Source organism: Dermacentor silvarum, chromosome 8 (genome assembly GCF_013339745.2).
Source record: "Dermacentor silvarum isolate Dsil-2018 chromosome 8, BIME_Dsil_1.4, whole genome shotgun sequence".
NCBI classification, from domain to species: domain Eukaryota; kingdom Metazoa; phylum Arthropoda; class Arachnida; order Ixodida; family Ixodidae; genus Dermacentor; species Dermacentor silvarum.
The window spans coordinates 154,931,814-155,003,902 of NC_051161.1; the positions used below are offsets into that span (position 1 = coordinate 154,931,814).

A 72,089-nucleotide genomic window follows, 5' to 3' on the forward strand; every position below is an offset into this window, starting at 1 on the left:
TCCCATGACATACCTCTAAAAGTCAAATTATATGCGGATGACTGCATCCTATACTCGGGAGTATAAAACCATACAGACCAAATTCATTTAAACTAGGCATTTCAAAAGGTTATTCGTTGGTGCAATAAATGGCAGATGTCAGTTAATATTAAAAAGACCGTTTTCATGAAAAATTCTCGCAAACGTAACCGTCTTCATTTTTCGTATTCAGCCAATAATGTTTTTTTTTGCAGGAGGTACAACACTATAAGTACATTGGTCTTTGGATTTCGAATGACCTTAACTGGGCGAGACATATTAACACTGTAATAAGCTCGTGCAATTACAAACTATTTTATCTTAGACGAGCTCTCAAGCTCTCCACTCCCGCCGTTCGCCTTATTGCATTTAAGGCCATTGTTCAACCTACTTTAGATTATGCATCCATAAATTGGTACCCTCACACTAGAAAAAATATCAGCGAAATGGAAAAAATTCAAAAGAGAGCTGTTAGATTTATTTATAACAGTTTCGGCCGTTCTTCAATAACATGTTTATTAGCAAAAGCCAACCTCCCAACACCTACACAAAGAAATAAAGTATTGAGATTGAAATTTTTCTTTCAGTTAGTTAAAGGTTATTTTAAGTTAGACTTATCACATATACTTCATTTCTCCACAGGATATGCCACAAGGCAGAGGCACGCCTTTACAATAACCCCATTCTCCACCCGTAATAACACATTCAAGTATTCGTTTTTCCCTTGGACAATTACAGAATGGAGTAATCTTAGTAACGAAGTTGTTTCACAGTCATCCTTGAACCTTTTTGCTGCACTGCTCCAGTAGTGAGTGTCTGAATTCTATTGCATGTGCTCCTGCTGTTTATTTCAATCACTGTAGCGATTCTCCACTCGTGATCAGCTTGAATGTAGCACTGATTTCATTATATGCCTTTATGCCTGTTTATTGCAAACCATTGTCTTGTCTGAAAGCATGTACTCGCCTTACTTGTTTTATATTTATTTGTTTTGCCGATTTGTACATTTAGCAAATGTATACCCACCCTGCTAAAACCCTATGTTAGGGTTGCAGTATTCATAAATAAATAAAATAAAATATATCAGTCTTCCACTCCAACCTCCGTCATATCCAATAAGTGGCCGCCGCGGTCGATTAGTGGCGGCGGTTTTGCGCTGCTGAACACGAGGTCGCGGTATCAAATTCCGGCTTCAGTGGCTGAATTTCGATAGAAGCGAAATGCAGAACGCGCGTGTCCCGTGCACTCGGAGCAACTTAAAGATCCCCTGGTGGACAAAATCGATCCGAAGTCCCGCACTACAGCATGCATCACAATCGGATGATGGTTTTGGTGCGTAAAACCCCAGAATCCAATAACCCTCGCATTGCAACGGCAGCCCCCATTGAGTTTCGCTACCCTTCGCGGAAGCAACAACATAGCCATACCAGCCATACATCATAGGATGCACAAGGCGACACCTATCGCTTTGAAATTTTGATAAGTTTGCAGCGCAGATTTGTATCAACAATCATTTTTTAGCATAAACCATAATCGCAACCTATGCCACGTCACACCGGCTCGTTAACTTTCCCCGTGTCTTCACCAAATCAGATCAAGCCATAGGCGTGGTAAACACCATCACGAAACCGCGGGTAAGAGAGAAATGAAGAATTTCACTTTAAAAGCTATTGCATTCAAAATTAAGTATTCACATGAAATAAACAAAGCATGTGGCATAAAGCAAAACCTAGATGATAGAAACGATACCGAGCGGGTCCCCCGCCGCGCCCTATAGTTACACTGCCACCATCCGTACGTCGGCCTGTCGCGTACTGCAATCTGCACTGTCATTGCTTGAAGCACCTGCTGCGTCACAGCGCTAGAAGGTTTTACAGCGTAAGTTGTTATGGGCTCATTCCAAAAGCCGTTTCGGGTCGCGATGATGCCGCCGCCGGCGGCTCCCGCCGCGTAATCGCTATCGCCGGAAACGCGAAAAAAGTACCCGATTCGCGCCGGGATTGAACCCGGGCCCGCTGCGTGGGCGCCGATAACTCTAAGACTGAGCCACGCAAGCGCTTACTGTCATACGCGAAAAATACCCTCAATGCAAGCATGCAGAGGGAGACGACTCTAGCCTCAACCAGTATGGTGGCGCCATCTTAGTAAGATGCCTGCAATAGCAGTGTCCGCAGGCGCAGACGACGATATGCGATTCAGACAAGGCGCGTAATCAACGTGCTCCCGAGTGACCGAGCCTGCGCCAGTTTAGTGGCGCCATCTAGTTAAGGTGCCTGCAACACGGCGCGCCCTACATGTAAGTTGCAGTTGTAAGGCTTGATCAGGCTCAGCAGACTACTGTCCAGAGAGCATTACAAGCCTCAGCTCGCCGTTGACGCCAGGCGGAGAGTTCAGATCGTTCACGTAAAACGAGGCGAACTGACTGCCGCGAAGACCCAAAGACTGCGGTACGTGGGGCTCAAATTGGAGCCGCTCCACCAGCTTACGCTGTGACGGCGCTGCGTGTGCTGCGCAGGCCTGTGACTTCCCCCCCGCCCCCTTGCCAAAAACATACGTAGTTCCTGTGCGCATTAGTAGTGCCCTTTTCCTTCCCCTTAACCACCATGATTAGCAATATCTAGGTTTATTGTTATTGGGAGTCCCTTCAGTGCCATGCATAAAAGAAAATTGCAGATCTTTGCTAGCAAACATACATACATACAGATGCACTATTGACAGCGAGTTTGCAGCGGTAGTTTCGCTTATGCAAACTGCGGTTTTTACCACACAAATTAATCCAAACGCCGGTCGATTTATCCCAGCGCGATTGACTTTATTTCAAGCAGGTATGTCCTTCAAGAACCTTCGAATTCCTAGGCAACTAAAATTTTGTGAAAATGTTTGGAATTCAGTCGAGAACACTGAAGTGAGCATAATTCCTAGTGATCATAAGTATTTCCACCCTGTCTGCTATATATTAAAAAAAATAAGTTTAATGAAACTGATTCATAGAGATGACAATGATTAAATGAAGACCACCACTGTCGTACGAAACAAAGTGATTGGCGATCACTAGTGACTCCACCCAACCATCTCTTATTTATAAGAACTGAATTAACATTCATAATTAACATTAATTACCGCCCGCTTTCGGCAGGAGTTTCTCAAGCGGCACTTTGGCTTCGACTGCGACGAAACATCCACGTTTAACTCGCGAAGGGGAACACAAGTGCCAGTAGCGGGCGGATGCTGCTAACCACGACGCCGAGATAACTCGAGATATCGAACGCATGCGACAACGGCGAGCCAAGGAGACAGCGTTGCGGGCAGAGCAGACGCGCGTGCTTGGGTACGACGCAGAGAACGACGTCACTAATGGCGCTGCCAATGGCGGCGCGCTTGGGTGCGACGTAGAGAAACACGTAACTGACGGCGCAGCCAATGGAGATGTTTAGCGAAACATGGGAAGAGCGGTTTTTCGTTTTGCCTAGTCATATACAGTTTCGCTGTAAAAACGGGATGTACGTTGGAGCGTATTTTCACCAGTTGAACAAACCATTTTGCGCTGCCGAGTTGAGAATTGAAAAGCGTGGAAAGATCTCCGTTCAAACGCAATGGGAGTTGCCCACTCTGAGATGGTAGTACCGAAGCACGGCTGGGCACATTGAGCGCGGGGGCTAGAGACATTTGTAGACATTGCAGAGACATGCCAAGGCACAAGTTCAATGCTCTAATGTCATCTAAACCAGTAGTAAAGTTCCGATTTCTACTACATAAAAAAAGCAGTGCACAGAGGTCCTTGAAGGTGACGGTCGCTTGGAAACAGCCGGACACTTTAATTGGGCGTTTCAAAAATATATCAGTGTACTTCGTGTCACAGGAAGAGGAACGGTAGAAAAATTCTGCCTGGCAACTTGTTCTGGCAACAAACGAAATGACGAACTGGAATCCACAAGAAGTGTGAGCACACCATGTACATGGATGTGAATTCCGGCACCCACAGAGCGCTGCACAAGAACATGGTCGCTACCATGTAGGGTTCATTTTATTTTAATAGCAATTCTATGGGCACTCCACGCGCATTTCTGCCATCGTCGTCGCCGTCGCCATAAAGTTGCGTATAAAGTCCAATGGCGATAAAATCGTTGCCGCATGGCGTATGCTGTATGCGCGAGTGAAAGAGCGCGAGGAACGCGCGCCTTCACGGAGAACGAACGCACGGCAGAGAGCAAACTCGGCATCTTCCGCGGTACGAGAGGCCGTGGGGGGATGGGAGGGAGGGAGGGAGGGGAGCCGACGTATGCGTATCTTGCGACCGGGCGCAAAGGTAACTGGAGAAAATCTCCCACGCGAAAGGAGGAAAGCAGGAAGGCGACACGGGAGGGGGGGGTGCGTATTCTACTCGGCCAGTAACTGCGCGTACTTGTACTTTGCGCGGCTGCGGGCTGTCGCACCCACCGTGTCTTGAAAGCGATCTACACGCGGCTCTTACCTGCGTAGGTGCTGTGCTTTCGCCGCTAAGTTTCCGTTGAAGCGATTGACCGCACGAACCTTCTCTCGCTGCTGCTGCCGCGCTTGCTCACGCCACGGTTTTGACAGTGGTTGTCTGTGGCCATCGAGTGTGATCTATTCATGTTTGCTTGAACGCGCTGACACCATGCTTGTTAATTCAGTTAGTAAGCGAACTTGTCGAAACCCTTGTAAAAAATTCGTTGAGAAAGCATTGAAATACCATTGGTGAATGTTGACTATCCTAGTGAAAACTCATCGTGATTTTGTTGACGAATAGTGCAAATAACTTCATGTATCTCAATTTTACGGATACTTCAGCAATTCGGTGTATGTACATACTTTACAAACAAACAGCTTAAACAAAGATGAGAACGATGAAATAAGGTAGGAACACACACAAGCACTGACTTAACTAGAAGTTTATTCGTGAAGAGAAACATATTAAGCAAATTTATACTATCAATTGATATCTTATGTGAATGTGAATTATATCTTACGTGAACGTGTTACATTGTTTACAAGGATGTTACAAAAGTCCTACTCGCATATTAGTGGTATATTTCAGAGCAACGTTAATGCATATGCTTTGTGCGCTTTAAATACACTATTAGATGCAAATCAGGGAATTTTGATATGGTTGTTTACAGCTGAATTAGGGGTTTTAAACTTGATAGTAGAACAATCTTTATTTAGAAATTGACAGCACTAACCCAAAATTCGCTAGGAACAGTCACTTTGTTTTAACGTTTTCTTTTACATGCAAAGAACGTCATCAAATATGGTGCAGTGTTTGCCGAGAAAAACGATTTCTCCTTTCCCATGTATTTAAATCGGAGCCCCCGAGCTGAAGTTTCTTCTTAATTTTTCATGATTTAGTGCAATAAGAGAGCAGTGAGTTCACGTTAAGCGCGACTCTGCGTGCACCACTGCTGCTTGTATTTGTAATATATACAGAACACGCAGCGAGACCTGTTTGCTTGCGGCGTTGTTGTGCGCCATTGTTCGTAGCCTCCAAGGAGGTTAGCATTGTCATAGTTCACATGGCATACCGTATCGTGGCAGAAGCGCTAAACTTTACTTGAATAATGGGGCTGTATGTGCCCAAACCGCAATCGGATATGAGACACACTGCAGTGGCTGACTATAATTTTGATACCTGGTTTATTTTGATCACTGGGCTTCTTTAACGAGCAGCGAAATCAGTACGCAAGCGTTTTCGCATTTCGGCCCCTCTGAAATATGGCTGCCGCGGTCGCCATCGAACCCGCGACTTCGAACAATGCCATAGCCGCAAAGGTACCAAGGCGAGCACCGAAGGGTTCATTTGACGTGCGACCACTTCCGTTGTGTCGTCTAGATACGGTACTTTAATGCGGCTTTGCGTCGGCACGCGTTGCGACAGTTTTCCGTTTGAACGATGTCTATTTCTCAAAAATAGCAGAAACGTACTGTACCACACCCCTAGCTTAAATTTATCCAGTTTGACGGCAACCACCGTCATGTGTAGTAATAGCAGTTGCTCGCCTTCTTACGTCACGTTTTCCCCATCCCGCCCTTCTCCCATGTAGGGGAGCTACGAATGAAAAGTGGCAAGTCTGTTATTCTCTCGTTTCGGGACAGCGCCGCTACTACCAACACCGCCTTGAACAAGTTAAGGCTGGAGCACTGCGGCCATGACATAGCGAGGTGCCGGCGAACGGTCGCTGGAGATTTGGCGCCGTGCTAGATGAACTACATGGATTTATGGTCTCCAGTAACTTTGCCGCAGGAAGCATATTCACACTATTTGTATTTCTTGATATCAACAAACGGAGGGTGAAACCTTAATCTAAAAATACGCAAAGGACGTGGCAGAAGTGTTAAACTTTACTTGAGTAATGGGGCTGTATGTGGCCATAACCACTATTGCATTATGAGACACTCTGCAGTGGCTGAGTCGGGTTTAATGGGGCGCAACAATTTTATAGTTTATGTTTTTTGGTAATAACTGCTTTTAATTTTTCTACTTTCTCTTAAATTTACCGGCGGCATCCAGTTTTTGTTCATTCGGGAAGAACTGTTTTGTTGCAGTACATTCGCACTCCACCACAGCACATGTTTGAGAATACGAGACGTTTCACTTGTATGGCTGTCGTCACAGGCGTCAAAATATGTTGAATCGTTGCTGGTTAGCAGCTACAAGGTGAGAAACGTCACCACATGAACTGATTGCGCAGATTTAGAAAGTGATCTTAGCTCTTCAACAACACGTAGATATAGTTACAGCACTGACTGCAAACGTCTTTGCTTATAGCAGCCCAGCTCGGTCGAGTGCTTTGATGAGATCAGAGCCTTTCAGCAATTGAGACGGTTATTTTTTTGTTCACTGTCAGTGCCTACCTGCAATTTTCACATTCGAGCTTCTTCAAAGTAGCATAGACGGCGTATCCCACCAAGTAGGGCAAGACCGGTATGATGTCCTTAAACTTCGAGTTCGCCTCCTGAGTCACCACTACGCTGCAGCAAGTAGTTTCCTTGCATGTTTGATGTAAGACGCTTGCTTTCTTGATATCGTTACCATGTAAGACGTCTCCTCAATCACCTCCTCAGCTGTGAAGTGATTCTCGCAAACCTACAGGAATGTCACTTGCATGTAAGTAACAGATTTTTGCTCGACACACGAAAATATTCGTTCACTAGAGGTCATTCTTAGGTACCGAGTAAATCCTCTGCGGACAAAATATTTATTAAAAAGCGCGCAGGCCAACACTGATTAAAATGGTTTTGATATTACTCACCCTGGAGTGCTGAAACGAAGGGTACCGAATAAATCCTCTGTGGACAAAATATTTATTAAAAAGCGCGCAGGCCAACCCAGATTAAAATGGTTTTGATATTACTCACCCTGGAGTGCTGAGACGAAGTGAAATATCCTGGTGGTATGCAGAAAGTATCCACTTTTCGCGATAAAAAAACCTGAAGACGTGCATCTTGCATCATGTGTCGTAATTTACCCGATAGTTGGGAAAATAACAATTGTTACACATGACGATGGAAATGTCACACCATTATAAAAGTACGGACACACATAAAATCTTAATGGGAAGCGGGCAGTGATGCGATTTCAGAGAGCACAAGAAATCGCAGATAACGTGATCCAAAAGCGACTTGACTTAACTAACGCGGGAAGCGACTGCAGTCACGTTCCACCACGCACATCATTCAACAAAAGCTACTGTGCGCATTGTTTGGCGAGCGGCGACAATAAAGCCACGATCGCGATCGCACCGAAACACATTGCTTCCGTGCCGGAGAATCCGTGGACAAGCGTGTCGGTCAGGCAGAGACGCGCTCCTTCGATCGCCTCCAGCTGACGGCGTAGAGTCCTATAGACGTTTTCACGAGGGCGCTCCCGACGGTCTGGCGTGGAGAGTATGTGTCAGTGTTGCCTGTTCGGTCTGGACTGTGAGCTTGCCTTGCGCTTGCATTGCGGAGTGGTAGCTTTCCTTCGATGTTTCCGTTTATTTTTGTCACGAATGACTTACGCTCGTAAATAATGGCATATATACTCATCAAAAGGCTACAGGCCAGCACTGTGCAGTTTATGGGTGCGCAAACAACCAGCGGAAAATAACGATTTTGGGGACTAAGTGTGTCCACAACACAGCACTCCGCGAGACCACTGCCGCGATGTGGTATGTTCACGCTTCGCCGGTTTCCTGCATCACCTGAGGACTTGGCATTTCAGTCTAATGTGAACCAATGCACACATAAGCAAAATAACGAATTTTGGTAAACTCTTTTCGGCACATTTCCCAACAGGTTGCGAGAATTGTCAGCTCTTCGATGCAATATTTTCTCGTATGTAGTGGCAGAGGCTACATTTGTTATTCTTTCAAACTCGACTTCATTCCAGTGCCTAATACGGGGGTCACACGGCGCACGTTTGATCGTGATCAAGCCTGATATGGGTCGAATTTCTTGGTCGCGATTGGCTTCTTTGCTCAATCTGCGGAAGGGAGCCAATCGCGGTCGAACATTCCCATCTAGATCGGCGTCGATCGCTATCAAAAGTGGCCGTGTGACACCGGTATAAGGCAAACTGGAGCACTCTGCGAGAGAACTAGTTGGTAAATACACTTCACAACGATCTGGAAAAATCGTGTCCTATAAAAGATGTATGCAGAACCTGTGTCCACCAGAACATTGTCTCTGCGTTCACACGCACCCTGCGCGGCCCTGCCTATAAAGGTAATTAACTTCAACAGTGTGGTGCTGCATCGAGCTCACCCATCTTTGAGCATTGTTTATGTGCTTGGGCAGCAAAAGAATGCAAAAACGAACGTGTCAACCTCATCAGTGCGGCCTAGCGCCAGTGCTAGAGTTCGGGAACCGTAATGCGCTAACTGTGCGTGGCGTAGAAACGCGCTAAATGAGCCCGCGCGAGTAAGAACGTAAAAAAAAACGGTATTCGCATGGGTACGCGGACAATAGCATCATGCTTGCAAGAATAACAGTAACGAAAAAAATAAATTATTCGCACAATCGATCAAGTGAAATACTTACGCGCGTGCAGAGACTGCTTCGCTGACCACTAAGCGCTTTTCACTCACGGTCAGTAGTGGTTTACAGTCATATGCATATGCATTTATTCGACAATTGTTAAGACTCGACATTACTTTATTATGAACATAGCACAGTGAGATGTTGTAAGGGAAACAAGAGAAAGAGCAGAGATGGCCCTAACGCTGCAATATTATTGGCTTATTTCGCTTCAGAGATAGCGCACACGAACAATTCTTGCCGTACGCGATATCTTCAATACAAACTTCGCGCACGATCTACGTTAAGGTTCACCGTGAGCGAAGCTTTTTCCAAATTCATACATTCGAAAGAAAAGCCATTCCAGGTAAACAAACGTAAAAAATAGGTACACAAGTATATCTTTATAACAAGACCTGTTATAATCCCTATTGGGATTGACAGTATGTATAAATAAATAAATACTAAAAATAAAAATCTAGCACCTGGGCTGCATGAGTCGCGCTGGCATCTTGTGATCAATGCCGCGCGTCGGTGGGCTGCAGGTACCGCGCTGCTCGATCGCCACGCTTTATGCTTTGACATTTGGTTATAAGCACCCTGCATCGCACTAGATCCAATAAATTTTGCATGATTGAGCTGCTCAGTTGCGTCGGAAGCGTATGGAGTAACCACCGCATATCTACCAACCACTGACACGCGTCGTCGGGCCGCCGGTGCCTGGTTCTAAGCATTGCCCGACAGCTACGTACGCGCCTGTTTTCGCTAAATGAGGCAACCCTCAATCGCGAAACGTAATGGTGATCAGATTCAATCGACTATACGGTCACATGTGCCCAGCAATAACAATGAAATATACCGCTGATAAGCACGCCAGGTCTCGACGAAGATGACGCGGCTGCCGCCGCTACCGACGAAGAAACACCACATCCACTGGCTGGGCTTGCTGTTGCCATGGCACACTACACTGAGCGCTCACGCGAGCACGTAAAACATGCAACAAGTCCAGCGGCACAAGACAAGCGAAACGGAAGAAAACAATCGAAATAATGCGCGGCGAAGATCACACAACCGAAGTGCGGCCGGCCTGCTCTCGCAAGGCGCACAGTCTAAAATGGCGGCGACGCTAGACGTCGCTCGTGTCGGCCAATGGCGCTGCTCAAACGTCGGTTTGTGAAAAGGTCTATAGAGTCAGTCGTAGAGTCCGTGCTGCTGCTTCAACTCGTTCTACGTGGTGTTCTTTCTACCCAGTCTCCGCCTCCTCTCCCTACCTCCTCTACCATTCTATCTGCCTCCTCTCTGGACTGTTGCACGTTAGTACAGAGGTTATCGTTGCGGTTTCTGCAATGCCTGTGTGGGTGTTCACGGATAATTACAGCTGTCGGGAGGGTATTATTGTGACGCACTAGAAACTCTGAATGGCATTGGGACGGCCTTCGATGGAATGGTCCACAGTTTCTCGGATCGCCTTTCCTCTCTCTCTGGCTCCTGTCATGTATATACACGCTCGGAATCACCCCTAACGTGGCGTAAATGACAGCGATAGCAGCAGTAACAGCAGAAAAGTCGAAGGAAGTTCGATTTATAAGTATTGCTCAGGGGGCGTCATTGCCACCTTGGTGAAGCGTAAAGTCTCCTTTTGGTACCGTCACTTAAGTCATCCGCCAATGGCTTAAGCTGACGTTTCTTGCTCTCTCTATATATTTATATGCTAAGCAAAAACGTTACAGAGATAATTTGTTTCTTTTACCACTCATTATTTAAACAATCTCGGATTTTATGAACCAAGATGCCTCTTTGATCTTTAACTCTTTATTCTCTCTTTAACATCCTATTATCAGTCAGTATAGCATCTCAGCATTGCGCTATTCTAGATTACCTGGCAACAGTTTTTATGCGTTATGTTTGTAGATGTTGATTCTACACTTACTTGTAGGGGGCGTACGGGGGTTGTGGTGTCACATTCCTGGCCTGTTTCTTGCAGTGGGTACGCGAACTATTCGAGCATAATCGTCCTTATTATATTGGTTAACAAGAATCAGAAAACGTATTAAATCTCCTTGCATTGAGTAATTGCATTTCTAATACTGTTTGTGGGGGCCTCCTTTATTAGACATTGCCATAAAAATTATTGCTCAGACGTTCCCTACCTTCTGTTTTAATCGAGACAGTTTTCTTGCGAAATTCTTTGAACATTGTTATATTTATTTATGGTTATATTGTCTCAAAATGTTTTATTACTTTGTATCTTTGTAGACTGGGATAATTACTCACGATGATCTTTCCAATCTCAATCAATTTCGAGCCAATCCCTCATAGAGGGTATGAGTCATTTAAAAGAAAAGCAACCAGCCAACAGTGCTGCGTATGTCGGTGAAGGACGCCCTTTTTGGCACACCACTCAGGTAAGCCAATTTTTTTGTCATGATTCGTCTACGTAAATATCAGCAGCATAGAAAGGCAAACAACACTTTAAGGGGAAAGTTGTTGTAAGCAACTTTTTCACTGACTCTCTCGCGTTCTTATGGTCCGATTTTGAGCTTGCAGACCTTTTGCTTCCTTGTGCAGCCTTCGGCTGTAGAAACACAGGTCAGAACATTATAGAAAATGCTTAAAGCACTGAAGCCGAAACTCTCTTTGCGTAACCCTCTTCTCGGGGTTTCAGACAGTAGGTTTCTTAGCAGTTTGAGTCCACCTATTTCTCTGTGTATTAGAATAACATCTTAGCAGTTTGAGTCCGCCTATTTCTCTGTTTATTAGAATAACCTCAAGGCGCCGATGACGTCACAGACGGGTGGGTTGCATAATCATGTTAGGAGTAAAAGAAAGGAAAGGTCAAGCGCATCTAATTGGAACAGTGGCCTGCGATGGCATTCTTTTATCGCAGCACGAGAGGTGAGAAGATGTTTCCAATTTTTGATGGTCCAATCGGCAAGAACCAATGCAAGAAAATATCAGTGCGGCAAAAAGGAAGGGCCACTTCGTTGGGGTGGTCCACGCATGGGGAAAAATACGATGGTTCTGAAATTATTTCAAGCTGAAGGGTTTGGTTGTTGTAGAAAATCCTTTGAGAAAGAGAATGGCTAGAAAATTTTTCTTCTTATTTCCTAATGGGAAAGGCCAATACAGGATTTCATTAAACTGACACTTGAAATTTGAGCGTAATCCACTGAATACATTGAGTCGATAAGTTTTGGACAGATTCTAAAACGATAATGTGTCTTGGGGAAGGTATCCCATATTGCTTCAGCATAATATAGCTTTGGGCGAACTAGTGTTTCTTATAGCAGCAGCTTAGGACGTGCAGGGCCACGGTGAAAGTTTTGGACGAAGGTAGCACAATGGCGCGATTAGCATAGTGTAGTGTAGTGTGCTAGTAGTGTAGCGAAATAGGTCACTGGTTATCTGAACTCCTAGATATGATGGGACATATGATGGGACATGATCGACTTTAGCTCCGTTTAAAAGTAGTCGAATGAACTAGGTGTGACGAGGCGGGAAATAGTCATGTGTTTATAGTTGCTTGCATAAAGCGTAATTAGTCATTAGTTATAAAAGTGAGATATATTATTCAGACCAGACTTAAAAACAGAAAAATATACTGATTACTTTGCTAAAGATGGCTCAGTCGTAAGTTAGTAACTCTATGAAGGAGTTAAGGGTGTTTGGAAGTATTTTAATATACATGAGAAACCAACCAAGGTCCGATGACGGTTCACTGAGGAACATTAGACTATAACTGCACAGAGGATACACTAGATTCACACTTAAGCGCTCCTAGTTTCCACACCACGCTGTGCTTGTCTGCTTTACTGTTGGCAACGGGGCACCATATCTACTAATTAAAGTTAAGTAACCAATTTTTCTTAATGGGCTATCTGATTTCGACAACTTCTTCACCATATAGGGACTGCGCATTGAAGGAACCAAGGGTGAATAATTGATTGCTGAACCATGTTTCAATACAATCTTGTCAATGGCATTGCACCGAAAATGATCAACAGCGATATTGTTGAACTATTGTTCAGTTCGTTCAACGTATGTTATGTAAACAGATACGTACAACGTACCATATGTAAACAGATACCGGGTGATCTGCTTTGATGGGATGGCTTAATATCACATTGATGACACTTAATGATACTTAATGACATGAACTACTTGAATGACTCAATGGCGCTCGAGAATTACTCAAAAATATTTCAATCCTCTGTTGTCAATGACACCTTTATTGTGAAATTGTCAACAGCAAACTCGGTTAGTTATTGTTGAGTGAGTCCAATGACTGTTTTAACAGCGTTGACAAGTTAACGAGTCAGCAATTCCTCTACAATATGTCAACGATGTTTTAACAATCGCTTTAATAAGGGCGTGTTTCTCCGACCATTTCACCTATTGCGTCATTAATTTTTCCTGGAGTGTGGAAGTCTCTGTGGGAAGCATTTTCTAGTTCGTCAAGGCATTTGGTCATACGTACTATTTTAGGAGTCACGTTTTCTACAGGGATTTCGCCGGACGGGCGCAATGTGTCTTAAAATTTTGAAACCCTGGTGCGGATATCAGCAATTGTTTTCTCGATGGAACGCTGACTTTCTTTGACCTCGTTGAGCCAGGCCATATCTCCATTGTGCTTTCAGTCAACCTTGCAATGGAGGACTCTTGCGAGAGAAATAGGTTTTTGTGTCCTTTGCTTGAATCCTCTCCAGGGCGGCCCTCGTTTGACTCGATGTCACGGGAATAAATAAGTATTTGGTCACGGTGAACGCGCTCGCACGCCAAATTAAATAGCAATTCTAGGCTTGCAACTGCCAAGCCAATGAAGCTCACTGCATTTTTATTGATATGAAGTAGGTATGCAACCACCTGTACGATAAAGCGGAGTGGTGTTTCAGGAAAACTCATCATTGTTGCACTTTCATGCCCACTGAGCGCAAGCGCGGGCTTCCAGTGGCTCCACTCAATTAATTGCAGTGTTCAAAGCTTTTTGAGCCAACTTTGATAGATAAAAAAGTATCTATAAACTTTGTGTTGACCGCCCGACGCCTTTTTCCAAAACAAACCGCGAAAGAGCTCTCACGGGTTTCGGTGCAATTTTGACGTGCAACGTGAGAACAGCCGGTTGGTTGCAGCCATAGAAGGGAGGGGGCTTGACACATCCGACTGCGATTTCTGGCGCCTGCGACCGAAATCCAACTTCCGGTGCTATGAAAATCACAACATGCGAAACAGGCTTAATTTACTTGCTTGCTTGCTCCTTATTTCATGGCACTTACCCACTACGGGGGATGGGCCAAGAAGCCGGCGGTTAAATGGTAAGGAAGGAGAGAAAACTTGAAATAGAAAGTAAACCCGGGTAAGAAAGCAATTTTCGACAATTAGGAAACAGACTTACTTGACACAGACTATTCCAGCTCGTGATGCTGCTTGCGGATGGGGTCTCCTTCCCCATTGAGCTCCCGCAGCCGCTTGCACCAATGGTCAGTTGGCAGCGGTATCACGGTTTGTTTCGAACCCTGTTACTCCAGCACAGCAGCCGATGCTCTAACCATTCGACCATCGAATACACAGTGACCCAAGTTGGCGGGAAAACGGATAGATAGATAGATAGATAGATAGATAGATAGATAGATAGACAGACAGACAGACAGACAGACAGACAGACAGACAGACAGACAGACAGACAGACAGACAGACAGACAGACAGACAGACAGACAGACAGACAGACAGACAGACAGACAGACAGACAGACAGACAGACAGACAGACAGACAGACAGACAGACAGACAGACAGACAGACAGACAGACAGACAGACACAGACAGACAGACAGACAGACAGACAGACAGACAGACAGACAGACAGACAGACAGACTCACTCACTCACTCACTCACTCACTCACTCACTCACTCACTCACTCACCACTCACTCACTCACTCACTCACTCACTCACTCACTCACTCACTCACTCACTCACTCACTCACTCACTCACTCACTCACTCACTCCGGAAAGTATGTGAGGTACCCACATCTAAAGGACGTTACTCACAGTCCTAAAGAATAGGAACTGCACAATTGTAGATTTATTCTTTTGAAGCGAATGGCCAGACATTGCAACATGTTAGGCTTTAAAGAGCATTACGAGAAAGAACTTAGGGAGTCATTCTTGTCGTTTTTTCTTTTTTTCAAAATCAGACGTTGACCTTCGAGATTACGTGTCTCAAGGTTTAAATGCAGTCGGCTCAGGGTGCATAAAAGCAAATTCCAAGAGCATCTTATATCAAAGAAAGCTTAGTTTTATGGAAAATTGTTTTGCAGAAAGCACAAAACTAGATTCTGAGTATATGGCCTCTCAACTGGTGGAACCGTACGACGTCCACAAATTGCGCATGGTTTTAAGACCACCTAACCATTTCAGGCCGTTTATAATGTTCCAAATGACAAGAAGCTGTCGTACGTACCTCAAGTAGAAACTAGATATCTTTGAGTAGAAGAACGTGACAGTTTTAGGCTATTTAATTACGGCAAATGCTCTCCTTACTCTGCTGTTGAAGTTAAGCAGAACTTATTTCCCAGGGCTTTTTAAGCGAAGCGTCATAGGCTCACAAGTTTCGTTGGTGGTGGTGGTTGCTGTGTCACCCTGAAAAGTGGGCTGATCCTGGCGATAGTGCAGACACGGTCCAAGCTCATTGGCACATACCAGGGACGAAAACAAAAAGAGAGAAAGAAAGAGAGAAAATAAATAAATAGAGAGAGAAAGACCGAGAGAAAGAGCGAGAAAAATAGAAAATCACCACGAAGGTCAAGGAGAGAAAGAGAGAGTGAGGGAGAGAAAAAATAAATAGAGAGAGATAGAGAGCAAGAGAGAGGGAAAGAAAGAAAGAGGGGGAGAAAGAAAGAAAATCAAGAAGATCGGAGAAATAAATAGAGAAATAGACAAAGGAAGAAAGAGATATAGAAAGAGAAAGAAATAAAGCGAGAGAGAAAGGTTAGAGAGAGAAAGATAGAGAGAGAGAGAAAGAAACAAAATCACCACGAAGATCATAGAATCAAAGAAAGACAGAAAGACATGAAAAGAGAGAGATAAGAGACAGAATGATAGAGAGAGAGAAAGAAAGTCACCAGGAAGGTCAGATACACACATGACAAGCTTCGCTTACCCCCATTTTCTCGACAGGGGAAGGGCTGGCGATCCTTTTTTTTTTATAACGTGCCTTAGTTGAACTGCAACCACATTCATCGCGTCCTAGTTTCCTTAGTACTTGTTGCATTGCCCTGCTTTTCTGAAAGTTCCAGTGCTATGCTGCACTGAGTTTTATGCCTCAAAAGGCTGCTTGAAATGCAGAATACTTAATGCAAAGCTTATAGTTGTGTTTTGAATATGCTTGAGTGAAGTTCCCCGCTGTTGATCGTTTAACAAACCGATTATGGAATAGTTAAATAGCGGAGTAAATAAGTTATAAGAGAAAATTTTTCTTTGGGCTTTTTTCCTACAAATGTAGTCTCCAGGCCACAAAAAAAATGTGAACAATTCCTTCCAATTTTTCATAATGTGGAACTGTGTTTGGGCATTGCAGGGATTAATATGGCCCCTCATGATATGTTGTCAACTAGCTCGCATGTGCGCGCTTTCTTCGGTAGTTTATTTCACGCAAGTTACCAGATACTTGTCTCCAGATTGTCACAAGCATCCTGAATCTCGTGCACATTTCTCGTTCATTACGCTGAAAATTATATACTTGTGAGAAAACCATGTACGAGAAGTCCTCAGAGTTACCCGCCTTTTCCTTTCCTGCTACGTTTCTCTTGTAACAGCTTCAAGTGAAGACGTGAGTGACAGCAAATGTTGAAGTTCGAGTTCGACGCTACGTGGGCCCGTGACCTGGCCTACCACTGGCTGTTTGTTCTGTTGGTGGTCTTCGCGATAGGTCTGGCGCCCCCACTAGCCTTGTGGTTGCAGTTCAACTTTCACACTTACTGCGACGACTCCAACTGCTCAGATATAGTCGAGGAACTACGCCGCTCGCTGGATTTGCAAGCGGATCCGTGCGACAACTTCTACAAGTGAGCACAGAGACGCGCGAAAACGGCAGATATGACACTGTGAATTTTATGCTATGTCTTGTAGTATATTATGCCGCAGTGCGCACCTGCCTTTTCACTTCGTGTCTTCTTAGCTGAGCTCTGCACAGTTTAGTTGAGAAATATATCGTGGAACACTTTTATATCCCGATTGTTTTTCATCTGACATTATTTGCACGATAAATCAAACTGCATAATTGACAACTTAACATAAAAAGATTGTAATAATTTTTAACCAATTACCTTACGGAAATATTGCAATTTAGAAATTGTAACTTCCAGCGATTTCTCAAGATGACAGCAGTTTATAAATTTTCATTCCCGCACTTTCACTACAGAAAACGGCGTGTTGTGATACAAGTGGAACGACACGGCATTTTTACCGCAAATTTGATACCATATATCTCAAAAATGGTATTATCCACTGATGTCTTTTTAAATGAATATCCCTTGTAGTCCAACAGGCTACAATTTGCAAATTACGATGCATGCCGTAAAGTAATAACTTTTTTATTTTTTTATTTGATCGCTTATTTGATTTATCGCGTAAGCAGTGTCCACATCTTCAAATGGACCAGCTGCAGAACTAGAATTGTTCTATGTGCTACAGGCGATCTTTAAATATATCTTAAGAACCTCGGAGAAGCAATTTAAAAGAAGCTTTGTCATTCATCTTTAATGCTGCCTTGTTGTCTTTCAATGGGATTGTGAGTTGAAGTTTACAGGCAGCATGTGGTACAGCAGGAGGTTTCAGAGGGTGAAGGGGGGAAGGGGGAGAAGGATCTCCACACTACTGGTCACCGCTACCAAGATGAAGTGAGGCCACTGCGAGGAATACTAGAATTTGTTTGCAGCCAGAAATTCACGGAGCAGAGCCACCACCTATATAGGCTAAGCTTCTCTGAGGAGTCACGTGTCGCGCGGACGGCTTTGGTATGAAAGGTCGTTGAGTACGATGAACTAAAGCGGTCCAATATATTTGACATACATCAGCATTTTTCCAAGGCCCCCTCTCAGAAAGTTCTTGTTAGTCCGGCTAAAACACTCAACCCCGCAGCATCCGTTTTATTTTAATAACGCATTAAGGGGTAGCATGGTAGCGTCTAAGCGTCTTTTTTCCTTCTGTTTACTCTGGCTATTTAGCCTATGATTAATGCGGCATTAAGGGGTAAAATGAAATATAAAACTCATTTATATTTCCGGAAATGCTTAAATTTTTATCTATTATTCTCCATTATCGTGTGATTGCGCAAGCCCTTAAAATGGTTCATGAGGTATGCGTCTACTATACGAAGCGGTCCTTTAACTATGTAGTTCGTGCTCCTCCTATCCATTTTTCGCCTCCAAAGTCTGTTTATTTGAAGAGTTAAAATATTTTTACAAAACGCACTAACAAGTTTATCAAAATTCTAGTGAGGGTCATAATGAACTCACTTTCTCATGTCAGCACGCCCGTTAACGCGGCATTGTGCAAGCTTATTCGTTGTATACCTTCTTGACATCTGACACCAACTACAACTTTCTAAGCTCGTCGCACGCCTGTGCTGCAATCACAGGTTCGTGTGTGGCCGCTGGGAACTGACCAACCGCCCGTTCGCCGACCAGGCATCGCAGCACCGGCATCGATTCCGGCAAGAGCTCGCCGCAGCCATGCTTCACCGGGAGCCGCGGAGACACGACCAGGGTGCTGTAGACAAGGCGGCAAGGCTGTACAAGGAATGCAGGTGAATCCAAGGAACACAAACACCACTGCATTACGTTTTTATAGCGGATGGGTGGATTTCTTCCTAGATTGCTCTAGAATAAAGTGTCTGTTTTCCCAAAAAGAGGGTCGCCGTGGGCTTCGTGTTCCTACCGGGATCACGGAAGCAATTGTTCTGACAGCTAGCACTAGCTAAAGCCGAATCATTTCACATTTTGACCCTGAACTCAACCATCAGTGCCTTTCAGTCAACTTAGAGACGTATCATGAAGCAGTAGCATCATGTCATCATATGCGGAGATTGGGGTAGCGACAGCGGCCACGTTTATTGAACAGCGAACTCCGGCGGCGGAGTGGCTCTAGCCTGCAACAACGCTTTGCTTTAGCTTTGGTATGATGCTTCATTGCGATAACAATTGTATGGACACTCGAGGCGCATTTCTGCCGTCGCCATCGCCGTGAGGTCCCCCATAAAATCCAAGGGTGATAAAATCGTAACCGCGCGCCGTATGCTGCATGTGTGAGTGAAAGCGTGCGAGTGTGAGCCGGAAATCGCGGCTCAATCTCGCGCATTTAAGGGAGGGAAGCGGGAAGGCGGCGCGCCGTTTTCTGTCGCGCGCAACGCTCCAGGAGGAGGGTACGGGGGAGGCCCGTTCTACTCCGGGCGGGGCTGCGACTGTTTTCACAACAAATCCGTGTAGGGGCGGGGCCTCGCCTCGATGACGTGGCCTCGCCTCGATGACGTATCGCGATTTTCTTTTTTTTTCTCTCTCTCTGTTCGGCGGCGTGGTCGGTGTGCGGCGCCTCAGTTCGTATCAGCTTAAAGCCCCATGTAATTATCAAGGGGCTTTAGATCACCTCATTCCATGTGAGCGAGAAGCTGGCGTGCGTATCATATTCGCAGCGTGCGCTGTTTCGTTTCGCTTGTGAAAGCGCGGAATGCAACGATGAGCGAGCCTCCTGACCGACAGAAGGTGATCGAAAAGTACCTCTCATTCCACGTGAGCGAGAATTTGGCGCGCCTATCATATTTGCGGTGTGTGCTGTTTTGTTTCGCTTGTGAAAGCACGGAATGCAACGATGAGCGAGCCTCCTGACCGACAGAAGGTGATCGAAAAGTAACTCCAAGGGTTACATCATCATGAAGACGGCTGCTCCCATGGCTATATACCTGAAGTCAGAGGATGAGCTTAAGCTTTTTCAGAGGTCCTTGGCTGCCGTCAACGAGAGGTATCCTGTGCGGACATCAAGAGACCTGAACAAGCCGTCTAAATGTAAGAAAGTATCGACTGCTTCTTAATGTTTCGCTCTGCGCGTAGATTTATTGAAAAACGCAGTAGTATTTCCAACCAGGGACTCAACCCGGCATAACAACTTGTTTTCAGTTGCGGTTAGTGCGCAACGCTAGACAATTGATTTATCTTGACTCGCCTTTTTGAACATCGGGTTATCATTGTTCTGGTTACCGGTTCAGAGTTCCCCTGGCACCGATTTAATTCGGTTTGAGTGGAGTATTGTTCTCGCTACCGTGACATGACCCGGTCCTTAGAAATTTTGATAAACGTAAGAATAACTGAACTGTTATTTTTCGGTTTCAGTCATGATAGAACCGCGCATGCAAGCTAATTGTGACTCTAAACAAATGAGAAAGTCTGCCCCTGTGCTCTTTACATAAATGCTTGAGAGCTGTGCTTGGGCGTTTATTTTCTAAGCATCTGCGCATGTTTTTTTTTTTTGTTTTTTTAACAGTCAAAAAGCAATCGTGCGCAACAAGCGCAACACGAGACACGAATTGCGGTGGGGCTGTACTATGGTGGCTAGACGTGCCACCATAGCTGTACTCCATGTCGTGACACGGCCGTGTGTGCTGCTGCAAGGCATAGGCCTGATATTGAACTGTTCAATGTTAAAAAAATCAATTTACATTGAATTGAATTGAATTCAGTGTTCAATGAATGTATTCAATAAATGTATTGAATTCAATGTTTAGAAAAAACATGCGCAGATGCTTACAAAACAGACGCCCAAGCGCAGCTCTGAAGCATTTATGTAAAGAGCACAGGGGCAGACTTTCTCATTTTTAAAGTCACAATTAGCGCGCATGCGCGGTTCTAATCATGACTGAAACCGAAAAATAACAGTTCAGCTATTTCTACCTTTATCAAAATTTCTGAGGATTGGGTCGTGTCATGGTAACCAGAAGAATACTCCACTCAAACCGAAATAAATCGGTGCCAGGGGAACTCTGAACCGGTAACCAGAACAATGATAACCCGATGTTCAAAAAGCGAATCAAGGTAAATCAATTGTCTAGTGTTCCGCACTAACCTCAACTGAAAACTAGTCGTTCTGCCGTGTTGAGTCGCTGGTTAAAATTACTACTGCGTTTTTCAATTATAAATCTACGCGCAGAGCGAAACATTAAGAAGCAGTCGATACATCCTTACATTTATACGGCTTGTTCAGGTCTCTTGATGTTCGCACAGCATACCTCTCCTTGACAGCAGCCAAGGACCTCTCAAAAAGCTTAAGTTCATCGCCTGACTTCAGGTAGCCATGTGAGTAGCCGTCTTCATGATGATGTAACCCGTGGAGGTACTTTTAGATCACCTTCTGTCGGTCAGGAGACTCACTCATCGTTGCATTCCGCGCTTTCACAAGCGAAACAAAACAACGCACGCCACAAATATGATACGCGCGCCAGCTTCTTGCTGACGTGGAATGAGCTGATCCGAACAGAGGCGCCGCACAGCGACCGCGCCGCCAAACAGAGAGAAAAAAAAGAAAATCGTGACACGTCATCGAGGCGAGGCCCCGCCCCTGCACGAATTTGTTGTGAAAACAGTCGCACCCTCCGGTCGGCCGCGCGCGCCCGCTCTAACCGCGGTATCTTGAAAGCCACTGCATCGGCGGCACAGTCCGCCTTGCGCTGTGTTTTCGCGACTTAGTTCGCGTGGATGCGAGACGCAGCACGAAGGTTAATTCGCTCGCTTCTGCAGCCGCGCTTCCTCACTCTAGCGTTTTGACAACGAGCTTCCGCAGCCATCGAGTGATATGTGTTCATGTTTGCTTGTGCGCGGGACATCATGCTTGTTTATTAAGTTAGTATGCCCATGCTTACAGATTTATAAGGCTGATAAAAGTACTATAGCCTTACTTCGTAAAGCTGTCCGCTAGTTTGATACAGCAATTGATGCTTCGTTTGTCGCGCGAAACTGCGACGTTTTTCCAATGTTCCAAAGTAACATTCTTAACCACCCACCTCAGAGGAAGAGATTACTAAGGCGGAAGAAATAGTCTCGTTTATTGAGCCAGCCTGCATGACAAAGAAGTTCAGGCAGGTCGTCCTCGACGACGGTTGCCTGGAAACCGTCAAGTCGTTCGTGCTGAGTTCCTGGCTGCCAAATAAGTCCATAGAAGAAGAGGCGAAACCATTCTACCACGGTCGGGAAGAACTTTCTGTTGTTGATAACCTGCTACTTCGTGCAGAACGCCTCGTGGTTCCGTCCTCCATCACGGCTCAAATCATCGCCACCGCGCACGAGACACACCCCGGTATCACGCGCACTAAGGCGCGACTGCGTGGGCGGCTCTGGTGGCCACGAATGTATAAGCAAGTGGAAACAGGAGTGAAAAACTCCCACATGCACATAAGCCGGCCAACACATCACCAGTACCGTAGCAACCTGTTGAATGGCCTGAGCGACCATGGCAGAAGCTTGGCCTAGACATTATTGGTCCTTTGGAGCATGCAGCTCACAATAGCAGATTTGCTGCAACGCTTGTTGACTACCATTATAAATGGCCGTATGTATATTTTTGCAGCGAAGTTTCTACGAACACCATGAAATACATTTTAATAAGTGTTTTTGCCCGTGAAGGCTAGCCAAAAGAGATCGTTTGTGACAATGGACCTCAGTTCACATCGCGTGAATTCATCACCTTCCTGCAAAACAGAGGCATCCGTCTTTCACATTCTTCGGTGTACTACCCCCAAGCGAATGGGCCAATAGAACGGTTAAATCGAACATTGAAAAGCTTCATTCAAGTCGCACTCCTCGAAAGACGACCACTTCGGCCAGCAGTCACAGAATACCTTGCCATTTACCGGTGTACTCCTCAGGCCACCACCGGGGTCACCCCAGCGGTTCTGCTGCATGGTATAATGCCCCGAACCAGCCTAGATGTCGTGGGTTTCTCAGCACCATCATTTGCGGAAGACCCAGCCAAGGAGCTGGTGCGACTCTGTCGAAGCGTCCGGCGTCAACAGCAGAGCAGCAAGCACTACGCGGACAAAAGGAGAGCTGCCAAGAAGACGAAGATAGCCGTAGGCGACTCTGTCCGTATGAAAAAACCGTCCGTTCGTTTCAGGGGAGACTGCTCCTTTTCTTCACCAACTAAAGTGGTCGAGAGGAGGGGACCAGCCTCTTTCCGACTTGAGACCGCCGTACGTGGAATGCTTCCAAGTTTTCCAGGATTCCGGAGAGGGGCACCTGTGAAACAGGCCAATCTAGTGTCATGCTGCAGCCTGCCACGCCGCAGCCGTGGTCTCCTGATGTACTGCAGCCTGCCGTGCTACAGCCGCCTTCCCCCGGGGGGCAGGCGCAGTCTTCTGGCCATAGAGTTTCTCACTATAACACCTAGAGGGTAATCTGGCGCCACCGTATATGCGAGTTTGTTAAAGGGCACCGTGCGCTGATGGCATAGGCGCCGACTACGGGGGGGGGGAGGGCTCGAGCCCCAGAGCCCCCCCCCCCGGAATTCCGAAGCCTGCCCCCCCCCTCCCCTATTTCTCGCCAAAGTGCCATCACCAGAGTTCTGTTGCCCACATCATTTGCGATTTCTTTAGAGTTGCCTCAACGTTTCACTAAAACTTTGATTGTGGCTGAACGCTTACTGCATCAGCGCAGACGTGCACGGCTTTACATTCAGACTTTCGCTTTATTTCTGCAAATCCTGACCATAGGACGACACGCGCATTAGAAGCGCCCGCGGCGGCTACCTCATAAGCATTTTTACTCAATTCAACGTTTTTTTTTTTAATTTCGACTGTGAACACTACATGCACACACATACAATATATTTAAATATATACACACGAATAAGTTTGTTACATTTTTTAACGAGAAGGATTTAGCCAAGTAACAATTATTTCTAATTGTAAGGATAGGTTATGCCTGGAGAATGAATACGTTGCTCTATGTTCACCTCCAATTACCCCTGCCTTGCGCTAGCGTATTCCTACTTGCGCCTGCAAGTTGGAATACGCTTGGAATACAGGGATAATTGGAGATCGCAGGGAGAGGCCTTCGTCCTGCAGTGGACATAAAATATAGGCTGATGATGATGATGATGGTGGTGGTGGTGGTGATGATGATGATGTTCACTTCTCACCCGCCGCGGTGGCTCAGTCAGCTAAGGTGTTGCGCTGCTGAACACGAGATCGCGGGATTGAATCCCGGCCGCGGCGGCCGTATTTCGATGGAGGCAAAATGCAAAAGCGCCCGAGTGCTTGCGTTTTACTGCACGTTACACAACCCCAGGTGATCAAAATTAATCCGGAGCCCTCCACTACGGCCTGTCTCTTAATCAGAACTAGTTTTGGCACGTAAAACCCCCAAAAGAAGAAGAATGTTCACCTCTCTTCAAATTGCTTTGCGTGCTTTTTTTTTTTGACCCTGAAAAAGAAAAACCTGCAGTCTTCAGTGGCCCCTTCAGCAGAGTCGTTTATCAGCGGCGTGTGAAATGCACATGAATGTTGTGTGTCTGAGTATTGCTACTGTTTCCAGTAGGCAATGCTAACGACTCACGAAAGAAAACCAACCAAAAACTGTTCTAATAATTTAAAACATTTATTAGGGATGGAAACATCCCCACATGCCTGCAGCGGTCATAAATAAAAATAATTTACTCAGTAACCGAAATGAGGCTAAGCCGGATTCACTCGCAATCAGAATCAATAGCCGCGATGCGCAGCAGCGCTTATACTCGCACTAAACGTAAAAAGAAGAAAAAAAGAAAGAGGCGCAGTGTCGCCCGAACGGCGAAGCATCGATTGCAATAGGAAATTAGTAGACAGCTATATGAAGTAAGGATAGCAGTTTTATCGGCCGTATAAACTTGCAAACATTTGCTTACCAACTGAATTATCAAGCATGTTCTCAGGGCGCCCAAGCAAACATGAACACAGCACACTCGATGACCTCTGACACTAACCGTCGAAATGCTGGCGTATGAAACTGCGGCACCAGCAGCAGCAAGCAGTGATCTTCGTACTGTCTATCGCTTCAACGGAAACTGAGCGGCAAAAAAACAGCGCGTTCAAAGGTATTAGCCGTCTGCGGATCGCTTTCAAGATACCGCGCGCAGATTACCGCCAAAATAAAGCGCGCGACCCACGTATGTAGTACTCCCCAGGCGCACGGAGAGCTGCAGTCACTACAAACCACGGTGTAAGATATATATATCTTACACCGTGCTACAAACTAGCAGATACGCGCCGCGCTTGTCCCCCCCCCCCCCCCTTTTTTTTTTTTTTTTTTTCAAAGCGCGCGCTTTATTGATAAAGTGACCGCGCCGCGCGTTCAAGACTTGTACTCTGCGCATGCGCCGCTTCCTTCTCCTCTGAGCCTTGCAAGTACCCTAAGCTTAGCGCGCTGCCACTGCGCCGTCTATATTGATGTCTAGTGAGCATTAGCAGGAGGCACCTTCGCGTTTGAGCAGGTGGAGAATCCGAGATAGGAGAACCAAGCGAAGCGCCATTGTGTCCGTTGTGGTTTTCATGCGCACAACTTTGGAAATGTAGAGGACTTTAAAAGCTCGCTGGTTTTTCAACGAGGTAGTACCATCGTGTCCAGGCCCTTTGGATGCGCCTCACTCGTCTCACTTGTGAAATTAAGCGAGTGCCTGCCCATGCAGACAAGTTGACAACTGACGTCTGCGACCTGATCGGTCCGAACAGGTGAGTGAAGTCTTCCATTATTAACGCATACCCCTTCGAATACTCGACGTCTTTAGTAGAGCTTCACTGTCGCAGTAAGCGTCGTCAGCACGAAAGCAATGTGAAGTGCATCGTCATGATACTTTGACTTGCGTTAACTATAAGACTATACGCGCGCGATCGTACATGGTTCTTTATGGCAGCCTTGCGCATCTGGCGGCGTCAAAGTCGGCTACCACGTCAGCAGGAGAGCAAGTTCCCGCGCTTAAGCCACCCAGAGTGACCAAAACTGATTCGGAAAATTGTTCGATCTCGTTCTAATGGAGGGGTGCGTCTTTATGAACATTGCGTGGCGGTAAGTTTTAATAAAAGGAAAAAGTGGGAGCTATCGCATAGTTCTGAGCCGTTCTGTACCAGGACGGCAGTCTTACCGAGAGAATGCTCCTACAATATGGCATGTACGAGGTATTCAGTTAGCAAAACTTATCAGGTGCTAATACGAGCCGAGGAGGCAGTGAGGGAACCTTCAGGAACAAGTTAAAAGTGAACATGCGTGGTTTTGATTGCGTAAGGCAATTACTGTGTAAGACAACTACTGTGTTTATGTAAGGATCGTGTAGGCGCGGAATGCTTGATCGCGTAGAGAATCGGCCTTTGAGGATTATTCGTTCTCGCAAAATTGGTTCCCAGTGGCCGATCTATTATTCCAGTTTAAGAAATTGAGAGAATAGCCTTTAAAAATAGCAACAGTTTGCTCAAGTGGCAATAGATTGACAAAATGGCTTTGTATGTAGTTTGAATAATGTATTCCAAAATGTATGGTCATGCTGCACAACGTATTCACAAACATGCTAACAGCCACACAACTTATTTCTATTTTCACAACAGCCATGATCTGCACCTTTGTGGTAGTTCTTTAACGTGTACGTGACACTTTGTTCAGCGTCCCCATGCCGCTTCGGCGCCCAAAAAGTCATTCCTGTGTCAATTTATGAGCCCGAGCTCCTTCGCAGTGAAGCCAGCACACATTGCCATGACGAAAGTTAAAACGCGCATGTGAGCGCCAGCAACGAAAGTGGGTAGACACTCAGGCGTAAGAAAAAGCAAGCTGCACATTCGCTTGGCGCATCGCTCATCGAAACAATTCGTTTTCGCGGCTCTCGGCAAAAGAAACGCGCCGACTGCGGTTTAATGTACCGCGGTGTCACGGCGCCTGTAAACAAAGTAACTGCACCGTCTGCACGCCTGTGAGAGATCTAACGGGGCACTCATGGCCCGGTGGCACTTTGAGGGACTAGGAACAGGAGATAGAGCGTGTTATCTTATGCCACCGTCGTGCGGCAGTGCGCTCAAAGAATTAAAATAACATAACGTGTGGATGTAGTTTACAAATGTAGCGCCTGCATCTTCTTTTAACATGAAACGTCTTATCTGGTTTATATTTTTGTTTGATGGCAATAATAATGTAGCTGCAGAGATCACAAGTGTCTGGTTATTCGCGACCGATGATTATACTGTGATATTTTTGTTTGTGTTCTGCTTCTCTTTTATTTCAAAAAGAGAAAAGCTGACGGAGCAGTAATGATGACATCGCAAATTGGACACCGCAAACAAAAATATCGCAATATAGGGGGTGCATCATCGCACAGCACGATCAAACCGGACGGGCGCGCCTGTATATGGTGATAACTGGACGGCGCGCATTATACCTTCAGGCTTGTTATGCTTCGGCCTCGCGCTCCGCTGTTCGCATTTATTTTCATCGTGAAAGTACGTATCCCATGTGTATTCGCGAATAGCTTGCAGACAAATGCAGGTTGATCGTCCCATATTCGTTGCCACGTGAGGGTATAAAATTATTCGCATGCTGGTCGGCCCATATTCTGAAGAAATGTATTTCTAATTTCAAGAAGACGCATACCTTTATTGCAGTGCGCACTAAATGACATTATGGGTAGCCGGAAATTTTTACAGCTCATTGCCACAGGCGGCGCCGTCATTCAGACTTGGCAAATCTTATTTTTTTTTTGTGTGTGTGAAAATTGGGGTTTTTTACCGCGGGATAATTCTTCATGCTTCCAGAAACGGTCAAGATTCTTTTGTCTTTTTAAAAATGGAGGAGGGTTCCTACGCGCTTGACCAACTCTGAATATGATTATACCAAACTTTGTATGTTTATGCGCGCGTCTATTCAGAATGTTATTCATTTCCCTTGCAGACTGTTCAAAAGCAATGGAAAAATATCTGATCAGGAAACGGAAAGCCCCCGGTGAAGACTGCGAGCAGAGCCGTCCCTTATCCAGCATTTCCAGTTCAGTCGCTGAAACTCCACCGCGCGCTGATGACACTAGCACACCAAGCTCTGTGTGCACTGCAGAAGCCGGTCCTTCCAAAATTTGATCCATCGGCGAGGTTTCTGATGCATCATCTACAGAAACACAAGGGCGGCACTTCCAGCTTATCTGGAAAAGTACCTACAAGTGGTTATCTTACAATGTCCACAGTGACAAGGCGTTTTGCGAGACCTGTTGCACAGCATCAGAGATGAAACTGCCGCTCCCTAACACTTCCCAAGACAAGGATTCTTACCTGGCATTTGTGAAAAATGGTTTCTCAAACTGGAAAAAGGCAATTGACAGATTTAAATCCCATGAGAGGTCTAATTTTCATAAGGAGGCATGTAATGCCGTCGTAGCTGCAAAAGGCAGCGCGAAAGTGGCATATATATGCTTGCGCCAAGGGAAAGGCGAAAGAAATGGACGACGTCCGACAGGCTCTCCTAGCAACACTGTCGTCACTACTGTACCTGTCGTCCCAAGGCTTAGCAATACGTGGCCACGAAGACACAGATAGTAATTTGAGGCAGCTGCTGGAACTCCGGGCTAATGATATTCCTTCATTGCGATCGTGGCTTTTAAGAACAAAATACAAATTGATTTCCCACCAGATTTTAAACGAGATGGTGGAACTCATGGCACATGACATCCTTCGTTCACTCACAGACGAAGTTCTTGCGGCAGAGCACTACGCTGTCATTATGGACGAGACAGCAGACATTTCTGTCAAAGAACAACTTTCAGTTTGTTTTCGGGTGGTCACAGAAAGCCTGTAAATAGAGGAGCTGTTCTGTGGGTTTTTCAACACGACGGACACCACAGCGACGAGCCTCTTTGCTATATTGAAAGACATTCTTTGTAGATTTAATCGGCCCATTGAAAAGTGCCGCGGGCAGTGCTATGATGGTGCGGCAAACATGAGAGGAAAGCGCCGAGGAGTACAAGCTCTCATGCAAGAACAGGAACCTCGCGCGCTATATGTACACTGCCTAGCGCACATCCTGAATTTGGTTTTGCATGATGTCGGCCAGAAAGTAGACATGTGCCGTGATTTTCTTTACGCCGTCACTGAACTGATAAACTTCGTGACCTGCTCTCCAAAGCGCGTTGCTTCTTTTCAAGATTCAGCTAGAAGAGGATGTGAACTTGCGAAACGAAAATTCTGCCCGACAAGGTGGACGCTAAAGGCTTCATCACTGCGATCTATTCTTTCAAATTATAGCAGTCTCATAACGTTTTTCTCTGAAACAGCATCCGAAGAGCGAACTGAGGCCGGTGCGAAAGCCAGCGGATTTTTAAGGATGCTGTTCAAGTTTGGATCGTTTTTCATGTTGACGCTTCTGACAAAAGTGTTTCCACGAATGGAAGCACTGAATACCGCCTTACAAAAAAGAACGCTCAGGTTTGACCAAGCCGAGAAAATGGTGAAAACCGTCACTGCAAGCGTCGCTGAACTGAGGCAAAGTTTACCCTTGGTTTGGGAGGAGGTGTTGGAAAAGTAAGAGTTGAGGACCCTTGTGTTCCAGCTGCTAGGCGAAAGAAAACTCCACGCCGCTATCAAGAAGGTTCCTCAACTCACGTGTTCACATCAGCGGAGGACATGTACCGCCAGAGGTACTACGAAGTACTTGACACTGTACTGTCCTCGTTAAGCGACAGATGTCCACCTGAGATGTGGCAGCATATGTCACACATTGAGCAGTTTGCCACAGGAAAGCAAGACGAAGCATGCATACAATGTTCTACGGTGACGACCTTGAACGAGGACGGCTGATTTTGCACAGAGACATGCTCATTGACATCGTAAGCCAACAAAAGTCGGCACCATTGCACACATTCGAGGACGTCGTGCAGATGTTTTTGGCGGAGAAGGGCGAACACCTGCGAAACCTTCTGCCGGAAATGGCCAAGCTAACAAAAATTGCGTTGACCATACCGGTCTCGTCAAGCACATCCGAAAGGTCCTTTTCTTGTCTTCTGCGACTGAAAACGTACCTGCGGTCGACGTTTGGACAAGCCCGTTTCAACCATCTGGCCATTTTGCACACTCACAAAGAACTCTCCCGCAAAATCAATTTAAATAAAATTGCCGACGACTTCATTGCTAGAACAAGTTCCCGAATTAACACATTTTCCCTCAAGGTGAAGCCATCCCATCAGACAACGAAATGATTTCGTTAATAGGAAAGAGAAAGTTGCCAACTCACAAGTTAAAGCTAACCATTTGGCTAAGAAAACAAAGCAAAAAGTTATTTAAGGAACGAAAACGGGGTGCATGACAGGGCAAGTAGGGTGAGGCCTTTTTGGGTACGCAAAGACGCTTCGTTGCGCTATTTCTAAAGCTTCCCAGTCTATGCTGTGCTTTTTCCTGATTAATATTTATTTGTTATATGCTGCATTAGCTGCTCAAGAACGCAATCCACGCTCTTACTACTTCCTCTCGTGCCCTTACCCACTGTTGAGATATCGTTGTGTCTTATTTATTTATTGGTAATATGACTGTGTATTTCTGTGCCTGATAATTTATTACTCTATAATCATTTATTCCGCCGCCGGGAAATAAATGAAACCAGTGGCATAAGCCATGCTTTGACAAGTAAATAAAGTATTGCGTCATGGAGTCACGTTGTTTTATGCTAATAATTGTAGTCATAAGTTGTGCACAGAAATTGTTATATATTGTGTATGTTTTATATATGTTAAGTATTATCTTTTCAACTGACCTTTAGTCAGGAAAATATTTCTTGACTCTGTCTTTGTATATTAAAAGTTTCACAAATCGTTACATGGCTGTTTTCATTTATGTGTAGTTGTGCGACTTATCGGCACAAAACACACATCTCCCTAACGTCAATAACGTAATCGGCTTTTCGCATGGCTCATCCGAGAGACGCGAGTCTCGTTGTGGTACGAGGGGACTCAGGTTATGAAATTGAACTATATATATATATATATATATATATATATATATATATATATATATATCACGTGCTCACGTGCTCAAGATCACGTGCTCGTCACGTGCTCACGTGCTCGTGACGCCTGCGGCAGAAAGGATGTTCCACATCCGCCCTATGGTTTGTGAGTGGTGGCGCTGGCTAACACTCCCATGGTTAGTTCTAGTTGTGAAACATAAATACCCCAGAAAGTGGATGGGAAAACGGTTCCGCGGTAGCTCAATGGTGAGAGCATCGCTCGCGTAATGCGAAGACGTGGGTTCGTTCCCCACCTGCGGAGAGTTGTTTTTTCAGCCATTTTCATTTTGATTAATTAATAATTGAGTTAAAGAAACGATGAAGAACAAATAATTTCCCCCTATGTTGTCCTTGGTGTTCCTGTTTGTCGGCTCATTATGATATATATATATATATGACCGCTTAGGCAAGCTGGTCTGGCCCCAGCCCCCCCCCCCCCCCCCCCCCCCCCCGCCGGGAAAATGAAAGCTTTCCGCCTATGCCTCATGAGAATGATGGGATATGTGTCTGCGAGGCTTGTGTTGGCTGGTGTTGAACGAGGCTTCGTCTAAACCGTGGATATGGCTACACAAATAACGCGTTGTTAAAATAAAATCTACATAAAAGGCTTTCATTCACCCATATTACATCTCTCAATAAAGTTTACTGACCTACAATGCAGCATCAAGCGACAAAAAGCAAGAACAGACGACAAGTTGTTCCAAAGCGAGCAATAATCTTGTCGTCTGCCCTCCAACTTTGGCGGCCAGCTGATACTATTGGATGCACAATTATATGAAGTGTAAAAAGTAAGTCCTCAAAGTTAAACAAAACATGTTTTTGTGTAATAATTAAGATAAAGCAGTTTTTTGTGTACTGTTTTAGCAGGAAATGAATCATTGTGACAGACGGAACGGTGCTAGCCAGGCGCGTCTTCAAGGCTTTCTTCGCTCTCCGAGAACGATGCCAATCCCAAGTCGCAATATACCGGCATTCCCATCTATACCACAGCGCAGCAGCGCCAGTTTTCCCTCTAAGTAATATAGTGAGAAACTCTATACTTCTGGCATACTGAAGCAGCAGTCTATGAGCCCGTCGCCATTGTCGACAGTGCGACATCCAAAGCGGCCAACCCGAGAGCGCCGGCCACCGGCCTGGCTCCAAGGCTATAAGACCAACTAGTTGGCTGTCTGACGTTGTGTGCATAGTGTGTAAATATGTGTAAATAAGTGCAGTGTGCATGCCTTGGGGTTTCCTTGCAAATACTTACTAACAACTAATCACTAAATATAAGGGGGGGAGTATGTTATATCCAGTTTCGTTATTCATTTCAAATATTTATTCCCCAGGGGGCGCTTCTGTTCTTCGTTATATATATATGGTTGTATATATTTTGTCGCAACGTCAAAAACAGGTCGCACAGCCCTGATCAAGAAGAATAGCAGCAGGTCGCCTTTTTAATACAGCGTGCTACTGCGACTACTTCTTCTTCGCCGCGCCTCGATAGAAACGCGCATGCCTGCTCGTATAGTCCTCCTCTTCATCGGAGTACAGGCACGGCAATATGTTGAATAAATGGCTTTTGAACATTGGGACGGCTGGAGTCTGACCCCCACCTTCGAAAATACCGCAGGAACACGACAGGCTCTGGCCGATAGTAACGCCGCAGTAAATGCCTCCTGGTTAGTAAAAAAAATCTCCTTATGCTTGCGTCTGCGTTAGCGAATAATGCCGGGCCTTTGCACGTGAAGGCTGACGCATCATGTGGATACGCTGCACTAAGTCATATACCTAGCCTTCTTTGACGTGAGTAAATAGGAAGTTTAGGCATTCTATTATTAAAAGAGTGGTGCAGCATTTAGGCATTCTAATGAGCTGCTGCTAGAATTGGGATGGACGTTATGGGACACGGCCAGGCTTCCTCTTGCTTGTCGCAAGACTGGAACACGCTCTAATGGCAGAGCACATCACAGGACAGGACTGGGATCAGTGAGTTCCCGAAAAAGAAAGAAGAAATTACCACTTTGAACTTACGAATGTTCGCACTTTTGTGAAGCTGCTACATTTGGCTATCTACCCGAAGGTGACTGTGACACTGCATCCCTCCAAATGCACTTCCTTCTAGGCAAGCCATTCCTACAGTATTTTCATGTAGGTCCATGTTGTTGGTCGGTCATGGCATTGCGCACTATATTGGTAGAAAATGATTTAGGATCACCCTCAGGAATCAACGCGACGGGCAGCTACAAGATTATTTGGTTTCAGGAATGCAACAGCTGCAGCGTCTTACACCGCTTTCAGTAATGCATCCAGAACCTCTGTGGTCCAAACAGCCTTTTTTGTTTCGTAGCAAAGCACGTGAAACACACGTTGGCGGGCTAGTTGGTCAGAATCCACGATAGAATGTGTAAGCGCGACTGAACGAGGACGTATACGCACCCCTGAAAGTTCTTTTTTACCTTTTTGTCTTCTTTTGTTCCGCTCGCTCGGTATATATTTATCGGTGCGTGGAAAATAAAATCTATAGTTGAAAGTAGCGCTGTCTCTGTGTGTTTGTTTCTTTCTTAGTCCTGGTTCAGTCGCGCTTGCGCATTCTAACGTGAAACACATTTGACACAACAGACCAAAGCAGCTGAGCAATAAAGTGTGCACCAAAGCACACATATTTAGCGCATGGACCACGACAATTGTTGCGAATGTAGGTCATGTTCTAGTTCAAGGCTGAAAGGAATCCTAGCGCGATAGGAACCGACACGTAGACTCGATGAGTGATTACTGAGCACGAGCCTTTGCCTGTCTTTGTTCTCATTCATCTTTGTTCTCACCTAGCCACCTAGCCTGCTTGATTTAATTAGGAAAATTGTACATGTTTTTAATTCTAGCATGTCAGTATACATCGCCATAATCTTTCTTTTTTTCACAAAACTTGTGTATCTGCCTTGCGTATCTACCTATGCCAATAACCAATCCAGTCGTATCAATTTATTCCCTGCCTTTTTTTCACCAATGTTCTAAACGTTTCTTGCTTATCTCGACTGCTGTCAGGTTGATGCTTTCGCCCTCTCTAAATGCAAGCGCTTCTTGAAGGTGTACGTTACTTCCTGGTCTCACTGGGTGAAATCCTTCACATTCCATTAGCTGTGCTGAGTATCCGGAGTTTTTCTGCAGCATACGCATGTCTCATCTTGTTGCCAATATTAGCTACGGTATGTTTTTTGGCCTTAGGTAACTAGCTCGAGCCTGAAATAGCAAGGCACTGCCCTTTGTTTTATCCCACAGATGGTCCCTTTTGATTTGTTTCTCCCCATTATTGTATATCTCCATGCTTTTTGTTTTTGTTTCCATTTTTGCATACAGTTCGCTGTCTCTGTTTCTCTCAATTTCTTTCTGATGGCTCCTGGTTTCTGATGGCTCTGATGGCTCCTGGCCATGCACTTTCAATTACCTAATACTTGGTTGCCAACTTTCTTGACCTATTCCTCCACGCTTTTCACATGCAGTATTTGGGCACTTCAGCCACCCATTTATTTTGATACATGTTCCAGAGTATTTCTTCAAAACTAATTTTCCTCTGAGCTTCCCTAACTTCAAAAGAGGCCAAATCCATATCAACCTGTTCTGCCGAATTTGTGGCTTTACCCTGGGCTCCCGAAGCCAACCGGCCTACCGATCTTTGTTTAACTTCCAACCCCTGCAAAATACCGGATTTGAAGCGCAGGATGGCATTTTCGAACGGTAGCGCTGGGACCATTACTCCTGTCCACATTCCACGCACCATGTCATATTTATTGTGCCCCCCGCCCCCAAGCGCTTTATTATTGCTGCATTCCACTTCCCCTTTATTTTCAGATGGGTGCTAGAATAAGTCTTTCCTTCGTTTATGTATAGGCCGAGTTATTTAAATTGCATGACTATGGGTATGCCATGCTGTGGAATTGACACCACGTAATTACTCACCTCTTTATTAAAGGTCATAATTCCCGATCTTTCTATGCTAAACTTCAGGTCTCGATTTGTCACTCCATTGCCGCAGATATTCGCAAATATCTGTAAAGCTCTTGTATCGTTCGCTAGCCGCACTCTGTCATCCGCATACATCAGTCCGGGGACCTTCTGTTGCAACATTTGTCCATCAAGTGTGCAGGATCATTATCATCAGCAGCATCAGTAGCCTATATTTATGTTATTTATGTCCCCTGCTGGACGAATGGCTCTCCCAGTAATCACCAATTACCCCTGTCTTGCGCTAGCTCATTCCAACTTGCCCCTGCAAGTTTCCTAACTTCATCACCCCACCTCGTTTTCTGGCATCCTCGACTGTGCTTCCCTTCTCTTGGAATCCATTCTGTAACTCTAATGGTCCACCGGTTATCCATCCTACGCATTACATGGCCTGCCCAGCTCCATCTTTTCCGCTTAATGTCAACTATAATATCGGCTATCCCCACTTGCTCTCTGATCCACACCTCTCTCTTCCTGTCTATTAACGTTATAACTAACGTTTTTCGTTCCATCGATCTTTGTGCGGTCCTTAACTTGTTCTCGAGCTTCTTTGTTAACCTCCAAGTTTCTGCCCCATATGTTAGCACCGGTAGAATGCAATGATTGTAAACTTTTCTTTTCAACGACAGTGGCAAGCTCCCAGTCAGGATTTGGCAATGCCTGCCGTATGCACTCCAACCCAGTTTTATTCTTCTGTAAATTTATTTCTCGTGATCAGGGTCCCCTGTGAGTAATCAATCTAGATAAACGTACTCCCTTAAGAACTTTTGAGGCTGACTGGCAATCGTGAATTCTTGTTCCCTTGCAAGGCTATTGAACAATATGTTCGTCTTCTGCATATTAGTCTTCAGCCCCACTCTTACATTTTCTCGGTTTAGGCCCTCAACCATTTGCTGTAATTCGTCCCCATTGTTGCTGAATAGCAAAATGTCATCTGCAAACCGAAGGTTGCTGAGATATTCGTCCTTGATCCTCACTCCTAAGCCTTCAGAGTGTGCAGGATAAATCACACCAATACGTTGTTCGCCGGTAATCTTTCTATACGCTTAACATAAAGCGTGAACAACAATGGAAACAGAGGACATTCTTGCTTCAACCTTTCGTGAATTGCCACCTTTCAATTAACTTTTCGACCTTCCAATACAACTTGCACTCGGTTGTCTCTATATATGTCCCTCAGCAGGTCCACGAAATCATCATCTATGGCTCCGTGCATGAGAATATCCCATAACTTCCGGTCTACGTTGTCGTAGGCTCCTTTAATGTCTCGAAATGCTGTCGACAAAGGTCTATTCTGAGGTACTGAAATCTCTATGTACTGAGTTAGCAAAAACATGTCCTCTCAGCGTCAGACTGGCTTGAACCTGTTCTGTAGTTCCCCCGGTACATAATTTTCTTCAACCACTTCAACATTTCTAATTTTATGGTTTGCATTCACATTTTATACATGACCGACGTTACTATAACTGGCCTGTACGAGCTCGTCTTATCCTTGTCACCTTTGCCTTTGTAGATGAGGTTGAGCTTGCTTTTACGCCATCCAACCGGAGTTTTCTTCCTTCTCATCACTTGCTCTATGGAATTAGCAAGCAGTGTCTTGCTTTTTGGATCGAGGATTTTTGATTAGTTGTACTGGGATTTCATCGGGTCCTGCTGTGGTGTTATTAGGGACATTTTCTTTTGCTTTCTTCCAGCAATAGCTTTCTTTGATAAATTTTTATCTCTGAGGCTTCTCTGTTCTTGCTGGATCTGTTTGAGTCTGAACTATGCTTTTTTTCTTGTAGTAATTATGCCTAGTAGCGCATGCGATGTACCGCTGCGCATCGTCTCCGTCCTTTGTCTTCTATACGATTGTTATGCACGCAACGTTCACTTGCACATTTAATTTTCTCTTGCACGATGTCTCTCGACACCCTTTTTATTTCTCGGTATTTGTTCATCTAAGGAGCATCTCTCAGTGTAATCCCACCTTTTTAGCTTGTCGATGATCCCTAGACACCTACTTACGCCCTTGAATAGCTCGCTTTATTTCCTTATTTCACCACTTACGTGGTTTCCTCTTTCCAATCCAACAATTGTTTTGCCGTGTCTGCCCTATTTGCTGCTGCATAGCGTTTGCCAGTTCCTTATCTTCCCACAAGCCTAATTTGCCGTCTCTGTGCTCTTTTTTTTGCGATCTCTGTTTATTGCTCTTCATTGAAATTTAAGAATTCTGATGCTATTGGTTCCTCTTTTGCTTCACTCTCTCCCAAACAATAACGTTAAATGTCTGTTATCGCTACCCAAGCTATTTTTGTCGCTGTTCGTCTATTATCATTTGGTCTAGCTGTTCGTAGACCATTTCTGACACTAAGGCGTAGTCGTATTTTGCTGTTGTAGTTTGGTTGCTGAAGTAGTTGCTGTTTTGTTGCTGACGTAATTTGCCTAAGAATGAAGCATAGTTTGGAGATGTGACCGACACCTGGCGTCCGAGCCAAGCCGAACGCTTCAAACGATTAATTCAATCGTTTGCGTGAATTTATTGTTTAACAGCTCCATGGCGTCCGGGGTGTTGCTGTTATTGCATGTTTCTCTGTTTGCCATGCATCATAACTTGTGGCCTTTCTACAGGTGCGCGTTTCGAAAACCACGATTTTTATCTCAAATGACCTCCGAAAATGTCTTGTAAGACCGCTATAATTAGTGTAAGGGCCTAGTGTCCTAGTGCATGTTTCGCCCTTCCAAAGTTTTAGAGTTTACCAATATCAGCCATTCGACATGCATTTACAGGTACAAACCGTTCGACGACAGCTGCCAGCTAAATACAGTGGCTTCAGTGCTGGCCAACTTGAATATCACGTGGCCTTTCACAAATCTACATTCCGCTTCACTGTGGAACCTGCCTGTCACCATCGCGCTCACGAAAGCGCACCTGCACCACGGCCTGGACATTCTGTATGCGATGGGCGTGGTATTTCGTGGAGTCAAGCACAAACGCAAGATCGTGCTGCACATCGGCCATCTGCTACCGCTGCCTGAGCCTTTGCTCAGTCGTACTCAGCTCAGTCGTGCCGTCGTCGATTTGGCTGCAATGATGGGCCCAGTAGGCGTTGACTATAAACACCTGGCAAAGCTTGTGCAGGCGCAGGAGCAAAGCCTGGCTACGTTTCTCAAGGAGGGTCCAGCCGAAGAGGATGAAAACACTATGGTGACATTTGAAGAGGCAGAAATGAGATTTCCTAAGCACAATTGGACACTAATCAGGACGCTTATTAACAGCGAAGTGGGCTCCACGCTAACTGTTGAGGACCATCTGTACATAAACAGCCGTGCCTTGGAGGCAGCCACGAGTGTTTTGAAGGACGGCGCCGCCGTGCACGCATTTCTGGGTTGGCGAATAGTGCGCATGCTCACGCCTATGGGCTGTGGACTCGCCGGGATCGCGCTGGCGCAGGCCGCGGGTGGCGATGTGGACGTCGTGTCTGATCTGCTGGCCAGAGGCACACTGGACCGGCTGCAAGAGCACATGCCCATGGCCCTCGCGGCTCCTTATATTGAACAAAAGCGACCCGGAGAAGCGAGGGAAGGCCTGCAGTGGCACATCGCACGACTGATGCAGAGCTTCGAGAAAGTTTTCTACAACAGCGCCTACCTCAGCAGGAACTTCCAAAGGAGGGCCGCCAGGTTGATGAAGCGCTTCAAACCGCACCTGCTCTACCCCGACTACACACACCTGGAGGTTCAGGTCGACCGTGGGTACAGGTATGTGGCACTACCATGTTTTTTTAGGGGCGAAGCTCCTTATAGCGGCACCCGTTCGTCCCCGTCGTAGTAGGTAGCCACGTCTAGTCCGTAGCGCGGAATCGAACCAGTGACCCCTCGCTTCCGAACGCGCGGCGCTAACCACTACGCCACGAAGCGCACATAGACACACGCACCACGATGGCAATAAATACCCAACATTAACGAAAGGCCGCGTTTCTAACGCGTTTGTGCTAGCGCGTTACGGCCCGTGTAAGAAGCTGGTGTAAGACGCTGTGGCCTCTCCGCCTTACCTTCAACGCGTTTCGAACGCGCTGCCCAAGGCGGTGGCAAGTCAAGTTCAAGTCGAGGAGCGTTTATGAATACGGGGGGTATACTCTCTCAGCAGTCGTGTGATGGCGTCGGCAAACGCGGTGCACGTTCCGGCATGTGTAAATGGCTGCGTAAGACGCTGTGGCCGCTCCCCTTACTAGAGAGTACTGCACGTTTCTAACGCGTTTGTGCTGGCGTCCCCTTAAGCGGGAGATCCGATAATTCCCTCCGGAGCTTCGCCAACTCATTATCATTCACCCCGTGGATATGCTGTGATTTTTTTTCTTCATCCTTATTGAGAAGATTTATTTCCTTTACACTTCGATTCCTAATATTTCTTTCGCGGGTCAAACGTCCCCTACTTCGCTGTAAAAAAGTTTATTCATCCCAGTGCCAAAATAATACTTCTATTTGCGAATATGCTTCGGCAGCATGACGCTGTGAGAAGTGAATGGTTTATAAAGCGGCATCACTGAATGGATTAATTTCGCTAGAATTGGGTGTACAGCGTGGAAAACGAAGTTCTGCTGCATTCTTGACACACGAAATTGTGTGTCAAGAATGCAGCAGAACGTTGAACTTAAGCCTACACATGCACATGGGTAAAAAGATGTTCTTATTTCGACGGTCACAGTATTCAGTTTTGCTGAGCACCTATGGTTTCATACGAGGAAACTAGGAATTCTGCATTGTTAAAGAACCCCAGGTGGTCAAAATTAATCCGGAGCCCTTCACTACGGCGTGCCTCCTCATCAGAACTGGTTTTGGCACGCAAAACCCCACAAAGAAGAAGACGAAGGAATTCTGCATCGATATTAGCATGTTATAGCAGTAATTAGGTACCTTTCCTGAGATCTGAAGAAATGACGTATCCATTTATGCACAAAATTTGTAGTTGCAAGAAGCTATTATAGGTGCTAAAACATAATCAAACTACCACTCGATCGTGCTGTTTCTTACAGTGTTTCCAAATTTGCCTTCTCATAGAGACTGCAATCATTTTCGTTTTTCTTTAGTTAAGCTCAATAATATAAGGGGAGTAAAAAGTTACTATGCGATTAAATTGTGTAAGGAGCCAGGTAAAACAAACCACGTGTCTGTAATAGGAAACCAACAATGAATTTTAAGCATCTATTTATTGTAATATTTCTGGAACTATATATGTAGGCATGCTTTGTTGGAAGATCTCGCGCTGATGCAATGCTGCCGTTATTTCCAGCGGCATAGTGTCTGCACGTCACTCTTGGTTCATTAGTATGCATGGGCTACGAAGTACAAACTGTTTAGGGATACATGATGAGAACCTCGCTGAGTTTGCTGATTATGTTTAAGTGTGATCACACATCATAAGGGGTGGCTTAGGTTAGTCGTGCGGTCCTTCCGACAAATTGTGGATTGTAGATGCCAGGGCTCTGGTATTGGACTCAGCGGGTGTGGCCTTGGCAATCAGGCTAGTCGCTTCGGGCAATAGCTAGGCTCTGTTTCAGGACCCCGTTTTATATTTTTATTTATGGGCGAGACGGTGTTGTTCCGCGCGGTGTTTGCGCGCAAGCTGCCTTGCGCTACCTATTCTTTTGTTTGGCCACCCAGGTGTTCTGTTTTTTTTTTTTTTCGTGGCGTGACACGCTTACTCATTCTTGATAGGGGCACATCAATGACTTAGTGCGCCTTGCCGCAATCTTTCGCCGAGAGAATGGGTCCATCTTCACGCAATTTTTTTCTGCAGAGAAAAACCAGCAAGTGACACTCTCCGTCGCGCTCACTGACGCACTACAACCGGAGATGTGTAAAAACAATAAGAAATTAGTGAAGCAGAATACGAATGGTTCTGGTCTCCAAGTACTCTAGCTGACAGTGCACTGGACGATTTTTTTTTTTACAAATAAGGAATCTTTGGCAAGAACTGCAATGTGTTTCCTTACGCGACGGCTGATCGAGCAAGAAATAAGCCAGTGTCGCCTACTGTATCTCATATTTTGTGTGCATGAAGTGTAGCCTGATTGTATGCACTTGCCGCGGTGGCGTGAGCAGCTATGGTGATGCGCTCCTAAGCACGAGGTGGCGGGATCAAATCCCGGCCGCGGCGGCCGTATTTCAATTAGGGTGAAATGCAAAAATGCCCATGTCCCATGCATTGGTGGCCCATTAAAAATCCCCTGGTGGTAAAAATTAATCCGGAGTCCCCTGATAATCAAATCGTAGTTTAACACGTAAAACCCACAAATTCAATTCAATTATGATTTTATGCACCGTGTGAGCGCCAGTACAATGTTGACGGTGTGATTGCGACATTGATATTATTGCTCTTCAATTCAATTCCTTCGGTCTACAGTAACAGCTGCGTGACCAATACTAACTCGTGTCCAATGCGACTCCCACTCACACTGCTCAGGTACATGCCGGACTTCGATGGGGACTGCCTAAACATGACATTGACACTGTTGCGTGAAAGCAGCCGCCACCGCCTCCGGCAGCTAGGCAAGGCAGGCGCACTCTACGGCGAAGGCTGGGAGCTGCCGCAGACCTCAGTCCGGGCGCTGTACTCGCTCGAAGCGGACGCCCTGTTCGTACCACTAGGCGTCGCTGCGGCGCCTCTTTACGCAGCTGGCGCCCCGGCCACGTGGAAGCTGGGAGCACTGGGTACAGTACTGGGTCAGGAGATTGCCGACACAGTGCTCGGGCTCGCCGATTCGTGGCACCAATTGACGAAGCCCGAGGAACACTGCTTCGTCAATGCAAGCCTGGCGCATGCGCAAGCCGTGCAGGGCGCTTACAACGCGCTCAGTCTGGCTGTGTACGAAGGCGGCGCGGCCATCGGGAGGCAGCGACTCCGCGGTCTCGAGCGTTTCGGTGACGCCCAGCTACTGTTCCTGGCCAGCTGCTTCACGCTGTGCCACGTCGATGGGGATGAAGCTGCGAGGAACGAGGCCCTCTGCAATGAGGCGATGCGCAACAGCCTCGATTTCGCGCAATCGTTCCAGTGCCTGCCAAATTCAGCCATGAACCCTACGGACAAATGCAGTCTCTGAATGCCGGTAGTGTAGGATACGGACAATGGCTTCTCCTGTATTCATTGAATATTTTTGTACTGCCAGGCTCGATGCCTAGGATTTTTTTGTAATCTGTTTAATATTGCACAAGTTAGTTGTGGGAGCAAGTTCAAGCATTCCATTACACGTGAGCTACAATGTTTTCAAATAATATCGTATATGTATGTGGGGCGCATTGTCATTGACGTGTTGTAGCGGCAGCACAGGCGGAACTAGCAACCGTTATCTAGAGAATTATTTCTCACTCAAGGAACTGCAAACTGGCACGCACCTCTTCGTTCATTGATGTTACGATGGCGGCGGTCACGCCGCATCTGACAAGAAGTGGTCCGTGTCATCATGCAGAACAGCCACGTTTATTTTCTGTAGCGAATATATACCAATGAAAAGAGGGAAAGGGCAGAGGAAAAACAAAGGGAGAGAATGGCGCATTTGCGGTCCACACTTGCGCTTATCATGGGAGGCGCGTGCGCTTTATTGATTTGATATTTTCTGCGAACAATCTTGCCACTTGTTCAAATTCTTTGAATATGTGGATTGCTTAGGCTCGCATTTAGCTCTTGCAAGTTCTTCGCCGTACATTTTCTAGTCGTCCTTGAATACAAAAAAGTTTGGCGACTCACTTTTAACAACGCGATTGACATACATTGTGACTTACCACCAAGCGAAACTCCGAAGACCCTACCATGCATACTCACATACTCCTAAACTACACGAGTCAACGTCCAACAGCTGAAATATGCTCATTATTACAATAATAATTCGAATGTATCTCACTTGTTGAACGTCGTTTGATGTTACTAGAGACGGGGGACCTCAAGAAGTTAAAGTCACACGCCATTTTAATTTTGGTAAACTGTTGTGTAGCAACATAACACACCATCAGTTTGCGGCGTAAACTAAGCATAAAGCAACGTGGTGGTGAAGCACAAACGCTAGAATAAATAATGCGTGACTAGCGTGTAAACTAATCGGGTGGCATCATCCACAAGTCAATATTTAGACGTCAGCCGCAGCAGCCCTAGTAGAAAACTAGGCGGCAAAAATCCGTTTCACAATACATTTGTTACTGCAACATAATCATTCAATGAATCAAACACTTTCAGTCAACATCAACTTACTCCTCAGTCCAAAGAGTTTCCCCTGCCTTTCATGCACACTTTATGAACGTCGAGCTCCTTTGTGTGTTTTCTGTATTTAAGTTCTTATACAATCTGCTATTAAGTATTTACACGGCAAAAAAAAAAAGACGACGAGGACAATGAATAAGTCAGGACAAGATTGGAGCTGCCTTTCAAATGACGTTTTATTGCAAAGTTGTTCCCATTCAGTATGCAATGTCACCTAAAAACAAGATCCGACTGTTAAAAGCAGCGTAAGAAAATCAGCGGTCATATAATTGTGGTGTAGTTACGTTTTAACTTGAAAAGCAAACCTCTGCTTAGAGCGATAGATTGTTGGCTCACACAAGACCGCGCATGCTTTTCGGTGTAGAAATCTTCGGCAAATTCGTAGGTGTGTTGATCTATGTGCACCATAAGATTGGTAGCCTAAGGTTAACCGTGAGCAATCACATGGCCGTCAATGGCTTCACAGTTGAGAGCTGGGTCTGCTCCTTAGCGAATTAAAATGTTCTGTCTAGCGAACATTGCAGGCAGTTTGGCCAATGTAAGCCTTGCAGCAAGACAGCATGTAAAGCTGGTGGTGTGCTTGAAGCCGCCCCATTCTCCGGTTTTGTATAAATGGCCGAGCGCTTTCCAAAGCGTTTAATCTTCTTTGATAATTTAGCAGACTGCAATGTTGGGCTAGTTGGTTCATGCTTTAAATGTGGTTCTGGTGCAGAAAGAGCAAAGTGGAAAGAATAAGGGACGGAAAGAGTGCCATTTGGCTCTATTTCCACTTAGTTTTGCTACGCCAGAACCAAATTTCCCACATTTTATTCTTTCGTAACTTTGCGCTGGGGTCTATATTTCTGTCGATCTGGGTTTTTAAGCGTTTTCTCGCCAACTTGGGTGAATCGTAGTTCATGGTCTAGTGAGTACATCATCGAGCTTAGAGACCAGGCTTCGGAACCAACCGTCGGATAAGTGCCACTGGGTATGAACCACTCTTCAGTTACAGAAAAAATTCTTTAAAATTCATGCGCTGCTGGGCAGAATCGATCCCACGGCATATATATTGAGACAATATTGCCTGAACATGTATTCACACAGCCGCCACGCACGGTTTTCGTGGCAGCGCCCCTAAATGTTGCAACGTGTTCATTGGGTAGCACGGGAGAGGAACCCGGATGCATACACGGCCTCATATACTACAATGTGTTTCGATGGTGGCAGTAAAACTGTGACGCGACATTGCTTCAATGCTAATCCCAGTAAGTTCGACATTCCAAGTAAGATGAGTATATACCACCGATAATTTCTGACGAGAATTACGTTGACACCGTACCAACGAATACTAGCAACCGTCTTGAAACGGTGTGACATCGAGCGCAAGTACGGATTTAACGACTATGTTGCGTTTTTGCGGGGCACGGGCATAATCGTCAGTGTTATGTCGTGTGACTGCCTTGTTATGGTACAACAGTTTGAAAGCACCAGCTGATGAACTTGGAGAATCCTCATCCAAGTAAAGACGGTAAACCTCCAAGACTAGCCTGCGTAGAATGAATGCATGATTTATACAAGGAATGCATGATTTATTCAAGCAATACGTCAGAAGCCGACAGCCATTTTACAATTTTGCAATGTGCTGAGACAGCCCTCTATAGAGGCTTGGCAGTTCTAAGTAAGTTCATCCAGAAAAAAATTACATCCATCTGTCACTCTCGCTAAGCAGTAGTTAGCTTTCCTAGATAACGCAAGCACATATCTGCACATCGCCCAAGTGCCGGCTGATTTTGTCACCCCAAATTTAACAGCCTCATCTGGGTCTGCGTGAACTTGTATATTTATTCGGCACATGCTTTCAATAAACCATGAATTGAAAAACAGCGCTCGTGTCTCCCCTACTTTATCCTTGTCTCCATATGTTTCTTTTTTGCGCTGCAAATAGTGAATATATCCTAAATCGCCCAGTACACAAAAAATATTCTAGACTATCTGTTTTTTATAATCGTTTGTCGTTACTCAATGCAAACACCATTGCACTTTACTTGTATTTGCGGCAGAGACAGACAGTTTTTCATTTTCTCGGGCAGGCTGGGGCCCGACGAGGTGTGCTCTCTCTCTCTCTTTATATATATATATATATATATATATATATATATATATATATATATATCACGAACGGTTTATTTCATCCAAGCTCGAGCTACGACGAAGAAGAACAAGCCGGGTGGCTGATGATTATCAATACAGATGAGGAATTTGTACAGCGATGATGATGTGTAGAGATGCAGAAGAGTCAGTCATGGGTCGCACTCACATTAATTCCCTCCCGCGGTGAAAGTGGCCGCCTGGTCGCGCGACATTATGATTAAATGCGGCGAGTCTGCCGTCCTAAGCGCGATACATGCACAATTTGTGGAGCATGGCCAACGGTGGTCGGAAGAAATTCTATAGGGCGAGACGCGGTAATTAACCGGAGATGTCTGCTCAATGACCGGGTAGGTTCGAATAAAACGACTGGCGAATTTTCCGCACAAACCGGGAACGCGCACAGGAGTCCATCGAAGAATTTCGTCACCAGGGGAAAAAGTGACAAGACGGTGAGTCGAGTCGTAGCGATGCTTCCGAACCTCCTGAGCAATGACGGTGTTAATGCGGGCTCGATGACGGCAGGATTCGAGTCGAAACAAAAAAGTTGTCGCAGTTTGACCTGAAAGGCGAAGCATCAATTGCGATACGAAGTAATGATAGTAGCTTTATCAGCTGTATAAACTTGGACATGCAGCAGCACCGTCAACACGCAGAACTGCTGTCGACGCCGCCTTTTGCCCGCGTTCGCACAAAATGCGTGCGGCGTTGGTGACTGTTGCCGGAGCCTCTGATATAAATAGCCACTTGGTGCCGCAGCTAAATGCCGCCTCCCCGCCTCCCCCCCCACGGCCTTTCGCCCGTCGGAAGAAGGCGCGTTTGCTCTACATATATGGTGATTGTAAAGGAGCAAAGAGACGCCTACTTCTGCAGCCCTTACGGGAGCACGGCGCAGAACGCGCGTTTGTTCGGCGCCGTGGGTTCACTCCTCGTGAAATCGCGCGTCCCTCGCCCCCTTTCACTCGCACATACAGCGTTCGGCGCGCGGCGACGATTTCATCTCCATTGACGTCACGGCGACGTCGACGGCAACGACGACGGCAGAAATCTGCTTTGGAGTGTCCTTATAATTGCTATCGCAATAAAATTGTTCTGAGAAGGGCGTTGACGAAGACACGTTGTAGCCGTAAGGAACGAGACACCCAGAACGAAACTAGGTGAGCGGCCATAGACGAGGAAAAATGGAGAAAAGCTGGTGGTGTACGTGTTGCACAGCCGTATTGCGAGCAAATGTCACAAACGGCACGATTGCATCCCAGTTGGTGTGGTCGGGGCTGATGTACATTCCAATCATATCCGTTAGAGTGCGATGACGACGCTCTGTCAAGCCGTTGTTCTGCGGGTGGTAACTCGAAGTGGTCTTGTGAACGGTGTTTAAGGCGCGCAGAACTTCCGTAAGAAGACACGAGAGGAAGGCTTTGCCGCGGTCGCTGAGGAGAACGTGCGGAGCTCCGTGACGTAAGAGGATGTTGTGTAGAAGGAAATAGGCGACTTCAGCGGCACTCCCAGATTGTATGCAGGCTGTCTCGGCGTAGCGAGTCAAATGGTCTACGGCCGTAACAGTCTAGCGATTTCCATTGAAGGTCTTGGGAAGAGGACCGTACAAGTCTTTTCCAACGACCTCGAAGGGCACAGCGGGACAAGGAAGAGGTTGCAAAAGACCAGAAGGAGGACTTGAAAAAGAACGCATGATGCGACGTGCTGGGCTACGGCAGAAGAGAGACCAGGCCAAGAGCACCGACTGCGTATTCTGTCGAATGTCTTGTGGTATCCGAGATGACCTGCCGTCGGATCATTATGAAAGGCTTCAAGCACCTCACGTTGCCGAGAACGTGGTATGATGGGTGTACAGGAGCGCAATATCATGCCTGGAAGTCAACCAGTGCGAATGTGCAAGACGCCCACTGCTTATCGCAATGCTCCTTATATAGTCAGCTGCGTTTCTGAATAAAGTGTTTTTGTTACCTGCTACTCGCCTGGCTAACATGGTGTCAGAAGTGGGCATGGCAGTTAGTTCCTGCCCGCGCGGCAAGTTTTTACATGGGATCACAGCCCTAACAGCAGTAATACAGCAGTAATAATTCCCATGTAGGAGGCAAGGGTTAATCGGGAACGACAACCACAAGCCACGACGATGGCTTCGACACTGCTACCACCGCCCAAGCCGCTCGACCCTACTGGTGACATTTTCCACATTTGGAACATCTGGAAAAGTGAGTTCGAACTTTTTTCAACAGCGACAAGGGTGAATCTACAGCCAGAGGATGTTCAGACCGCTACGTTTTTAATGACTATCGGTGAAGATGCAAGGCGTGTATACCGCATCTTCAAGTTTGAAAACGAGGAGTAGAAGAATGATCGGAAAGTTTTAATGCAGAAGTTCGAAGAGCATTACAGACCAGTTACAAATCTCACCTACAACGAGTTTCGGTTTGGTTCCAGGAACCAGCGTGAGGGCGACTCATTTACCGAATGGCTCACAGAACTGAAGACTCTAGCTGCGCAGTGTGAATTTGGCGAGATTGAAGGTAGACTTCTACGCAGTAGAATAATCCTTGGAATACGGGACAAAGAACTGCAGCAGAGACTTATCTCTGAAAATCCCTCCTACGCAAAAACTGTTGAGATTTGCCGTGCTAAGGCACAGAGCAAAGAACAGGTCGCTGAAATCCGAGGCAGCCAGGGCGGCAGCACTTCATTTGAATCGGAAAGGCACATTGACGCTGTAAAAGCAAAGACTGCCACCTGCCCGAAATGCGGCTTACAACATCAAAAAGCGACAAGATGTCCAGCAGTAGGGAGGTATTGCAAGAATTGTAACGGCCGAAACCATTTTGCTAGTGTGTGCCGCACACCAAGCTCGAAAACGCGACCAGAAGGACGGCACGTACGACAGGTGGCAATGACTGGCGGCGAGGCATACATCCTTCAAGCGTTGGAGGTTCAAGCGGTCACGAGCGACGAGCACTGGGTGTCAGTGTTAAATGTGGCTGGTATCATGACCAAATGTAAGATAGAAACAGGGGCGAACTGTTGTGTTATGCCAGAAACGGTCTTTAGAAAGTTATCAGCGGTGCCAGCACACAACTGTTGCGCAGCCTTGCGTACGTTTTTCGGCCACACTGAAAAAGCAATCGGAAAGATAAACCTGCTTGTGTCTAATAAGAATCGGAGCACCGAGGTCACGTTTTTCGTTGTTGTCCAAGATGTACCAGTTACATTAAGCGGGAACGTCGCTGAGAAACTTGACCTGATAAAACGCATAGATACCGTCAAGGAAGTATCCGAGGTCCTGATATCTGGCTTTGAAGAGACATCTTCTAGGGTCTAGGACAACTTGAGGGCATTACCTATCACCTGCAGCTGAAGCCCGATGCACAACTAATCATAAAACCAGCGAGAAGAATTCCCGTCGCCCTTCAAGAGCCCGTGAAAGCGAAGCTCGACGAGATGGAACGCGATGGCGTCATTGCAAAGATGACAGAGCCTTGCTCGTGGTCCAGCTATATGGTTGTAGTGCTCAAAAAGGATAAGGTACGCATATGCTTGGATCCTTCCGACTTAAACAAGGCGATTTTGCGGGAGCATTACCATATGCCTACATTGGTAGACGTACTGCCACGGCTGCAAGGAACCAAACATTTTTCCACCCCTGATGACGCGTCAGGGTTCTGGCAAATAACCCTCGACCAAGAAAGTTCGCGTGTTTGCCCCATGAGCACGCCGGTCGGAAGGTACAGATTTCTGCGCATGCCATTCGGCATCACATCAGCGCCAGAGGTTTTTCAATGCGCTGCAAGAGGTGGTTGGAAGCTTGGCTGACGTAGCTGTCGTGATGGACGATATATTGATCTGGGGAAAGACAAGGCAAGAGCATGACATGAACCTCACCGCGTTGCTTCAACGCTGTAGGGAACGCAACCTAAAGCCAAATAAAAAGAAGTGCCAATTTTTGCAGGGCAGCGTACGTTACATGGGCCACCTCCTCGCTGCCGAAGGGCTGTCACTGGACCCGGACAGAGTTCAAGACATCATGCAAGTGCCCACGCCGAAGAACCGTAACTAGCTTCAAGTGTTATTTGGAATGATAAACTTTGTATCTCGCTTCATCCCAAACCTGTCGGTCGCATCTGCACCCATTCGGAAGCTGCTTAAGAAGGACGTCGCTTGGACGTGGACAGAAGGGCCGAAAGACAGTTTTCAAAGGTTACGAGCTAATCTTGCTACAGCACCAGTCCTAGCATACTTTGACCAGTCCAAGCCAGCGAAACTGTCCGTGGACGTGAGCCAGTACGGTGTCGGAGCAGTCATTTTGCATGATGACCACCCCATTGCCTATTGGTCCCGCTCCTTAAGTGCCACACAACAGTGGTATGCACAAATTGAAAACGAAACCCTAGCCATAGTTCATGGCTGCATGAAATCCAAGGACTACATACTAGGACAACCCCTAGTCACGGTAGAATCCGACCACCAACCACTGGAATCAATTTTCAAGAAACCGCTTTGCGATTGCCCTCTTCGCCTTCAACGCATGCGCCTCACTGTTCCAAGATTCCCTATCAGCGTGATAGGGAATCTTTGAACTAGGAAACTAGGAAAGGAAGTGTCTTTGGCCGACGCACTTTCGCGCGTTCCTTGCAAAACGCAGCTGGTGGATGCAACAGAGCAATTTCAAGTCAATGTTGTTTCTTCGTTACCTGTTTCAGATCAACAGCTGCTCAGCATGAAAGCGGATACTGATAAGGACACCCTCATGACCGAACTCTGCCGTTACCCAAGTACAGAGTGGCCCCAAAGCAAGCAGCAGCTGCCGGATGCCTTAAAACCATACTGGAGCTACCGTGATGAGCTCCACGTCGAGGATGGGCTGCTTCTCAGAAGCAACAAGCTTGTAATTCCGCCAGCAAAACGCAAGGAAGTTCTCGGCCTCCTCCACGCTGCTCACTGTGACGAAGATAAAATGAAGGCGAAAGCAGGTCAAGTAATGTACTGGCCAAACGTAAATGCCAACATTTCTGATGTGGCGAAGTCATGCGCTGTTTGCCACAAGTACAAGAAAATAAATGCAAAGCTGCCCATGCTGAGTCACGAACTACCGAGTTTGCCATGGCAGGTTGTCGGGGTCGATCTTTTTCACCACGAAGGCAATGATTACCTCATAGTGATAGATTCTTACTCATGTTACTTCGAGGTTTGCAAGCTTAATTGGAATACCGTTACTGCTGTAATCAACGGAAGTGCAGAAATCCTTGCGCGTGATTTTGTTCAGGGCACGGTAATCGACACAAAAACGCACTGCACTATAACACTTCTGCACTAGAACAACTGGAGAGGACCAGGGGCTCGAGGAAGGTCATATAATATTCTGTCGAAGCATGTCCAATACATTTTCCTCGATGATTTCGCACTCCTTATGAGACACGTGATATGGCCGCCGGTGAACAATGCGGGTGCCGTTAGTGTGTATGCGTTGAGTCTCGGAAGCCATCATACCGAGGGCTGTAGAATTAATGTCGAACCAGGAGCGGTGTTTTTCTAATAGTGCGAGCAGAGTGCTATTCTGGGCAGCGGTCATGTCAGGGCTTATGGTTGCCGACAGCGGTGTGGACGAGGCAGTGAGTGACGACGACGTTGACTCTGGTCGCACAGGTGAAAGGGCAACACTTGCATCAGGGTGTGTATTAACAGCGCAAGTGACACTTGATCCACGAGGTAGCAGTCGAGACTCGGTAGTTTGGTTTAACGCGGTCAGGAATGCAGAGCCATGAGAGAAGCGAACAAGGCCAGGAGTAATAGGAATTCCTCGAGATAGCGTATGACCGTAGGGAAGAATGAGAACGTCGCCATCCCGAATGTCACTGGAATTGACACTAATAATTTCTCCTATAGATGGCCAAAGAACATAATCGGAGTGAGCTCTTCGAGTGTATAACCACGTTGCTCATCCTGTTGACGCCGCCTACAGAACAACACTTTGCGAGTCTGCAAATATTGATAGTCTTTTTAAGTTTTGATTTCATTATATACTTTACAGCCGATAATATTGCATAGGCCTCAGCCGTGAAGATGCTTGTCTCCGAGTGCAGTACACCGGATTCCAAAAATGATGGACCGATGGCTGCATAAGTTAACCCGGCATGTGACGTGTGAGCGTCTGTGTAAAACTCTGTACACGAGTATTTAGATTGGAGTTCTAAGAAATGCATTCTAATGTGTGCCTCTGGCGCGTGTTTAGTGAATTCTACGAACGATGTGTCACACTCTATGAGCTGCCACTGCCACGGCGGCAACAGTTTCGCTGGAGCCATAGGACATTGTTCAAACAGTGGAACACCCATTTCCTCACTGAGGTTCCTCACACGGAAAGCGAACGGCTTTCTCGCTGCAGGTCAATTATGGAAGAGTGTGGCAGCGGTCACGTCATTTATAGTTGAATAAGAAGGATGTTCAATGTTTGCTTGTATTTTCAGAAAATATGTAAAACTGCTGTATGACCGCTGCAGATGAAGTGACCACTGATTCGACTCTACGTAGAGGCTCTGGATTGGACTTGTCCTGAAAGCACCAGTCGCGAGACGGATACCCAAGTGGTGAACGGGGTCTAGTATATTTAACGCACTTGGCGTTGCAGAATTGTAAATTATTGACCCGTAATCAAGGCGTGAGAGGACAAGACTTTTATACAAGTTAAGCAAACACTTTCGATCACTACCCCAAGTCGTACGTGACATAAGCTTTAAAAGGTTCATTGTCTTCAGGCATTTTGCCGTCAGATGCTTAAGATGAGGAATAAATGTGAGTTTACAATCTAAAATGATTCCTAAAAACTTGTGCTCGCTGCTCACAGAGAGCGCATCTCCTTTGATTGCAATACTAGGGACTGGCGTTACGCCTCTCTTGTTAGTAAAGAGTACGCAAGTGCTCTTCTGGGCATTTACTCTGAAACCATTTTCCTCTGCCCATTCGGACAATTTGTTTATTCCAAGCTGCACTTGTCGTTCGCAGATCGCAATCTTGCATGACTTGAAGGCTATTTTCACATCGTCGACATAAATTGAATAAAACATTGTGCGTGGAATGACTTTGTGCAGGGAATTCATTTTTACAATAAATAGTGTGCATCTACGCACGCCTCCATGTGGCACACCGGTCTCTTGGGTGAATGACTTAGACAAAGCGTTGCCCACTCTTACGCGGAATGTACGATTAGATAGGTAACTTTCGATTGTATTTAACATGTTGCCACGGACACCCATCGCCGAGAGATCTCGGAGAATGCCGTAGCGCCATGTCGTGCCGTAAGCTTTTTCTAGGTCGAGAAACACTGAGAGGCAGAACTGCGTATGTATAAAAGCATCCCTGATATAAGACTCAATGCGAACAAGGTGGTCTGTTGTGGACATACCTTCCCTGAAACCACATTGCAAGGGGTCTAGTAGTTTGTTATTTTCAAGAAAACAGATTAAGCGCATGTTTATTATTTTTTCAAATAGTTTGCACAGGCAGCTTGTTAGGGCTATTGGCCTATAGCTGCTGGCTAGGGATGGGTCTTTGCCTTGTTTAAGCACGGGGACGACTATAGCTTCCTTCCACGAGGACGGGATGTACCCATCCCCGCACATGGCATTGAAAAGATACAGGAGTGTTTTCAGAGTTTCAGGATGTAGGTACTTATTCATTTCATATATGACACGATCACCGCCTGGCGCCGAGTTATTGCAGCAAGCGAGGGATGCCTTAAGTTCAGTTAAAGTAAATGGATAGTTGTAGGCCTCACTCGATGAATCTTTACGTTTAAGGGGCTGCCGCTCTTCGCGTTCTTTGAACCTCAGGAATGTTTTTGTGTAATGGGACGCACTGCATACATGTTCGAAGTGTTCGCCCAGACAATTGCCTAGTCATCCAGGCTCTCACCTTGGGTACTGACTAAGGGCAGTGGGTGTACCTCCCGGCCTTTTAATTTATTTACTCTATTCCACACTTTTCTCTCATCAGTGTAAGAATTTATACCGGAGATGTACTTCTCCCAACTCTCCCTTTTAGCACGTCGACGCGTTCTTCTACCCTGGGACTTTATTTGTTTGAAACTAATCAAGTTTTCGGCAGTTGATGAGTCGCGAAGTCGTCCCCAAGCTTTGTTTTGATTTTTCCGTGCTTGTTTACATTCTTCATTCCACCACGGAATGCGACGTTTATTCGCAAGTCCGTTAGTTTGACGGATGCATTTCGTGGCAGCGTCAAATATAAAGGCTGTTATATAGGCCACAGCGTCTTCTATATTAAAGGAGGAAATATCACCCGTGCTTAGATATGTAAGTTCCCGGAAAAGTTCCCAGTTACCCGTGTCAACCTTCCATCGGGGAATGTGAGGTGAGCATATATCTTGTTTTGTTAAGTTTATTATAATTGGGAAGTGGTCGCTCCCAAAGGGGTTCTTGAGAACGGACCACTCCAGGTACGGAATTACTGTACTCGACACGATACTTAAATCTATAGAGGAGTATGTATTATGCGCCACGCTGTAGTACGTTGGCTCTTTCTTATTAAGTAAACATGCTCCTGAGGAAAAAAGAAAGTTTTCAATTAGGCGACCTCTCGCATCGCAACGCGAGTCTCCCCACAAAGTGTTATGTGCGTTTAAATCTCCGACAACAATGTATGGAGCCGGAAGTTCATCTATATAGTTTTGAAATTCGGTTTTATTAAGTTGGTAACTGGGAGGGATGTATACAGAACTGATATTGGTTAGCTTGTCAAAAAGCACCCCTTGGACAGCAACTGCCTCTAGGGGCGTACGAAGTTTTATTTCCCTACAGGCAACACCTCTGTCGACTATGATAGCCACACCACCGGATGACACAACAGTGTCCTCGCGGTCTTTGCGAAAAATAGCATATTGTCTGAGGAAATTTGTATATGTATGTTTGAGGTGTGTTTCTTGAACACACAGCACCCTGGGACTAAATTTGCGGAGGAGTTCTTTAACGCCGTCAAGATTTTGAAGGAGACCTCTGACGTTCCAATGAACTATTTGAGTGCCCATATTAAAAAGAGTTTTGTGCTGCGTGTTTACGAAAAGATAGTTAGCTTGCAGAACCCTTTAGGGGCCCTGTAATGCGGGGTTTCTCTTTTTTGGAGCGGTCGAGAGATTCTCGCCGCTCCTTAGGCGCTGGCTGCGCAGTCTGGCTAGAAGATGTGTCCATCGGCTCTTGCGGCGCTCTGGACACTCGTTCTTGCGAGCGGTTTGTTCGCGGTGAAAGCCTCGTCTCGAGGGAGGAGACCCTTGAGGCCACCAGCCCGGAGGTCGATGGCCCCTTCTTCTGAGATGGCGGAGCAGCACTAGCTGCAGCCGCTGAGGGGGCGGATGGCGTCACCGCCGGCTGACTACGTGTGCCAGACAGCCGCCGAAGGCCGTTGTGGCGCAGCCCCCTGACGCGTCCCATTGGCAAAGCTGGTTTTTGGCAGGTAGGACACCTGCCTTCGTGCATGTTTGAACGAAATATTTTGTTTAACTTTAATCGTGACAATTTCCTTTTCTTTTTTCCAGGATGGGCAGGACCGCGAGTACGCGGCGTGCTCCCCTTCACAGTTTACACAATGTGGGGTCTTATTGCACGTATCAGACGTGTGTTCAGAAGCACTGCATTAGGCGCAAGTAGTCCGACCGCGACAGCTCTGTGAGCTATGACCAAATCTCTGACATTTGAAACATCGCAGGGGATTAGGAATATACGGCCTGACTCTGATTTTCACGTAGCCTGCCTCGATAGTCTCGGGCAGTATACTTGTGCCGAAGGTTAGAATGAGATGCTTGGTCAGAATTTCTTTTCCGTCACGCCTCATCTTAATTCTTTTGACATTGATGACATTTTGGCCACTCCAGCCCTCTAATAGTTCTGCTTCACTTAGCTCCATCAAATCATCATCCGAAACTACACCACGACTGGTGTTCATAGTGCGGTGCGCGGTCAGTGACGGGAAAGTCTCCAATGGATACTAGGTTCTGTAGTTTCTCAAGTTGTTTCATATCTCGGAGTTCAAGAAGGAGGTCGCCGCTAGCCAATTTCGTAGCTTTGTAGCCGGCTCCTATTCTCTCTGTCAGGCATTTTGAAACGAGGATGGGAGAGATCGCTCTCACTGCCTTTTCAGTATTTACGCTGTGTATGACGTGGTAGCGGGGAAAGTTTTCTTTGTGGTGCCCAAAAAATTGAAACACTTCTTCGGTGCGCCCCCTTTTCTGGGGGCGATCGGGTAACGCAGGGAAAGAGTAAGCCATAAAAATAATATTCTTTCGGCAGGAACGCCAGCCACCCATCATGGAGCCCAACAAGGGGACGATGTAGCACCTGTAACACAAGTCTCACAAACGCCAGCTGTACGTTCCCGCTATAACCAAATACGTATAACCAAGAGTGGTTATAACACACAAGGTTAACCCTCGCCGCCAGGAATGTTGGAAGTAAATGGAAGAGAAAAGGAGACAGGAAAGATTAAAAGTAAGCGAGAAAGACGAAGATTGAAGAGAAGAACAGGAAAAGGCGACTGCCGATTTCCCCCGGGTTGTGCCGTCTACGTGAAGCAGAGGCCAAAGAGGTGTGTTGCCTCCGCCGGGGGGCCATAAAGGTCCAAACACCCGGCTTCGGCTCAACCTCCAGGATCCCCTTTTCCCCGGACACGGCTAAGCCGCGCACGGTAAGACGCGGTAGGGTCCAACACCCATGTGCTCGGGTCCGTTGTGTCGCCACACACCAAACGCCTGCTTACGCAGACGCCCCTGCGGGAGAGAACCGGGAGATAAGCCTGCGGTAGCCACAGTAGTAGCAAATGGTTCGAGCAGGAAGCGGAGCGGAGCGGTAAGGCTGTACGCGCACTGGTGGCGACAGTGAAGCCACGGGGACATAGTGGTCCGTTGGTAGAGGGGCCGCATTGACCGGAGGGAGAGCCGCGACGTCGGCATATGTTGGCACATGTCGAGCGCAGGGGCCCTCGGAGCACGTTAGACATGACGCAGAGGATATCGCTTGCTTGATTATCTCCCGTAAGCCGGTCGGAGAAGGGGCGACGACAGGTTCTGTCGCACAGGAAGACAACCGCCCGTGAAGTTCCTCCCGAACGATATCACGTAAGAGCGTGCGCAATTTCACTGCTGAAGGCAGACGGATATATGTGTTATCCCTGCATAGACGTAGAGACTGAAGTTCCTCTAGGCACTGGCAAGTGGCTTATACATCTTGGATAGTGGCACAATTTTGTGTGGCGAGAGCGCTAAAGGCGACGGTGTTTATGCCTTTAATAATATGCCGTACACGGGTGGTCTGGAACATGGTGGCGTTGACACGTTTGCCCAAAGCTAGCACATCCTCAGTGTATGATTTGTACGATTCCCCGGGGAACTGGACACGCTCATCGAGCTTCTTCTTCGCTACCTAAGCGCGAACAGCGGAAGTGCCGCAGTTCTGGCGAAGTTGATGCAGACCAGCGAAGACTGGTGGGTCACGGTGGTGGTTGTGGATGGCCACGACGGATGGCGAATTGGCTGTGCTGCGGTGGTAGTAGCGGACGTGCTCGGATTGTCTTGGGCAGACATGGCAATAGGTGGTATGCGGCGACCCGAGTGGAGCTCCAGTGAGAAGGACGAGAGGTCTCGGGGAACGAAAAGCACCTTCCACCACTTATAAGGAACCGTTCATTGCAGCCGAGCTGGAGACGAAGAAGAACAAACTGGGCGGCTGACGATAAATAAATACAGATGAGGAATTTGTGCAAGTGATGATTATGTGTAGAGATGAAGAATAATCGTTCATGGGTCTCGCTCCCAATACATATATATATATATATATATGTATATCATTCACTCTGACGAAGGCTGGTCCACCAGCCGAAAGGTCAATACAACGATATGCCATAACATTCGCCTTTTTTTCTTTTTGCATGTTATACCTTCGTCTCTGGCGCACAATTTTTAATCTTGACTGCATATATATATATATATATATATATATATATATATATATATATATTGTACCGAAGCACATCGGCACCAGCTTTGTGCCAGCCTCTGCGGAAGAAGACGTTGACGATCGTGTGGTGCGCGCTAGGCTGGTTTCGAACGATTCAGCTTTTTTTAACCGTCAAGCTTCGTCAAGTCTACCTGCCGAATACTCTTGTCACATTTGGTGAAAGTGCTGGGTCGTCCCTTTCAGCGTCCTGAAACTCCGCAGCCGTACGCTACCATCGGCCTTCGCTATGACCGAGGACGCCGGCCCCTCGTGAGCTGCTCCCGCTCCCACACCTTTCGTGTGCTCTAGGGTGCTTCGTCAGCGTGATCCTCCAGTCTTCAGTGGCACTGACGGTCATGACGTGGAAGACTGGCTGGCCGAGTATGAACGTGTTAGCGCTCACAACAAGTGGGATGATCGCGACAAGCTGACTTACGCCATCTTTTACCTTGCCGGCGTGGCCAACCTGTGGTTCAAGAACCACGAAGCTGATTTTACCACCTGGTCAGCGTTCAAAGAGATCCTCGTTTCGTTTTTCGGGCGGCCAACGGTGCGCAAGCTTCATGCTGAACACAGTCTCCGTGGACGATCTCAACAAATTGGTGAGAATGGTGAATGGGTGAATGCGTCCATGTCGGAACCTGAGAGGATCAAACACATATTGAAAGGCATAGACGATGACGCCTTTCATATGCTCGTGGCCAAAAACCCACAGAGCGTTACTGAGGTTATTGATCTTTGCCAATGTTTTGACCAGCTGCGTAAACAGCGCATCACCACACGTCGCCCTGGAATGCAATCGGCTGACCTTTCAGCTTTGGCTCCCAGCAGCGCTTGTATTGACTACACCTCCTTGCTGCCTCAAATTCAGCAATACGTACGCGAGGAAATTGCGTGTCAGCGCTCTCTTGTGGCATCGGCCACCGAGCCTCTCCCCACACTGGACCAGTCGCTTCGTCGGCTTATCCAGATGCAAGTTTCTGAGGCCCTGCCGTCCCCTGCTTCGCCGCCGCAAGTTACGCCTACGGCCCCGCTACAGGTTACGGCGCCGCTCACTTATGCTGAGGCCCTTACACGGTCTCATGCCCAACCGAAGCCAGTTCCATCCAGCCCAGCCACCAACTTCTACACGCCGCCAAGTCCTGTACGGCCGGTTTACGCACCGTTCTCGCATCCGAGACCACCTATCAACCCCTGGCGCACTCCGGACAACCGGGCAGTGTGCTACGCTTGCGGTATTCCGGGACATGTTGCACGCCTCTGTCGCTGCCGCGGACTCCATTTTCGCGATGGCACTCCCAACCTTGGCCATGTCCTTCAACAAGCTACACACCGTCTTGCATGTGACGCAACCGACTCGTATTCCCGTCGCCCCGCCTTCAATTCACGCCGATCTCCTTCTCCCCGCCGCCGCTCCCTTTCCCCCATGATTCGCCGTTCCAACCATGCCGAGGAAGAAAACTAACAGCCGCAGTTCCTGAGGCAAGAACTGCGCCGTCGTCGAAATTTGCAAGGCCTCTTCTTTCGCCGCCTAACGAGATTGTAGTGTTTCTAGATGGTGTCGCGACGAACGCTCTTGTTGACACAGGAGCAGCTATTTGTGTCATTAGTGAGTTTCTATGCCGCAAACTGAACAAAGTGACGACTCAGCTTTTTGATATTTCGCTACGCACAGCGAGCTCGCAGCACGTCCAACCTTCGGCCACCTGCACCACTCGTGTTTTAATTCAAGATGCGCTCTACGTTGTCTAATTTGTCGTCTTTTCTCATGCGTCGCATGACGCTATCCTGGGCTGGGACTTCCTTTCCGCGCATCATGCAGTTGTCGACTGCGCTCGTGCACAACTCGCCTTATCTCCGTTCTGTACCACAACCGTCGATGACCCTCGCCCGTCTGCTAAAGTGGTTGTCGCTGCTGACCTCGTCATCCCTGCTCACTCTGTCGCCTTAGTGTCCGTCACCTGTGACACTGTCCCCAATTCCACTGCACTTTTTGCACCGTCTGAGGAATGTGCGCGTCGCCGGAACCTTGTCCTACCGTTTGCAGTCGTCACACTTGATGATGATTCCGGTGCCGTTTACGCGTGCAATCCGTTTCCCTGCCCTTCAAATCTATTACATGGCGAATCTGTTGGGCGTCTCAACACTTTTGATGCCATCTTTCCGTTTGATGCGCCTTGCGATACGACCTCACTGCCTATCGGTGCCGTCACTACTGCCGCTGCTCCCGCCACACCCGCCTCACCCGACCACGACGTCTTGCTTCGCAGCGTCGATAACGCACTCCCGCAAACTCAGCGCGATCAGCTCGTTCAACTGCTTGACTGTTTTCGGGCCTCTTTCGACCTCGGCCAACCTTGCTTGGGGCGCACGTCAGCGGTTGTTGACCGTATTGACACCGGTCGCCATTCTCCACTGCGTCAGCGTCCCTACCGAGTGTCCCAAGCCGAACGCCGCGTCATTAGTGAACAAGTCGATGACATGCTGCAACGTGACGTGATCCAGCAATCACACAGTCCTTGGGCTTCTCCGGTCGTACTGGTGCGGAAAAAGGACGGCTCAATCAGATTTTGCGTGGATTACCGTCGACTAAACAAGAGCACACGTAAGGATGTTTATCCTCTAGCACGAATAGGCGATGCCCTTGATTGTCTACAAGGTGCCGAATTTTTCTCTTCCCTGGATCTTCGATCTTGATATTGGCAAGTGCCGATGGCTGAAGCCGACTGTCCGAAAACGGCTTTTCGGACCCCTGACGGGTTATACGAATTTAATGTGATGCCCTTCGGCCTGTGCAACGCGCCTGCGACTTTCGAGCGGATGATGGACACTATCCTCCGGGGACTTAAGTGACGTACCTGTCTGTGCTACTTAGACGACATAGTGGTCTTCTCTCCCAATTTTGAATCTCATCTTGATCGCCTCGAGCAAGTTCTTGAGTGTGTCACGGCCGCCGGTTTGCAATTAAACTTGAAAAATGCCATTTTGGTGCCAGACAGCTTACGATTCTAGGCCACGTCGATTCACAAGAGGGAATCCTGCCAGACCCTGTCAAACTGCGTGCCGTTGCCGAGTTTCCCAAGCCAACCACTCTTAAAGAGCTCCGTAGGTTCATCGGCTTGTGCTCTTATTTTCGGCGTTTCGTTCGTAATTTCGCCTCTATTATCGCCCCCTTGACTCAGCTACTTTCCAGCAGCGCTGACCCCTAGGCGTGGACTCCCGATTGTGACGAGTCATTTACGACGCTCCGCCGGCTCCTTACGTCCCCTCCAGTACTGCGCCAGTTCGATCCCAATGCGCCTACTGAACTTCACACGGACGCTAGCGGGGTCGGTCTTGGTGCCATTCTCGCCCAACGCAAAGACGGCTATGACGAGTATGTCGGTGCGTATGCCAGCCGTACCCTAACAAAGGCAGAGTCAAATTATTCTATAACGGAAAAAGAATGTTTGGCAATTATTTGGGCGATCGGCAAATTCCGTACTTACCTTTACGGACGCCAGTTTGACGTTGTGACTGACCACCATGCATTATGCTGGTTGTCATCTATGAAAGACCCCACTGGCCGCCTCGCTCGTTGGGCTATACGCCTTCAAGAATATGACATACGTGTCATTTATCGCTCGGGACGCAAACATTCAGACGCCGATGCCCTATCCCGTTCTCCGCTGCCTCTGACTTACTTTGCTTACAAACTTCCACCTGCGATTCGTCGTCCCTCAGCATCACCGACATGCCGGCCGAGCAACGCAAGGATCCCCGGATCGCTTCTCTGCTTGACGTTCTATCCCACCGTTCGCTTGAATCTGTTTCACGCACCATTCGTCGCCAAGCGCAACACTTTGTCGTTCGTGAAGGCTTGTTGTACCGCCGCAATCACCAAACCGATGGCCGCAGGTGGCTGCTTGTTATCCCGCGTCATCTGCGCTCGGACATATGCACCGCCTTCCACGACGATCCTCAATGCCGCCACGCTGGCGTATTCAAGACCTACCGATTCACGGTACCTAACGCCTGAGGTATTACTGGCGCGGCATGTATCGATACATTCGCCAGTACGTGTGGTCATGCCTTAAGTGCCAACGCCGTAATACTCCCCCTCATAGCACCGCGGGACCTCTTCAACCTTTACCGTGCTCTGTACGACCATTTGACCGTGTTGGCATTGATCTTTACGGTCCCCTCCCGAACACTCCTGCAGGCAACCGGTGGATCATTGTCGCCGTCGACCATATCACACGGTACGCTGAAACATCTGCGCTGCCAGCTGCCACCGCGATAGACGTCGCTCGCTTGCTCCTTCGCCACCTCATTTTGCGACAGGGTGCGCCCCGTGAATTATTAAGCGATCGTGGCCGCGTCTTCCTCTCAAGCACTATCGAGGCACTGCTCCAAGAATGCCGCATTGTTCTCCGCACCACCTCTGCATACCATCCTCAAACCAATGGCATGACGGAGCGTTTCAACCGTGCCCTTAGAGATATGCTTGCGATGTACGTGTCGGATGATCACTCCAATTGGGACCAGGTGCTACCCTTCGTCACGTACGCCTATAACTCTGCGCCACAAACTACCACCGGCTTCTCTCCTTTCTTTCTTCTATATGGACGTGAACCATCATGTTCCATGGACACGATCCTCCCCTACCGACCCGATGTTTCTGAAGCCACGCCTGTTTCCGAAGCTGCTGCTTACGCTGAAGAGTGTCGTCAACTGGCTCGCTCATTTACCGCGCAAGACCAATGTCGCCAAAAATCTCGCCATGGCGAATCCGCATCAAGTGCTCACTATTCCCCAGGAATGCTAGTTTGGCTCTGGCTCCCGTCCACTAATCCCGGCCTTTCGACCAAGCTTCTATCGAATTACCATGGTCCCTACCGAGTAGTAGAGCAAACGTCTCCCGTGAACTGCATCATCGAGCCACTCGAGCAATCTTCCGACCACCGCTGCCGAGGGCGTGAAACCGTTCACGTCGCACGGCTGAAACCGTGCTACGACCCTCCCGTGCTCTCATTCCCCTAAGTCGCCAGGTTGGCTCCTTTCTGCGTGGGAAGTGATTGTACCTAAGCACATCGGCACCAGCTCTGTGCCAGCCTCTGTGGAAGAAGACGTTGACGATCGTGTGGTTCGCGATAGGTTGGTTTCGAACGAACCAGCTTGTTTTAACCGTCAAGCTGCGTCAAGTCTACCTGCCGAATACTCTTGTCACAATATACATATATATATATATATATATATTGCCGCCGTCGCCAGCAGGATGAAAGACGAGGCTATGCTGAGCACGAGAGAGACCGCACTCACCGACCAGACTCCTACTATCCCGGTTCGTACTCGTTCCCTCAACGGCGTTCACCGTCTCATCCAGTTGCTCCCAATCTGCCTCATAGTTCCCGTTCGGCCAGACGTCGTTCTCCTTCGCCTTACCGGCGCTCTACATCGCCGCTTCGTCCCACTTCCCATCTTGCCGACCAGCACTCGAAAAACTAACTGTTGCAGTTTTTGGAGGGGAAACGGCTTCCTATCGGTCTTCAACAATTCCTCCTGTTCGCCCGGCCAACATGCTTTATGTAACTGTTGAAGGTGTTCCCGCGTCTGCTCTCATCGATACCGGTGCCGCCGTTTCTGTTCTTCGTAGTGATCTGTGTTCACGGCTCCGGAAAGTGAAAACGCCTTATCTTGGAACTATTTTGCGTGGTGCTAATAATGCATTCATACACTCCGACGGACAGTGTACTGCTCGTGTTTTCATCGACGGCATTCGCCAACACATTGAGTTTATCGTGCTTCCAACGTGTATCCATGAACTTATCTTGGGTTGGGACTTCCTACATTCTGCTTCAGCCGTCATTTCATGTAGAGAGGAAGTTGTCCACATCGCGGATACAGCGCTTGCACCTGTTACAGATTCTTCACCTTCATGCGTGAACTTGGTCATTGATGAAGACTACGTCCTGCGTTCTGGTCACGAAGACGTTGTATCCGTAACATGCCGGCAGATCGCCGACGGAGACGCTCTAGTCGCCCCTTCTTCCCGCTGTACTTCTCATGGAATCCTCATTGCCGCCTGTCTCGTCCGGTTTTCACGTGGCCGCGCCCTTCTGTCTGCCTGCAACACGACCCCAGATCCTGTGATGCTGCCCAAAGGGATGACTGTGGCAACCCTCGCCGACACTCAACCTATCTCTATAGTCACGCTTTGCCCTTCTTCATCGCCAGCACCTACCTCGGGTTTGGATGATTCCTTCCCTCCCCCAGCCGTTCTTGGTTCTGACCTAACCGCCGCGCAGTCCGAAGCCTTACTGGCGGTCTTAGCGAAGCACAAAGCCTGTTTCGATAGCTGTTCCCCTGTGTTGAGCCAAACAGGCAGTAGGTGAACGCCTCAGGTCTAATATTTGAAGCTCCTCGCGGATGATGGTGCGGATGAGAGCACGGAGATCTGAAGAATGGGGAACCTGAGGATCGCTACTGTCATGTTGAAGACGAAGAGACTACATCTCGTCCAGGCGCTGACACGTGGCAGTGATGTCTTGGACAGAAGCCGGATTTTGCACGATTAAGGCGTTGAACGCGACAGACTCAATGGCTTTTAATATGTGTCGCACGCGTTCGGCTTCCGTCATGCTAGGGTTCGCACGGCGGCACAGAGCCAAGACATCCTCTATGTATGAGGTGTACGACTCTTGCGGAAGTTGGAGGCGCGTGCCCAGCTTCTGCTTGCCGACTTCTGCACGGCTAGACGAGGAAGCGAAGACTTGCCGCAGCTTGGCGGTAAACGTGGACCAATCAGTGATGTCGGATTCATGATTGAAATACCACGTCTGTGCAACACCGGTCAAGTAGAATGCGACGTGCCTCAATTTCTGGGTATCGGTCCACTTATTGCAAGAACTCACGCGGTCGTAGTTGTCGATCCAATCGTCGACGTCATCACCGCGGCGTCCCGCAAAGACAGGGGGATCGCGTTGAGGGCACGTCACAGTCCAAGAGGGAACCGCAGGCGGAGTCGTTTGTGCGGTAGGGTTAGAGGCGCCGGAAGAGTCGGGGTTGGAAGTGTCCATCATAGTAGGGGTAACCGGGCGCAGGCGGCGACCGGAACGTAGCTCCAGGGAGGACGGGAACTCGAGAGGACGTCGGGGTCTTGACGTACCTCCACCACTTTATAAGACCGAGACCGACCGAGCTGTCAAGCGCTTTTTATTCCAAAAAGCAAACGCCCCAGCTCATGCGCGAAGAAGTAGAAGAACAGGGAAGGTGATGATGGTTATGTACAAATGAAAAGGACGAAGTACGTTAATAGTGCTTACAATATATATATCACAAGAAGCTAACAATGACACGAAGGACAACATCGGGGAAATTACTTCTACCTGCTAATTAATATAAAGCAACGATCAATTATGAAAAATGAAAATGGACAAAAAACAACTGGCCACTGGTGGGGAACGATCCCACGTCTTCGCATTACGCGTGCGATGCTTTTACCATCGAGCTACCCCGGCACTGTTTTCCCATTCACTCTGGCGTATTTTATGTTCTACAACTAGAACTACCCCCTGAGAGTGTTAGCCAGCGCCACCACTCACAAACCTAGGGGACGGATGTGGAACATCCTTTCTGCCGCAGCCGTCACGACTGTGTGTTGACCCTAACCGCGTTAGGGTTAGGCATCGCTCGCCCACCTCTTTTTTTTCAAGGACTTTGTGATGGACTGTGAGGTGGAAGGGGAGATTTTAACTCCCGAGGACTTTACTACAGACTCCGGGTGACAGCTCGTTTCCGCCAGACGTTCTTCAGTGAGAATGAGAAACCCGGCCGCCAGCTAGAGTGGCGCCAATGTGGTCAACGTTCAGCCTAACGTCGGTTTCAACGCTCGGTGCCGCCCCGACCACGCGGGCATTAAACACAAGATTATTCGAGGGGGCAGGATGCCTCCGCTGTCCAAAGAGGAAGAAAAGATCATCGTGCGGCCGAGGGGAGGCCTGTGTATCGGCAACCTGGTGCCGTTGCCGACGCCATATGGCAGACTGCCGGTGACATGGGCTCAACGACCGCCCCAACGCCGATCTGGCCGCAGCCGGTCCCGGTCCAGGGGGAGATCCAGGTCTCGTAGATGCACGAGGAGCCGCACCGTCTCCAGGTCCAGGTCGGGATCACGGGTTCGATTCAGGTCCGGTTCCAGTGGCCGCCAAGGTTCAAGAGCCCAGCCGCCATCCGGACCTCAGTCCGCCTCCACATGCTGCGGGAGGCAACCGACCCTCGTTTGGGCCGATCTGGTGCGTCCCAAGCCCTGCGCCAATAACGGGTCCGCTCAGGCACCTCGTAACGACCCGCCCCCAGAGCTAGCTACGGACGCGGAAGTCATTCGCTTATGCAAAGAGAACGACGACCTCAAGAACACGATCAATGGGCTAGTTAACAAAACGGCGGAGATCAGAAACTTGTTTCGAATCCGTCGGGTAACGGTGCGGCAGTCATGGCCTCCGAGACTCCAATCCCAGCTTCGGTAGACGGTACTGCAACGTCCTCCAGACGCAGGGCAGTAGTAAATCAAGCATGCGAATCGGGAGTGTCCGCAGACGTCAGCGAGATTAAGCAAACTCTCACTGCGCTGGCAGACAGCCTCAAACAGGTCGCCCCTAGCGTCACTTTCCTCACCGACAGCGTTCGAAAAATTCAGGTTGTGCTCGGGGACTCCAAAAGGGGCCTTGGAGCTCCCGCAGATCGCATCGACGCTATTGAAGCAAGAATGCTTCACCCGCCACCGTCGTTTAACTGCTACTGAGAGAAACTAGACTTCAGTATCCCACCAACGCTCCGGCAGACGGTCCGATTCTTTGCGCAGCCCAAACTGCCCCATTAGGCGGTAGTCCGACTGGTCAGCCCAATAATGGATAGATCGAAAAAGAGTTTTCGCATTTGGCAATGGAACTGCAGGGGGTATTCTAACAAGAAAGCCCCTCTGCAGCAGTTTTTCAGGTCTTTGGCGGTCAAACCTCAGGTCATTGCTCTACAGGAAACATAAGTCTCCGCTGCCTCGCTCCAGGGCTACAGGGCCGTATCGGGCCGGCCCAGGGGGCGAGGAACTTGTACCTTGGTTGATAAAAACCCTACTCATCTCACTCACGACCTCAAGCTGGGGAGCAGTAGAATCGTATATGTTATGGCTGAGATCCTGTTCGACGCACCACAGCGGAATCAGCGCAGAAACAGCGTCTTCATCCACAATATCTATAGCAACCCCAGCGACTCGCACGAACAGTTCAAGACCACCCTCAAGAAAGCGACTGCCCTGGCCGGCCCTCGACCCTTGGTCGTCGTCGGCGACTTCAACGCCCCGTACGGCCTGTGGGGTTGCGTCTACGACACTACCAAGTGGCGCAACCTGTGGCAAGACGCCAACGAGATGGACCTCACTCTGGTCACCGACAAAGCTGTTTCCACGCGCACCAGCAACTCCGTCACCCGGGACACGACACCCGACCTCGCCTTCGTCAAGAAGGTCGAGGACGTGGGCTGGGAGAACACCGCCATGGTGTTTGGCAGCGACCACTGCATTCTCGAGACCCACTTTGAGGTAACTCGGTGTAGGGTCAGGGAATTCACGTTGGTTGATTGGGACCACTTTCACAAGATTTGGGAAGAACCCGGGAGAGCCAGGGCACCCACCAGCCTCGAATAATGGTGCGAATGCATCAGCAACGACGCTTCCGCGGCCGCCAAGAAAGTGGAAACTGATATCGACGTCGAGCGGATGGACAGCAAACTCACCCATCTGATCGAGGCCAAAAATGCCCTGCTCCGCCGATGGAAGGGTCAAAGGCTCAATCGCAGACTCCGAAAGATCTCGGAGTTCAACAAGGTCATCGATGACCACTGCAAAGTGCTAGGCCAGCAGCAGTGGGATGAGCTCGGCTAATCCATTGACGGACAGATGCGCAATGGCAAGTCCTGGGGCATGCTGGAGCACTTCCTCGACGAAAGCGGCTCCAAGTCAAATCAGAAGCATAGGTTGGCCCGGGCCCTTCACGAAGCCACCAGGTGTCACACGGTCGATGTACACGCGTCGCCAAACTCATACAGAAGTGCCTGCCCGTCCGGCACGACGGGGATCCGGCGATCCAACTCCTGGAACACCGAAGCCCTCCTCGCCCCGAGCTGGACGAAGACTTCTCCGTTGCCGAGGTCAGACAGGCCATCTTCGCGCTCAACCACAAATCTGCGCCGGGTCCGGACGGAGTCACCAACAGAATTTTGAGAAACCTCGACTACCCGGCGATCGTCTTTCTGACCGACAAGATCAACGAATCCTGGGAGAGCGGCGTGGTTCCTGCAGAATAGAAGACGGCCTGCACGGTACTCATTCCCAAGCCCGGCAAGGCCCCGAACATCGAGAACCTCAGGCCGATTTCTCTAAACTCCTGCGTCGACAAGGTCGTGGAGCGCGTCGTCCTCAACATGCTCAACGGGTACCTCGAAGAGAACGAGGTTTACACGTACAACATTATCGGCTTCCGCGCCGGACTCTCGACGCAGGATGCAATGAAACTAATCAAGCATCAGATCGTGGACGGCCGTTCCAGAGATGTCAAGGCTCTGCTCGGTCTGGACCTCGAGAAGGCTTTCGACAACGTGCTCCACGCCTTTATAGTCAAGACCATTTCGGACTTAGGTCTCGGTTCCAGATTCCACTGCTACGTCAGCTCTTTTCTAACGGACAGGAAGGCCAAGCTTCGCATTGGAGGCTTCCGCTCCGAAGATGTGCCCCTCGGAGGACGGGGCACTCCTCAGGGCGCCGTGACCTCCCCCACACTGTTTAACATCTCTATGATTGGTCTTTCCGAGAGGTTGGCACGCGTCGAGTACGTCAAGCACACCATCTACGCCGAGGACATTACCATCTGGTGCGCCGGGGCATGCGAGGGCGGAGTCGAAGAAGCCATGCAGGAGGCGATCTACCTGATCGAGGAGTATCTGCGCACCACCGGACTTCGGTGCTCCCACGCCAAGTCGGAGCTTCTGGTTTACAGAGTAGAGAAGGGAGGCAGACCCAAAGATTGGAAGCCAGTATCCGAAAGCAGCATCAGTCTTCGCACTTGTGACGGAGGGGTGATACCCAGGGTATACGTCATTCGGATCCTGGGCATGTTTGTCGAATTCAACGGCGGGAACGAAACGGCTCTCCACAAGATCATCGCAAAGACGGAAACGCTTTCCGCCTTGTTCGCCGAATCGCAAACAAACAGCGATGCCTGAAGGAAGCCAGTCTCCTCAGCCTGATCAACGCCTTCGTATTATGCCACTTCACGTAGACGATTTCTATGCACAACTGGCTCAGAGCGGAGCGAGGCCAGCTCAACGCACTCATCCGCAAAGTAGTCAAAAGGGCTCTCGGGCTACCCATTAAGACCCATACCGAAGATTTCCTCAAGCTGGGTGTACACAGCACCGCCGAGGAGATTGCCGAAGCTCAAGAACGCGAGCAGCTCTCTCGCCTGACCACCACAGCGGCAAGTAAACGCATCCTCGAAGCTGGGTTACCCTCCCGTGGTGTCTTCGAGGGTCAGTACCCCCGATCCTTGGGTGCATTTGAGACAAGTTCGAAGTGGCCCCCGTGCCTCGAAACGTCCATCCGGTCCACAACATGGGCAGACGCAAGGCGACAGCAGGAGCAATTCTCAAACAGATCAAGCAACACAGCATCAGAGCACGGTTCGTCAATGCCGCGGAGTACAGCGATGGGAAGACCTTTGCCGTCGTCGTGGTCGACTCCAATGGGAATCTTTCCAATACCGCTTCAATTCGCACTTCAGACCCCGAAGTCGCCGAGCAAGCCGCCATCGCCCTCGCCCTGCTCGATGGTCGTGGGTCTGAGATCTATAGCGACTCCATAACGGCAGTTAGGGCTTTTTAGAAGGGCCGCAACAAGCTGCTCGTCTTAGCGTCTCCAGTCCGGATTCTCTCGCGCATCATTCGATTCACTGGTTTCCCGCTCACGTAGGGTCGGTCGACGGTGCTCCCCCAAACCTCAATGATCCTGCTCACGAGGCTGCGCGCGACCTCCCCTACCGTGCTTCCTCTGTAAGGAGAGCCGACACCCCTCCCCCTACGGCCACAGGGATGCTCCCGCTACTCACAACGAGGTCAAGAAATTCTTCTACATGTCTAGAAGGGTCTTTCCACCCCCTCACCCCAAATTCAATAGGGCGGAAGCAGTTACTCTTAGACTTTTACAGACCATCAGATATCCGTGTCTGGCCGTTTTGCACGAAGTTTACCCTGACGTATATCGCGAAGACGCCTGCCCGACCTGCGGCCCGGCCTCCACTCTAGCACACATGCTCCTGGAGTGCGGGTCGAGATACCCCAAGTTCAGGAAGGAGGAGTGGGACTCGCTTCTGCGTAGCCCCGCTCTAGACAAGCTGTCCGGCGTGCCCGGGACCGGGCCGGTGGGCTAGACCTGCCGGTCCCGACGTGGGACCAGACGGGTGCGCGACGAGTTCGTGTCCTCACCAGACCTCAAATAAAAGTTATTTCACTCATTCACTCGCTCACGAGTAGGTGATCTTTCTGGGTGAAGGCCAGCGGTCAAAAAACCCACACATGCAACCTGATGCCATGAACGTTGCCGGATTCGAGCCTTCGTTATGTAATGAACGAAAAGAAAGAGAACCGAGGGGCCCGATTTTTATTAATCACATCATAAGACGCCAACAAACAATGACACCAAGGACAACATAAGGGAAATTACTTAGTCTCGGCTTTCTGGTGAAAATGCGCAAGAATTGGATGAATTTCAACACGCGTTCGTAGTTCATTGAACGCATTCTCCTGTTCACTTGACCAGACGAAAGGCATGCCTTCTTTTGTTAGCCGCGTTAGCACTTCGGCAATCCTTGAAAAATGTTTCACGAAGCATCTGTAGTAGGTGCAAAGTCCTAAGAATCGCCCAACGGCCTTTTTGTCGGTTGGTTTCAGAAATTTGTCAGCAGCCACAGTCTTCTCAGGGCCTGGTCGACTACCTTCTGAACTGACGATATTGCCAAGGAAAAAGAGCTCGTGTAAGCCGAAATGGCATTTCTGTGGTTTTATCGTCAAATCTCCTGATCTAATAGCTTTCATCACAGCCCGCAGTCGTTCTACATGCTGCTCGAAGGTAGCAGAAAAAACGACGACATCATCAAGGTAAATGAGACAGGTTTGCCATTTCAGACCGGTGAGCGCAGTGTCCATCATCCGCTTAAATGTTGCAGGTGCGGAAAAAAGGTCAAACGGACGTACTTTGAACTCGTATAGTCCGTCTGGCATCACAAATGCCGTCATTTCGCGATCTCGTTCGTTCACTTCTATCTGCCCGTACCCAATTTTGAGGTCCAGGCAGGAAAAGAATTTTGCATCCCGTACTCTAGAGTGTCATCTAGAGTGTCATCGACTCTTGGAAGTGGGTAAACATCCCGCTTTGTGATGGCGTTGAGCTTCCGGTAGTCTATGCAGAAGCGCATGGTCTGGTCCTTTTTATTTACGAGTACCACAGGTGACGCCCACGGAATTTCCAACGGCTGAATTACGTCGTCTTTAAGCATTTCCTTGATTTGACTTCCGATGGCTTCTCTCTCTTTTGGCGACACTCGGTAGGGGTGCTGGCAAATAGGCATCACTGATTCATCGACAATATCCGATGTTTGGCGATAGGTGTACGTTGGACCTAGGATAAAGTTGAAAAGCATTCGGCGAATTCTCTGATGAGGTTCTCTATTTCCTCCTTCTACCCGGCAACAGACGTGGTTCGATGTCTATTCATGCAAGGACAGAATCCACACCTTGGGAATTCGATAGTGCAATCTCGGGAATGCTTAGGTCCGTAACTTCGACGAAGTTATTAAGGCTTGCAATAACGATTCCCTTCGCGACATGTTGCACCTCATTTCCAAACTTAGTGAGGAAAGCGTTGGCATATTCGCCACGCAGCTGTACAAGGCCTGTTGCCATGCAAATCCCTTTTTCGAGTATTAGTCTGGTGTTGATGTCTGCATTCCCTTCGAAGTCAGTGAACGCGTTGCTCATTACTGCAACACCTACGCTGGATCTCGGAGGAACCATCACGTCGTCGTCAGCGGCGACAGCGGCATTACTCGCCACATTACTGCAAATGTGGCGACAGCGTGCCTCGTTGAAAAGGAAACACGTGATTCTAGCAAATCGATTACGGCACCGTTAGGCTGTAAGAAGTCCATGCCAACAATCATGTCTCTTGAGCATTCGGAAAGCACAATAAAGCTAGCGACGTAGGTGAAGCTTCGTATTCTTATTCTAGCCGTGCACTTGCCCGTCGCGTCGATAAGGCGTCCTCCCACAGTGCGGACTTGTGGCCCTTTCCTACGAGTCAGCGCTTTCTTCAGTTTTCTGGCAAGATGACTAGTTATTACCGAGTAACCTGCACCTGTGTCCACTAACGCATTCACTTCGTAAGCATCAACACACACGTAAATCGGAAGCGACATCGCGGTTATGGCATTGGTTTCAAAGTCCCTCGTCGTCGTTCGGAGTCATCGATGGAGACTCTTCTGTTTTCGCATCGGCAGCGGCCTTACCTCCCCAGGTCGCTGACTCTAGTTTTCCCTATGCCAGCTTTGTGAACGGCGTCTTGGGGAGCTTGATGACGGACGGGGGCTCGGTGACCGATAC

The 72,089-nt window shown here is 47.8% G+C and overlaps 1 protein-coding gene across 1 annotated transcript; it reads left to right on the top strand.

Moving 5' to 3' along the window:
• Positions 1 to 16,872: 16,872 nt before the first annotated feature.
• LOC119462513 (endothelin-converting enzyme homolog) lies at positions 16,873 to 42,127 on the top strand. The gene is made up of 4 exons (XM_037723858.1): positions 16,873 to 17,093; positions 18,668 to 18,835; positions 37,815 to 38,786; positions 41,491 to 42,127. Exons 1-4 carry the CDS (start codon positions 16,873 to 16,875, stop codon positions 42,125 to 42,127), a joined length of 1,998 nt encoding a protein of 665 aa, XP_037579786.1.
• Positions 42,128 to 72,089: the final 29,962 nt, after the last annotated feature.

What these genes read in the sequence shown, in the direction of transcription:
- LOC119462513 (XM_037723858.1), top strand. Translation starts at nt 16,873, where the DNA reads ATGTTGAAGTTCGAGTTCGACGCTACGTGGGCCCGTGACCTGGCCTAC. An exon ending in CCGTGCGACAACTTCTACAA is followed by an intron (nt 17,094 to 18,667) that starts GTGAGCACAGAG and finishes CTGCAATCACAG; the next exon opens with GTTCGTGTGTGGCCGCTGGG. An exon ending in AGGCTGTACAAGGAATGCAG is followed by an intron (nt 18,836 to 37,814) that starts GTGAATCCAAGG and finishes ATGCATTTACAG; the next exon opens with GTACAAACCGTTCGACGACA.